Source organism: Dermacentor variabilis, chromosome 7 (genome assembly GCF_050947875.1).
Source record: "Dermacentor variabilis isolate Ectoservices chromosome 7, ASM5094787v1, whole genome shotgun sequence".
In the NCBI taxonomy this organism is placed as follows: Eukaryota; Metazoa; Arthropoda; class Arachnida; order Ixodida; family Ixodidae; genus Dermacentor; species Dermacentor variabilis.
In genome coordinates this window covers 56,220,258-56,281,205 of record NC_134574.1, presented here as the reverse complement: position 1 = coordinate 56,281,205, position 60,948 = coordinate 56,220,258, and the positions used below count along the sequence as shown (strand labels likewise).

The 60,948-nt window shown below is 46.1% G+C and overlaps 1 protein-coding gene across 2 annotated transcripts; it reads right to left on the bottom strand.

Annotated features, from left to right (window-relative positions):
* Positions 1 to 731: 731 nt before the first annotated feature.
* LOC142587458 (deoxyribonuclease-2-alpha-like) lies at positions 732 to 48,229 on the bottom strand. 2 transcript variants are annotated; one of them, XM_075698494.1, is made up of 7 exons: positions 47,940 to 48,227; positions 28,773 to 28,995; positions 24,936 to 25,017; positions 18,549 to 18,713; positions 6,089 to 6,286; positions 4,572 to 4,870; positions 732 to 919 (listed from the first exon to the last, which is right to left on the bottom strand). In XM_075698494.1, exons 1-7 carry the CDS (start codon positions 48,092 to 48,094, stop codon positions 800 to 802), a joined length of 1,242 nt encoding a protein of 413 aa, XP_075554609.1. In that variant the 5' UTR covers positions 48,095 to 48,227; the 3' UTR covers positions 732 to 799. The 2 variants fall into 2 exon arrangements, with proteins under 2 accessions (XP_075554609.1, XP_075554610.1); XM_075698495.1 differs by lacking the exon at positions 18,549 to 18,713 and having other exon boundaries at positions 47,940 to 48,229.
* Between the last annotated feature and the right edge of the window lie 12,719 nt (positions 48,230 to 60,948).

Sequence of the window (60,948 nt, the reverse complement as noted above, 5' to 3'; positions counted from 1 at the left end):
ACGGCACTGATGTTACGTAGCGGAAGTAGAGGCGGCATGGTCGCCAAGCCTATGGCGTCACGATAGATTGCGAGATTAGGAGGCGAGCGAACACTTCTCGAGGGCTATGGCTTCCAAGATTACGCGCGCACAGGTTTTGCTCCGACTGTCTGCGACCTCGTGCGAAATAAAAAGGAAAGAAAAGGCTCAGTGCCCTTTTGTGAAGAAGGATGACCAGTGAAGCTCTGTATGTGGGCCCCTTAATGGCGAACCGCACCTCCGCCGCGGGTCGGCGCAGTATTGCACTATTTTGGGAATCGGCCTACTTATCGGGAGTGCTTAACGCCTGCTTCACCTCTGCCGTGGGTCGGCTCGACATTGCACTACCTTCAGGATTTTTTTCTACACGCGGACACGGTAGTGGCGAAGGTAGCCCTTAACAGTTTCTCTCCAGGAACTCTCGTGGACTTACATTTAGGTACATGGTAAAAGAACCCCGGGTGGTCAAAATTATTCGGGAGCCCTTTGCTACGGCGTCTCGCTTGGCTACAGTGTTGTCTCGGGACGTTAAACTCTACGTATGAATCAGTCAAGACGTCCACGAGCCATACTGTAAACAATAAAATTCATTCCATAGCTTGGAGAACGAGCAATGAGTTAAACACGTCTGTGGGCAAATCGCATAGGTACACCAACTGACAATCCTCTACGGGGTACACTGTGGCGGGCGAACGCAAAATGAATGGCTGAGCCGAGTTTGTCATAAGCTTTATTCCTCTTTTCTTCAGCACGATGTCTCGTAAAGTTTGGTCACTGCGAATCAGGCTGCCGCGGTGTTCCGCGGACAAGTGTCGTGCGAGACGACGCTGTTGAGAAGCAAACCGTGGAGCAGAGCGTTGCGGAAGCACAGGGTTTCGCCGCCTCTTCGCAGTTGAGATTGCTGCGCAGAGAATGTGAAAACAACAACACTTCATTTCTAATGGGGTCAAACATTTCGGTGCGCAAAGCCAGAGAGGCGCGTGTAGGCGTGCCAGGTCAGACGATACAGACAACGGTATCGTACTGCGCGTTCATTATTCTGTTATTTTGCAGTATACCGATGCCTCCGATAGTTGTTTGTACATAGCGTTGATGGGAAAGTTAGTGATTCCCAATGGTCAGTGGTACCGCTCTATGAACGCAACGACATAGCTCATTCAGATATAGCATACGTATCATAGGGGCTCCGTATATTACACGTGTTTGTGCACACGATAAACGACCTATTAAATAGTGAATAGGCTCGCTAAATATGTTTTAAAATTTGCAGGCGTCAGGTGCGCTCAGTTAGCATAAGACAGGGTAACTGGAGATCCCTGGAACAGGCATTGTTCCAGCGATCCATAAATAGAATGTGGCCATAAATAGAATGACTACTATTTGGTGCATGTAGGCCACACCAAGACTAAAGCGGAGAAACTATCGCCCTCATTACGTGGGAATGCGAGCTGAGGCCACCCAAAATTAATACGCGCAAAAAAAAGTCAGAACGGCGCATTTTGAGACGCGTACCGCCAGCGAGGAAAAGGAGTGTCGAGTGGCGCTCTTCGACCAAGCACGGCCGGCTGCTGAGGCCAGTAGAGCCCAGGACTAGGGGCCCCACCCGCCTGCTTCCCCAATACAATACACGTTTTACAATAAACGTTATTCAATTCCGTTCACGTGTGCAGATAATTTCATTCCAGGGTGCACAGCATACAAAATTTATTATTGGCCTCTTCGTCGAACCGTGCCGCTGATGACCTCGCTGAAAGTTCGTGCCCCAACAAACAAATGGCCTATTTTTGTCCATATTCGCCTACGACGTTTACCAGTTCGCCCGGTTGTTCATTTCCAAATAAAGCCAGTATGAGGGGGAAGACGCTGAAATGTAACTGCGTGGCCGCCAGTTGCCACAACGCGTGTCAGCTCCGTATAAAATGCTGTCACGATCCCCTGACGTCACGGGAAGCCAGTGGGGCAACCTTAAAGGGGCGTCGCAACGCGTCTTCCGATTGTGCTTACTATCTGGCCTGTCATGCTTCCACTTAAAATAAGGATGAGATTTTTGGTTTTCTGTAGAAACATGGTTTACTGAACTTTGACCTAAATTGATTGGTTTACTCATTTATTTACGGAATAGGACAGGCCTTGCGGCCAGAGCAGAACGGGCAAGGTATAAAAATAAGAACACAACAGAAACGATTTGAACGCTGTTATAAAATTATTAGAGAAGGCAATAATTAGGAAATCTAAGAGCACAGAACAGCAACTTGACTAACTTGTCTTAGAAAATATCATCGCAAGCGTAAGTTTCAAGTGATTCAATGGAGTTGGTCAAAATGTGTGGTATTTCATTCATCGGTGGTTCTGTGAAGGAATGAAAACCTAAAATAGGTTAGTTCTGTAAATCAGGAGAATAGAGGAAAGGTAAGGAGGGTAAGTCCGGTTTGCTACCCTACGCAGGGGGATAAAAAACGAGGTGGAGAGACGCACTAGCAATGCGAAATCAAGGATAAGAGTGACGGTTTGTCAGGGTGCGGAAGGAGTGAAATTAATGGGCTCGGATCAAAAGGAAGTTTATGGTTCAATAACGGCAATAGAAATTTTATTCAGAGGCTATGCAGTCTGGTTTGCAGCGTGCAAAATCCGTCAGCGCCCATACATTTCAAGAAAACATGTTTAAAATTAGTGGCATGTTATAAGTAATATGTAGGCGATGTCCGAAGCGCGTGGAATAATTACGACCTTAACAGTAAATTACGTGTGCAAAGCATCCGGAGCCTCATTTGTGTGTCTTACTTAATCCCGCTGCCCTTGGAAAATTGTGAACGCGAGCGAGCTAAAATTTAGCGAAAGTTCGGGTCAACATTATGGAGAATATTCTGGTGAAGTAAAATATGCGAAGATGAATTCCTATCTTTCTAGAAAAATATTCACAAGTACGCGAAAGCATTATATAAGGACTAGTTTCAGACTGGCTAATCATATATGCGGGCAAAAGTTTAAAGTAGGTAATTGCCGGCTACTGATAATGTTATCACAACCGCTCGAAACAGACAGCTTCGCTGGAAATTAGGTTGCGATTCTGCAAAGTAACAAAAAGTTTATCTGCTTTTTTCAAGAAAATACTCGTGAAACGAATAGCTCTAAATTCTTTAGTAGTTCTCTTTATTGTTCTTTTGAGCGCTCTGCTCCACGGAATGTTAAGGAAACAACAAGTCAGCAGACTTGCGCTACTTTGCAGAATGACAACTCAATTTCAAGAGAAGCTGTTTCTTTCGAGTAGTTGCAATAGGAATTTCACTTGACGGTAATTAACCGCGTAATGTAAGTCGTTGCCCACATATGACAAGTTGAATGGGAAAGAATGGAAACTGTTTAAATAGGCATGAATGAATAGCCTGTTTGAAGCCTTGCACGAGTATAACGCTTTCGAGCGCTTAATTTGTTATAGAATTTCTTACAAAAGCAGGAATCCAGCCACACACATTCTATTTCTCGAGAACACAGGCCATAGCGTTCCCACCCCTCCTCAATTTTGTTTAAATTTGAACTCAGTCTTGCGTTTATGGTTTTCTTAAGGCAGCAGGCTTAATTCTGCATTGTTGGTAAAAGATATTTAACACTCCGGATTGCTTTCAGACGTATGTTGCGGCTATGACCTCAAGTACAGACATTTTGAACTTAGCCTACACATTACCCATAACGTGCCTCTAATTCTAAACAAACACGAACAACTGCCTTGTTTAGTTCGCCGAGGACAACGGGGAAGGCAACAACGAACCGCGCTAAACGCATGACAAAAAGACAAAAGAAGAACTAGGGTTCAGTAATTGTTTGCAACGTTTCAAACGTGGTTGTTTCGCCACACGTTACGCTGATCCTGTGCCCCAATTTTTACTGAACTTGAAATTAGCGTTGTGCATAGGATAACGATAGTATGATGCTCTAGAACGGTTGAATAATAATGTTTTTTACAAAGGCTGTGATTAACAAGCACAGAATAAACGTTGATTGTACGTCACTAGCAACATGCTTGCCACTTGAACAAAATAACCTGCCTTGAATAGTCCACCGAAGGTACCGGGAAATGGGAAGAAAATGAGTATTCAGGATTTATTTTGACAATGCATAACTACCTTTTACACACTTCCAACTTTCGGTACCTGTCGCCCTAAGCGGCCCCCATTTCCTCCAAACATAAAATGTTTAGAGAAAATGTTCGCTGAAACAAGTTCGCTGTAAAAGAACTGAGGCCGAATTTACAAAGGTATTTCATTGCTTCGCAAATGATTTTTACGATTGATCGGTTGCCTTCGCCTATATGTCTAGCAACAGATGGACTGAATTTTTTTCTGACAGACATTTCTAGCGCAAGACGTTTTTTTGTGAATACGGGCTTCTTTACAACAAAGAAGCGCGCGTATTCACAAATTGCGAGCTTTCGACGGTGAAGTTCGCCATTAAAATCGGAGCAAAAGCCTGGTGTCACTGCAGCCTCACACACCGGCGAAGCGGACCGCCACTCGCGAGGTCACCCGAGGTCGCGGCTTGAGCAGGCGCGCACGTACCATCCTGTTGAGCGAGCCCACGCACACGTAGCCGGCGTCGTCGCTCTCCGGCCTCTCCTTGTCGTGGGCCCGCTTCTTGGCCGGCAGGGAGACGGCCCACTTGCTGTGGTCCTCGGTGTTGTCAAAGGCCAGCGAGGCGTTGCTCGACGCCTGGTCGAAGCGCATCTGCAGCACGTCCAGCACCCGCGGGCCGCCGGCGCCGTTGCAGGCCGGCGGCAGCTTGCCGCCGCGACCGTTGCGCCACGTCGAGGCCAGCACGTCCGTCCGCAGGGCGACGCCCACGGCCGCCTCGTAGACGTCTGCGAGCGGCCCAGGTCGCTACTCGTAGTGGGGACACGTCGTCGAGCGGCTGTGGCACGCCGCTGTCTGAGTATCGCGGCGGTGGCTACGCGCACACATTGGCGGACTTGAGCGTCGTCTGCGTGTCTCGCATTCTCCCAAGGAATTTTATAACGGCGCGCCTTTTACGCTTTCTCCGAGTAAGCTTTCATTCAGGAGAATAAAATTTACTTGCACCTGTAATGTGCTTTGAAAGCAACCAGTAAATTATTGAGGAAATTTTTCATTATCTGAATTGATTGTGTCAGAAACAATGAGAAACCGCAATGCACGCTGTCAAAAGCCCCCAGACGACATGTTTCTTGCGAGGCTTTTTTTTTTATATATTACGCGCTTAACGCGTATTAATCGTTTGCATCCTCAGTCCAACGACAAGTGCCCGAAAGTGCATAAAGCGCGTTTTAAACGTTATTGCTTCAGTTGGTGCTTGTGATTCTGAGGTGGTATCTTGGAGAGTGCGACGATAGGCGCGGTGTCACAATTCATTATGACGCAGCACATTACTATGCTACTGCATATGATCACCAGGTTGCCCGCCGTGGTTGCTTAGTGGCCACGGTGTTGGGCTCCTAAGCACGAGGTCGCGGGATTGAATCCCAGTCACGGCGGCCGCATTTCGATGGGGCCGAAATGCGAAAACACCCGTGTACTTTGATTTACGTGCACGTTAAAGAAACCCAGGGTGTCAGGATTTCCGGAATCCCCACGCTACTGCGTGCCTCATAATCAGAAAGTGGTTTTGGCACGTAAAACCCCATAATGAAATTTTTTATGACCGCCAGGTTAGCCAAGGACAACCCTGTTAGGACACGCTTGTTGTCACCCTCGATCACCATGGTAAACACGCGTGCAGCTACAATACACCAGCGTCGTCGCCATGACGCGCTTTATCAACGACTCGACTCTTTCGAGAGGTGAACATGACGTCACGCACATCACGATGCGTGCATGCGACCTAAACTCTCCGCCCCCTATTGCAAGCCCCCAATTTGAATATCCATACTAGAGAGCAGCCCCAGAGTGCGTCGTGTCTAAGCCTGTTTACAACCAGGTTACATGCGTGTATCTTTCGCACTGTTTCCTACCTTCGATGGTGGTGTACATTGTCGCGCTTTCGTCGCTTTTTTGACCACACGCGGCCCTTCCGCCGTATCACGTCGTGCCGCGCCGCCACCCACCCTGTTCGTAGTGGGCGTGCTTGGCGAAGCTGACGAACGTGGCGTTCCCCTGTGTCGTCAGCTTGGAGGTGAGCAGCCACGGCTGCGTGCGGATGAAGCTCTTCTGCAGCAGCAGCGCCAGCGGAGGGTGCGCGGCGAGGAGGCTCTGCGGGGCGTAGCTGTCGTAGATGTCCGGGTGCTGGAGCCGGAGGTGCGTGGCTGCGAAGCGAAAAGAAAAAAAGGTGAACATGACGTTCTTAAAGGTCAGGAGAAGTATGAATACACTTATATATACAGGGCGACCTCTTTCTTTTTCGGTTATCAGGACTAAAAAAATATTGATCCGTAACGTCTACCACAATTCTACTTAATTGTACCTAATTGCTCTAAAAGGTGCAGGCAACTTGCAAGAGAAGTCAAAGTGCATAAGCGTCTAATTACGAAAACTTGCTAAGTGACTTTTACTAATTACCCTACGTCATATATTGCAGGAATCATGTAGCCGAATAATTCGAAATTCATATGTACATGGAATGATCTCTGAGGATGAGTCCAGTTTCGAGATAGGCGTTCCCAAAGTTAGTGACAAAATGCATTGGTGCTGACGCGCTTTTTGACCCTCAGTGACTAAAGAGGCTTTTCTTTTTACAAGTCTGCGGGGCAAGAGTGTAGTTCTACCGTGGGGTCCACGGCGCTTATCTCAAAACTGGTGATTGTTTCAAAATTCATTGGAAGCAGACATATCTTTAGAAATTGCAAACTTCAATTTGTAAATTGCTATATGTGCGCTAAAGCAATTAGCGACTTTTCGCCAAGCTTGCTTATTAGTTCTTGCACATGATAATTTTTGTGTGATTGTCCGCTTCTTCGAGTTATCCATATTCATTAGTGGAGTTATGCAAGATAGGCAGAATCAAATTCCTGGTATAAAAGTGGATGACTTTGGGGCCCTACAACCTAAAACTACCAGATTCTATTTTTATTCCAATATGTTGCCGTCAAATTTACATAACCGCCGATGCAGGCATCGGGCGGTCACACGCGGCGTTGTCTGAACATCCCAATCAACCGTTCTCCTCGTTGATAGGAGGTCAGCTTTGCTCGCTTTTAAGACGGATAACATTGCCTAGACTAAGCGGCTTCTCATATCTAATTAGCTGGCGAGAGGCGAGGAGCAAGCTCAAGTGGAGAGAGTTTCGAAGGGGCCGAGCCAGCGCAGTGAAACTAGATAACCGGACGAAGAGTGTGGTACCGGCGTCTGCGATTGGTCCTCTTCTCCTTACTTAGCTTGCGGTGACTGGTCGAAAATCGTGGCGGCGTGCAATGGAATGTTAGGAATGCTGCTAAAACGGATCCTCAGCAAGAAAGAGTTGGCAGAGCGATGCCGTATACGCGCCGAAAGGCCACGATAACGTTATACTGTACGCAACGAGATTTATTACACGCAAATAAATGCATGCTCACCGGCAGGTGCGAGTAGCGGGTGCCTGAACGATCAGCGGGCAGCCATCTTCTATACCTTTCGGAATGGGGCAGTCTCTAGCTATTCAGAAAGGAAATTCATTTTTGTTCGGCAGATTAATGCATTTTAAACGCATGCACCCGCTTTGACACGGTGAGCTCTGGCGGTTTTGTGACGTCGCGTAACATACAGTCGAAGTGGGCGCAGCCCGAAATCTTCTGACCAGTGATAGAGGGCTAATGGCGAAGAGGAGTCATATCAGGAATAATTATTTTTTGTTCGTTTTAATCATGTATAACCAGCGTGCATGTGCACATCATATCAACGGGGAGCTGTCGCTGTTTTCGTGACGTCGCCTGAGAGAAAGGCGCGACGCTTGGGCTGGCCGGAAAATTTTTTGACCTATCGGGGGAGGGCTGATTGAAGAACTGGAATAGTAAATTTTTGCATAGCTTTACGTCAGAGTGCTTTCTGTGTCGATCAAGAAAGGAATTTGGATACAGGATGCTAAACTCTATGAACCGTTTCCGGTTTTTAAGATTGCATCCCACCACGGTGTGTTTAAGAATATGTCTGGTACCTTGGTGCATCTGCCCATCCAAAAAGTGCTTCAATAGGCAATGTCGTTATTACGTAAGGAGACGTCGATAAAGAAGTCTGTGGAGAAGGGTTTGTATAAGGCGAGCGACGGTCATGAAAGGGCACGACGCTCCCCCACTCCGCAACGCACAATGGCGCTACGGCAGGGTACGCCGACTCGGCGCAGAGAGGTCTCCGAAGTCAGATCGCCAACAGACACGGGTTTTTTCACCCAAGATTCAGCACAGTGTGACAGCCACGGCGCTTAAGTGTAAGGGCTCACCGCAAGACCGATCAAGTATGCCCACCCGCTGCGCTAGGGCTAATCGGGTAGCGGTCCGCCAAGCGCGAGAAAGAGAAGTTGCGAGAGCAAAGGTCCCACATAACCAGCTCGTTGTGACATGGAGGAACGAAAAATATAGGAGGCAGCATTACGTCACGTAGCCAGCCCAGGCAAGCGAGCGCTCCATGAAGTCACAGAGGTGACCCAACACGTGACCTCTTGCGTCGAGATGATAGAGCAAGAATCGAGATTTGCTGAGACGTTTGGTTCCCAGTAGCTATGCAAGTAGTTTTTATTCGGTGCGCGCTTCAGCTGCCCTGCCGTGGCTCTGCCTTCAGACCAGGAGCACTAAAACTAACGACGCACTTCGACGTGTGATCACGTGTTGGGCCACCATGCTTGGCTTCAGTCGCGTTGCACCATGGCCCCTCCCATCTTAGCCCTTCCTCCATGCTTGCGGGCCTGTGAGCATCTGCTGCGGCCAGGGTTGCCAGGTCATCAGAAAATAAAGTAGCCCGAAGTTTCCGAAAAGTAGCCAGGAAAGGCAGCAACTGTGTTAAAATAAACGTTTTATTAGATAGCTGAAGAAGTAGCCATGGTGTGACAAATCAACAATTGTCAATTTTTAACGCGAAAATGAGGAAAAGGCGAGAAAGAACCGTACTTTCTGCTGCACTGATGGTAAACGAGAATAACAGAAGAAACGTTATCACGTATCATAATTTACCATAATGACTAGCTGACATTGTTTAGGAATTTCCGCTTCACACGAGCGTGCTTTCTCATTAGCCGAAGCGGAGTCGCCATTTCACTACAATAAACTCGCTGCATGCCGTCTTTGCCCCACTATGGCTTCTCTCTAAACGTTCCCGTGCGAACTCTATGATGTCACACATCTCCTTCTCTCTCTGTCCTGCAGTCGCAAGAACCTTTACCAAACTCACATAGACACTGGAACGTGTAATGTCATGGTTGTCATGACGCGCTTTCGGTTGTTACAGTTGCTTCTACCCGCCGTGGTTGCTCAGTGGCTATGGTGTTGGGCTGCTGAGCACGAGGTCGCGGGATCGAATCCCGGCCACAGCGGCCGCATTTCGATGGGGGCGAAATGCGAAAACACCCGTGTACTTAGATTTAGGTGCACGTTAAAGAACCCCAGGTGGTCGAAATTTCCGGAGTCCCCCACTACGGCGTGCCTCATAATCAGAAAGTGGTTTTGGAACGTAAAACCCCATAATTTAATTTAATTTTTACTGTTGCTTTTGGCGCCAAGAAGCCTGGCTTTTCGAGATTCGCTTGCGTGGTAACCGTTGCTTGAGTTGGGACTAGGACATCACCTATTGCATCCGTTCAACGCAGCATGCAAAAGCATATATATAACCTTTAATATAGTCAATTCCTTATACTCTGGATCAGCTGCTGTACGCCACCAATAGGCCTCTTCAGTTATCCGTCCCTGACAGTCCCGCACTGTCCGAAGCGCTGATTTCAGCCAATTAGCGTTGCGTATGAAAGGTCTCGGGCACTTGTGGACAGCGCAGGACGACAAGTCGAAGAGGCCAGCTGGTCATATGGTGGCTATGATATGTTTTCAGCTCCTGGATTTGCTTCGGCCCCTTGCAAAAAAAAAAAAAAGCGTGGCCTTCGAGATCTGATTTGTGGGGCTGTTGCTTCGAGGGAGCCGTTACAGGGAGCGCGATTTGGACACTACCTATACCAGTTACCGCCGCCAAAAGTAGCCACATGTAGCCAAGTCGGCAACCACAGTTTTAAGTCGCCAGGAGCGTCTAAATGTAGCCAATGTGGCGAGAAGTCGCCAAGCCTGGCAACACAGGGCACGGCGATGAAGCGCTCAGCGTAATGGAGCTCGGGTGGGCCGGGAGCCACCGCTCGAGCGGCCAGTCAGTGTGCGTCCTTGGCGGTGACTAGGGACTCGGGAGAGAGAAGCACGTTTTGCGCTGGAAATTTGGCGGCGGTTCCTCTAGCTAAGCACATCGCGCAAATCGGGGATGAGGCGTGGGAGGCACCTCGGTCCCTATAAGTCCGGAAGGATGAAGTGGCATGTGATTTACCAGCAGAAGGTAGGCTGGAGGGAAAAAGACGACGAGGGTGTAGTTCTTGGGTGGAATAATATGGCAGAAGAGTACCGTGTTCGTGAAATTGTGTCCGATCAGATTTAAAGGGAAGCTTTCTTTGCCTGCATTACCGTGTTTGGAGTGGCCGCCTGGCTGCTATTACGTCGATCGCAGTGTCGGCGAATATATTTGTTGATATATATATACAAAGGTCATATGTGCGTCGAATGAAAGTACCAGGGAACTGGCTCACATAACCCTTGTATGCTGACCAAGTGCGCGCACCTCTTTTATGCGTAGAAAAAAAAAAAAAACAACCTTCCCACAGAAAACCTGAACACATAATGCCGGCCTCTAAATAGCTCCCATCTGGTAATGGAATGCCGAATTATATTTCAGTGATTGTTAGATTTATTTAATTTTTTTTATTTAACCACTGAATATGTAACGCTGGGTGTGTTCCCATTCTTGGTTAATCCTCCAGCATGGATACGTCTACACTCTGATTCCCACACAGAACCTGAACACAATGTCGGCTCACGGATATCTCTAAAGCACACCGATCTCTGTGAGAATGGTAAAATATATTTCACGGATTCCTTGGTTTAGTTTACTTTCCTTGAGTTAGTCATTCGCTAGGTGCTACGGGCGGTGCTCGTTCTTGGCAAATCTTCCAGAATGGGTACCTCCCACTGCGACACAGGGGGTATACCCAATCCCTAAGTGTGGCTAGATACGTGTCGTACTTTTTTAGTGCTTACACCTGTCATCACCCTTCTTCTTTCAACAAGCATCGTACGTCGCCTTAGTCCTTAAGACATCGCTACGCATACGTCACACACTGTGCACCCGCCTAAATTGGAGTTCGTGTTCTGGTATAGCTTGGAAACGCTGCAGCTCACGAACATTAAAAAGCGCATAACAATAAAGCTGTGAGTTTTGTGGCGGATAAAACATACACATTCCACGAGATTACGCATTGCGTGGGATGAAAGGAAACAAAATTGCGCGTCGCCGTTAGTTGCAAATCATTTAAATAATTTTTGTAAAGCTTCGCTTCACTGCGCATTGCGCAACTAAGGATTATTTCCGGTTGGTTGTCCCAGGCTACTGGCATAATGGCAGGGGGGCTGCAAGAGTCGTGCAAAACAGCGTTCAAGCGGCATTATGAGAAGGAGGGCTACTTTCAATCGAGTTTTATTATCGCTACTGGAGACAACTTATTTCCGCCTTAAAAGTTCATTTCTGTCTTCACTGGAGCTTTGTGGCATTGCGCAAGCTCTTCGAAGTGGCCGGTTGAAGAGAGCTTGAATGAATGAATGAATTTATTTCCATAAATATGCAAGTTTATGGAGGATATAAGGAAAAAAGTTACAAAAGAGCAACTTGACTAGTCCTTAATCCTTCTCGTGACAGCAGCAGCAGTAAACAAACACATGGCAAAAAAAACAAACAGTAAACGTTCTCATACAAGTGTACATACAGCAGATAGCAATAGAAAAAATACATAACTCAATAAAAAGAAGCCTACTTATACAGACATTAAAGGCTAATAGGCACCAAAGTAATTTATTAATTTGTTTTTACTGCAAGAAAAGACATCAATACCATCGTTCATTAACTTATTTAATAAATGCGGTAAAGTATATGAGAGCTTTTGTTTCGCATAGTTGGTACGTGGGTATGGCACAAACCAATATTCCGGAAATCTTGTAGCATAATAGCTTCTATTTCGTGTCAAGTTGGCTATAGACCTGACGTGGTTAATGTTTTTCTGGCATTCCTTACCATATGTTAACGCTAAGCGAAAATTCAAGAGATCAGGAGCTTTAAGTATCTTTAAGTCTTTAAATAATGAATTAGTTGGAAAGTCAAATGGCACTTTGCACACAACACGAATGGCTCTTTTTTGTAGACGAAAGATACGATTAATGTTAGTGGCAGATGTTGTGCCCCAAACCAGGCAGCCGTAATTTAGGTGACAAACAAATAAAGAGTTATAGAGCAGAAGTTTTACCTTCTGTGGAATCTGTTTAATAGTAAAAAGAAGGCCTGAAACTTGAGAAAGCTTGTTTGTTAAAAAATTAGTATGACAGTTCCACGACATGTCATGATCAAAGAAAACACCTAAGGTTTTAATGGAATTCACGAGCATGATTTTTGAAGAGCCAAGTATAATGTCATCCTTCAGGAGACCATTCTTATTCTTGGCTTGAAATAAAATTGCTTTAGTTTTTTCTGTGTTGATTTTCAACCCATTTTCGAGAGACCAAGTATATAATTTCTTAAGCACACAATTCGCAACTGTAAGCAGTGTTATAGCATTATTTGAGGAAAACAACGCGGTTGCATCATCAGCATATAAAATAAACTTGGTGGCGAAATCTACATTAACAATATCATTAATAAAGATATTAAAAAGAAGAGGGCCTAAAATGCTACCCTGCGGAACGCCAATATAAACTGGTTTAACTTGGGATGAAATGTTATTAATTTGCACAAATTGGCATCTATGACGCAGATATGACCTAATCAGGTCTAAAGCGATGCCACGAATACCATAACGATTCATTTTATGTAACAGAAGGTCGTGGTTAATACAGTCAAAGGCCTTGCTAAAGTCTATAAAAATGCCTAGAGTAAGAAGGCCTTTATCAAAATTATCCAAAATGAATTCTTTTTGCTGAAGCAGGGCAAGTTGAGTAGACCTATTTTTACGAAAGGCAAACTGACAATCGGTTAAAAACTTTTTGCTTTCGAGGAAATCAGAAATGCGTTGAAAGATAATTTTTTCTAAACCTTTTGAAAATACGGGGAGAATACAAATCGGTCTATAATTTGTCAACAATTTCTTATCTCCTTTCTTGAACAAAGCCAAAACTTTTGCAGTTTGCATCTGGCGTGGAAATACACCGGAAGAAAGGCAGACATTGTAGACGTGCATTAATACAGGCGCAATCAAATCTAAAACGTATTTCACAGGCTTAATCTGAATATCATTGACATCACAAACGCTGCTGTTATTGAGTTCACAGAACTTGCATATTATTTCTGAAACGTTTGTTGGGTGCCAGAAAACTGAATCGGAGCAATCAACGGATAAGTAACGACTAGCATTCATGTTGATAGGTGTACTTGCAACGCTGGTAAAGTAATTGTTAAACGTGTCAGGCAAAAACACGTCTGGAACTACATTGCCATTTTCCAAAATACCTGTTGGAGGCTGATAATCAGGCACACGATTCAACAAAACGTTGGCCCGCTTCCACAATTTCCGGCTGTCATTCCAGCAGGATTGAAAGTATTCGAAATGATAGCGGTCTTTAGCGCGCCGCAGCTCGTTTGTTAATTGGTTCCGAAAAGATTTAAAAACCTGCAGGTCATGTGGATTCCGGGTTTTAATGAACTTATTATATAATTTTATTTTAACCTTAATTTTACGTAGCAATTCTGTCGTGATCCATGGTTTGCGGATTTTCGAAGAACGCGAAGGTTTGGTACGAAGTGGGAAATGTTTTTTGTAGCAAGTTTGAAAAGTCTGCAAGAATATTTCATAGACAGCATCTGGGTTATCTGCAGCAAAAACATCCCCCCAGTTAATCAGCCGTATTTCATTTCGGAACTGTGCAAGCTGGTGCATTGTAATTGGTTGATAAGTGAAGTTACATTTGTTTTCTCTTTTATTATTACGGATGATACTTAGGAAGATGGGCATGTGGTCGCTTAAACCATACGTGAAAACACCGGCTTTTATGTCAGCTTGGGGAAAGTTTGTCAGAAAAAGGTCAATACAGGTAGATGTGTTAGCTGTGACCCTAGTTGGAATTGAGATAGTATTATGACAGCCATATGCTTGCAACAAAAGCAAAAAGTCTCTACTCGCTGCGGTATCAGTCAACACGTCAATGTTGAAATCGCCACCGAAAACAACTGTACATTGTAGATCATGTGCATATGAAAATAATTTCTCCAGAAACGCCAAGAATCGCTCGACATTCCCATTGGGTGGACGGTAGAATACAGAAAAAATAGTTCGTGCATGCATCACAGATAAGACTTCACAGTCTTCCGTCAAGAGGCAAAATTCATCAATGCAATTTACTGAAAGATTATCTTGCACAAGCATGCTAACACCACCTCCCCGCGAAATGGTTCTGGACCTAGTAAAACATTGATAGCTCGGAAGGCACCATGGGGTAGAGTGTTGGTCATACCACGTCTCAGAGAGCATTATGAAATCAAACTGAAATTTGAGGCTTTCAAAGAAAAAATCAAGTTCATCTTTTTTATTTCTAGCAGACTGGCAGTTTAGGTGAAAACATGTAGTCGCCCGATTATGACAATTTCCAATATAATTAACAAAATCTGATGGAGGTAACAAGCCTGTGAAAGACATGGCAGTAGAAAGACAATTATCTATCAAACACGTTTTATGATTTCAGTTCATCAAGGTCGGCAGCACAGGTGATCGTGTGGGCATGACTGCCTTCTTTTTTCCTTATAAACACTTTTCCGCGACGGTGCCAAGCGAAACTGAAACCATTGGCACTTGCCCAGTCTTTAGCGGTCTTCAAAAGTGCCCTGTTATGGGCAGTAAGGTTCTCCAACATGAAAACACCTTTTTCTACTGTTGGCAGTACTTTACGTTTGTTCAGCCATTGATCCCTTACTGATTGTTGTGCAAAGCGTATGATAATACCGGGAATCTTATCAGGGTGAGAAGGAAGCCTGTGCACGGCAAGAGCAGATTGACTGGTCAGGGGATCGAGTTCTAACTTTGACGCAAGCACGTTTATTTTGTTGATTAGGGACTCATCTTCATGCATTTTGAGGCCATGAATTTCAATGTTCAGTTTCCTGCTTTGGTATTCCAGATCATTCAACGCAACAGACAACTTTCGCACCTCGTCGTTGGCACCGGAGTTTTCAAGGTTGGAAAGCCTGGAATTCATGCTCTTAATATCAGCATCATGCTTGGAGACTTGAGCAAGTATTTCGTCATATTTGTTCGACATTAACTGCAATGATGCCTGAATGCCGTCCACCGTTTTCTTTAGGGGTAATAATTCATCAAGCTTGCGGTTGATGTCAAGAAGCAGAGAAGCTACAGAGGGTTCCATATTACTATTCATGCAAGGCGCATTTGTTTTGCTCTTGCGGCAATGTTGACACCTCCAGGCTTTCTTATACTCTCCCCCCTTTGATTTGAAAGTCGTTTCGGCGATTCCCGAGCATTCACCAAGATGGTAAATATTACTGCAGACGCAACATGTCATGAAGTGAGCATCAGCTTCAATGTCAACATCACAGTTTGCGCAAGTTTCATCTTCTAAGGCACTCATAACTGAGACAGTTAACAGGCAGGCATGGTGACATGGACGAAAAGCAACGCAACCAAGATTTTCAATGTGGTGCAAAGAACTAGGCAGCAGCAGCAGCAGCAGCGAGAATACGAAAATATATCGGATAATACAGCTAGAAAAAGAAAAACTACACAAACCTGTAAAAAATTGCAGGACAGTTTAAGACAGCGTGTTGGCTGCGCTGCTGCTGCTGCCACAAGACGAGGCAGCGCTTGGCGACCACTTCTTATGTAGCGGATGGTGGCGCTTCAGCTGCTTGGGCCGTGACGCAGGACTTAGGGCCCAGCATTTGTATATCGCGCACTAAAGCTGCATGAAAAACCCGCCAATCGCTTGTGAAAGTCATGAATACTTCTACCGCGCTGTTTTTAAAACGTTTGTCCCTGTGCCAAGAAAAAGAATACGAACAAGCAGTAATATTCCTATTGTGCTCTCTATGCAGATGGGCAAAAATAATTTCTGTACGAAGCAGGCACATTTTGCAGAAGGAGGGGAACAGATTCAGTAAGCTTTCTGGCGGAGAGCAAGACATTCATAAAAAGACAGAAGATTCATAAGACCTTGCAGAACCACAGTTGAATTTCTAGCGAACCTAGGCCATAATATATACGCCAACGGCGGGGAATCAAGACGGCGACAGGAGCAACTGTTACTCCTGTCTTTATCTTGCGTCGTTGACTTATCTACTATACAGCAATGGACAAACTAGCGCAGTTTGAAGTTTCGATCGAGCATACCTGGGCCCGTAGTGAAAAAAAAATGCTTATGCGCTAGAACATTGCATAAGAGCCAGCCGGATGACATCCCATCGTTACGTTGGCCATACAATTAGGCCATACACGCAAAGTGCCGCGAGCGACCAGTCGCGCTGCAGTTGTGAGTGTATTCGCGGGCTTCTTTCACGGTCGAAAAACACTTTTACGTAGCGCGTATTGAGTAACAGAAACCTCTATCGGGAGTTTTTCATTTTGTTTTACAATTTTCTCAACGACGCGTTTCATGTAATTATAACATCAGGAGGGAATAATTAATTAAGACTTATTATGCAATTAGGCGGAATAAAAAATATTCTTAGTATCACCAAGCGACGGCAAACAGCATTACCTTGGATCTATCCAGCTGCGAGGCCTTTGCATATTTTTAAAGTTTGGCTAAAGTTATGTAGGAGACCTTGCTTGTAAATTAAGCTTCGGGATGCTTATATGAGTAGTTTTATACCAAAAGCTGTAATTAACATGCACCGCGTAGATCGTTATCGTACATCACCAATGACAGGTTTCTTACTTCAACGGAGTATAAACACTGTGATCCATTTCTTTCGCCGAAGTGATTAGGAAAATCCACTACACGGTCTTGCATACCGCTTGGAGTTGGGGACAAACGAGCATTTACCAATGATTTTCAAAGCACGCAAACAGCCTTCATACTATTAACTTTCTATTGACTTTTCTCATACCGTGAAACATGTATATGAGACATGTATATATGTGTAAATTTATTCCGTTTCGTAAAATTTAATTACCCTCGCTTTTGCTTCTCCGAAGTCAGAAGAGGACGTTTGCAACGGTTTCATATGCCACCTCTTAACAGGCAGTAAACGACGGCTTAAGAACTTTTTTTAGTCCCTCATTAAATCATACACTTCTACTTGGTGGACACTTTACCGCCGGACATGTCCCCCATTTCCACCGAATGTAAACACGGTGAATGATTAGTTCTCGGAGGACACCGTTAAAACACGCATATGAGATTTTGAGAGCTCCTATAGTCACAATCACAGCTTCAGTGTAAAATAGCGCGTCTTCATGCAGATATGGCACAGAGGTGTACAGGTGAACTCGTTGACATGAAAAAAAGAAAAAAAAAACATTGTCCGAGTGTTGGTTACGTGCAGCTTCTTCGCCTTGTAGTTTGTAGAGGAAACAGGCAAAGAAAGAAAGAAAAAGAAAATCTCATGTCCCGGCTGATGAATTCATGCGACAAGTTCACCGGTTTCGTTGTACCCTCCGGGGATGTGCGGTCCTGCTCGCTTGCGAACGCGATGTGTGTGCCACGATAAGTAAGCCTAAACTTCAACGCCAACTGTTTCTGTACATTTATGGCAAATAAGACTAGCCTGTTATTAGCAGAACGAATAAAATCCAAAGATTCCCATCTCAAATTTTACGCCATAACGACGGTATCCAAAATTGTGAGGCTGTTGTCGCAGATAACTGCTTATTCTTGCATAATAGGGTCACAAATATTTCCGTATTTGGGAAAAAAAATCAGTAAGTGGTTATGTTGAGTTTCCGCTTGCTTCCGAAAACATTTCGGTCATTGGTGTAGTGGTGATTGATGAAGTAACGCCAAATAGGCGCTGCTATAATTTACAACGTCACGGAAGACCGGTACGGGTACTCAAAAGTTGCGTCGCTATACCTGATTTTCTTGTGCTTGCGCCTTTTCTGGTTCTCCAAGCCACACTTTAGTAACAGTTCTGATTTTCCAGATCTGTTAACATCAGCATAGATAGATACGTGAACTGTACGGAAATTTTCAAAGCGTGCTAGAAAAAAATAAAGGCCGAGATATAAAAGAAAACGTGTTTTCCAGAGACGTTCAAAAAAGAACATCCTAAGCTATTTTGGCATGGAGGCGTAAAAATAGCGGCTGGCGAGATATGTGCCCTCCCGCGTGGCCATCTTGCGTGTCCTACGACCTCCGGAGGCACACGTACCTATTGTGTCCAGCTGACTGGTCGGGAACGTGACGCACAGCGCCGTCTGGCCGTACTCGCGTCCGGTATCGGGGAACACGTAGCGTCCGCTGTGCAAGGAGCCGGGAAACTCGGGCACGCTGTGGACCAGCCACGCGCCCTGCTGCTCGTTGAACAGGATCACGCCTGCGGAGGAGGAAGGGACGCGCAGGCTGGTCACGCGATCCCGGTCGCACTTCCCGGCAGTTTGATGACCGGTGAAAGCTATACAAGGCTTGCGCATCCCATCATCATCATCATCAGCCTAGTTACGCCCACTGCAGGGCAAAGGCCTCTCCCATATTTCTCCAACAACCCCGGTCATGTACTAATTGTGGCCATGCCGTCCCTGCAAACTTCTTAATCTCATCCGCCCACCTAACTTTCTGCCGCCCCCTGCTACGCTTCCATTCCCTTGGGATCCAGTCCGTAACCCTTAATGACCATCGGTTATCTTTCCTCCTCATTACATGTCCTGCCCATGCCCATTTCTTTTTCTTGATTTCAACTAAGATGTCATTAACTCGCGTTTGTTCCCTCACCCAATCTGCTCTTTTCTTATCCCTTAACGTTACACCTATCATTCTTCTTTCCATAGCTCGTTGTGTCGTCCTCAATTTGAGTAGAACCCTTTTCGTAAGCCTCCAGGTTTCTGCCCCGTAGGTGAGTACTGGTAAGACACAGCTGTTATATACTTTTCTCTTGAGGGATAATGGCAACCTGCTGTTCATGATTTGGGAATGCCTGCCAAACGCACCCCAGCCCATTCTTATTCTTCTGATTATTTCCGTCTCATGATCCGGATCCGCCGTCACTACCTGCCCTAAGTAGATGTATTCCCTTACGACTTCCAGTACCTCGCTGCCTATTGTAAATTGCTGTTCTCTCCCGAGACTGTTAAGCATTACTTTAGTTTTCTGCATATTAATTTTTAGACCCACTCTTCTGCTTTGCCTCTCCAGGTCAGTGAGCATGCATTGCAATTGATCCCCTGAGTTACTAAGCAAGGCAATATCATCAGCGAATCGCAAGTTACTAAGGTATTCTCCATTAACTTTTATCCCCAATTTTTCCCAATCTAGGTCTCTGAATACCTCCTGTAAACACGCTGTGAATAGCATTGGAGATATCGTATCTCCCTGCCTGACGCCTTTCTTTATTGGGATTTTGTTGCTTGCTTTATGGAGGACTACGGTGGCTGTCGAGCCGCTATAGATATCTTCCAGTATTTTCACATATGGCTCATCTACACCCTGATTCCGTAATGCCTCCATGACTGCTGAGGTTTCGACTGAATCAAACGCTTTCTCGTAATCAATGAAAGCTATATATAAGGGTTGGTTATATTCTGCACATTTCTCTATCACTTGATTGATAGTGTGAATATGGTCTATTGTTGAGTAGCCTTTACGGAATCCTGCCTGGTCCTTTGGTTGACAGAAGTCTAAGGTGTTCCTGATTCTATTTGCAATTACCTTAGTAAATACTTTGTAGGCAACGGACAGTAAGCTGATTGGTCTATAATTTTTCAAGTCTTTGGCGTCCCCTTTCTTATGGATTAGGATTATGTTAGCGTTCTTCCAAGATTCCGGTACGCTCGAGGTCATGAGGCATTGCGTATACAGGGTGGCCAGTTTCTCTAGCACAATCTGTCCACCATCCTTCAACAAATCTGCTGTTACCTGATCCTCCCCGGCTGCCTTCCCCCTTTGCATACCTCCTAAGGCTTTCTTTACTTCTTCCGGCGTTACCTTCGGGATTTCGAATTCCTCTAGACTATTTTCTCTTCCATTATCGTCGTGGGTGCCACTGGTATTGTATAAATCTCTATAGAACTCCTCAGCCACTTGAACTATCTCATCCATATTAGTAATGATATTGCCGGCTTTGTCTCTTAACGCATACATCTGATTCTTGCCAATACCTAGTTTCTTTTTCACTGTTTTTAGGCTTCCTCCGCTCCTGACAGCATGTTCAATTCTATCCATATTATACTTCCTTATGTCAGCTGTCTTACGCTTGTTGATTAACTTCGAAAGTTCAGCCAGTTCTATTCTAGCTGTAGGGTTAGATGCTTTCATACATTGGCGTTTCTTGATCAGATCTTTCGTCTCCTGCGATAGTTTGCTGGTATCCTGCCTAACGGAGTTACCACCGACTTCCATTGCACACTCCTTAATGATGCCCACAAGATTGTCGTTCATTGCTTCAACACTAAGGTCCTCTTCCTGAGTTAAAGCTGAATACCTGTTCTGTAGCTTGATCTGGAATTCCTCTATTTTCCCTCTTACCCCTAACTCATTGATCGGCTTCTTATGTACCAGTTTCTTCCGTTCCCTCCTCAGGTCTAGGCTAATTCGAGTTCTTACCATCCTGTGGTCACTGCAGCGCACTTTGCCGAGCACGTCCACATCTTGTATGATGCCAGGGTTAGCGCAGAGTATGAAGTCTATTTCATTTCTAGTCTCGCCGTTCGGGCTCCTCCATGTCCACTTTCGGCTATCCCGCTTGCAGAAGAAGGTATTCATTATCCTCATATTATTTTTTTCCGCAAACTCTACTAATAACTCTCCCCTGCTATTCCTAGTGCCTATGCCATATTCCCCCACTGCCTTGTCTCCAGCCTGCTTCTTGCCTACCTTGGCATTAAAGTCGCCCATTAGTATAGTGTATTTAGTTTTCACTCTCCCCACCGCCGATTCCACGTCTTCATAGAAGCTTTCGACTTCCTGGTCATCATGACTGGATGTAGGGGCGTAGACCTGTACAATCTTCATTTTGTACCTCTTATTAAGTGTCACAACAAGACCTGCCACCCTCTCGTTAATGCTATAGAATTCCTGTATGTTACCAGCTATATTCTTATTAATCAGGAATCCGACTCCTAGTTCTCTTCTATCCGCTAAGCCCCGGTAGCACAGGACGTGCCCGCTATTTAGCACTGTATATGCTTCTTTCGGCCTCCTAACTTCACTGAGCCCTATTATATCCCATTTACTTCCCTCTAATTCCTCCAATAGCACTGCTAGACTCGCCTCACTAGATAACGTTCTAGCGTTAAACGTTGCCAGGTTCATATTCCAATGGCGGCCTGTCCGGAGCCAGTGATTCTTAGCACCCTCTGCTGCGTCGCAGGTCTGACCGCCGCCGTGGTCAGTTGCTTCGCAGCTGCTGGGGACATCCCCAGCAGCTGCGCATCCCGTCAAGCGCTTATTCACGCGCTGCGCAAAATTTAGCCTGCCGCTCTAGCACAAGTACAAATGGCACCGAAGTGAAATTTCGCCGGCATGTGGGGAGAGCTAAGGCAAATATTTGCGCATAACTAAATGCGTGTATATCACATGCCGCTTTTGGAAATATTTGTTAATCAAGCGTTCGAAAGTGTCGGCCATTCTCAGCTATGCTTGCCAATGTGCCGAAATAACTCTACGTAACCCACCGTGTTTAGCCTGCCGTGGTTGCTCAGTGGCTATGGTGTTGGGCTGCTGAGCACGAGGCGCGGGATCGAATCCCGGCCATGGCGGCCGCATGCCGACGGGGGCGAAATGCAACAACACCCGTGTACTTAGATTTAGGTGCACGTTAAGGATCCTCAGGTGGTCGAAATTTCCGGAGTCCTCCACTACGGCGTGCCTCATAATCAGAAAGTGGTTTTGGCACGTAAAAACCCCATAATTTAATTTTTTTAACACCGTGTTTATAAGTCGTGTAAATTGGGATCGTGGTAAGTGTATCATGGGTCAAAACCTTTGCGCTCTTGGCTTAATTAACAGTGCTGTAAATAATTACTGAACTTTCGTTTCTTTCTTTCCCTATGCCTTAAACGAGGTTAGTTGTAGGTTTACCCGGTGTCTTCAGTGAACTAAATAACATACCTTGTTTCATCATCAGCCTGGTTACGCCCACTGCAGGGCAAAGGCCTCTCCCATACTTCTCCAACAACCCCGGTCATGTACTAATTGTGGCCATGCCATGCCTGCAAACTTCTTAATCTCATCCGCCCACCTAACTTTCTGCCGCCCCCTGCTACGCTTCCCTTCCCTTGGGATCCAGTCTGTAACCCTTAATGACCATCGGTTATCTTCCCTCCTCATTACATGTCCCGCCCATGCCCATTTCTTTTTCTTGATTTCAACTAAGATGTCATTAACTCGCGTTTGTTCCTTCGCCCAATCTGCTCTTTTCTTATCCCTTAACGTTACACCTATCATTCTTCTTTCCATAGCTCGTTGCGTCGTCCTCAATTTGAGTAGAACCCTTTTCGTAAGCCTCCAGGTTTCTGCCCCGTAGGTGAGTACTGGTAAGACACAGCTGTTATACACTTTTCTCTTGATGGATAATGGCAACCTGCTGTTCATGATCTGAGAATGCCTGCCAAACGCACTCCAGCCCATTCTTATTCTTCTGATTATTTCCGTCTCATGATCCGGATCCGCCGTCACTACCTGCCCTAAGTAGATGTATTAGGGGCACGTTATTGGTGACGAGTAGTCGAAGTTCGAAGTGGTTGGAAAAGTTACGGCCTTTGCGGTAGATCACGTATGCAAGCCATCGGAAGCGGTATAAGCGTGTTTCACGAACAACGCAGAACATATTCCGCCGCCCTGCATGCGAGAACTTGGAATGTAACCGAGACCAAATTTAGTGAAAAGGAGGTAGGGGGCGGGGGACCTTTGGCCAGTGTTTAGGCGAAGTAAAATGTGTGTGGATGAACTAGTGCCTTTGTGATCGAAAGCGTTATATGCGGCCAGTGTTTCAAACATACCAGTCACGTACGGGCAACCTCTTAAAGTATGTGATATGATTATAGGCAACGGATATTCTTATTGCAGTTACTCAAAAAGAACAAACAGCTTAGCAAAAAAATTTGGTTGTGATTCCGCAAGATCGCAGAAGTGGTTGCGTTTTTTACGCGTACTTTTTATTATATTTCATTCAGTGTTAATCTAAGTGTACACATTATTTCGCCTTTGTAGGCATATGAAAAGTAATTAGGAGACCGTAAGAATTTGAGAAAACACGACAGTTTAGCTATCGCGAGCTTGCAAATGAGAGCAGGTTCCTATAACGTCATTTAAAGAAAGAAGTTGAACTAAATGACCGATGATTATAATTTTTAACCTGCCGCTCTCTGTAATACTAAATATACTAGAGGACATTTTGGAATGTTTTTTCCTTTCAGCGCAAGTAGCCCGCCAGAGCCTGAAACAGTACCAAGCTTCCTCGATAGCGCTACTACGTGTCACAATTATTTAGCTTCAGTTTATTCAAAAGCATTGCATGATGTCAGGAGCACGGACAAAGAAAAACCCATTTTGATGAATGGCTTGGAGAAGTGTGTGCCCTCGGTGGCATAAACCATGGTGCAACGTTTACGTGCATGCAAATTTACAACCTATGCAAACCGCTTATGTAAGCACAAGGCGGGCACAGTGTAACCGTTGCTATGAAGGTGCGCGTAGGAAAGAAAAAGAGATATATACAAGCTCTAATAGCAGGAATCGTACAATATAACACATTTATGCAATATTGCATCCTTTAGTGCCCCCTTTAAATTGATTTTTTCGGTGCACCAACTGGCGGTGGCGTAACCTCTTTGCGACTGCTTCGGTTGCTCTCTATATCAATTTCGCGCATGCAATAACTCTCGAACAGCGAGTCTTTCTGCTACACGCTGTTGCATCTAGAGTTCAATACGCTGAGCCTATACTTTATCACACCTAATCTTGCGCAATCGGAAATAGCTACTGCGCTTTTCTTCGATGCATCCGAGTTGCAGCACCAAGCGCCACTAGTGTGAGAGCGCGTTGTGCTGCATATTTAAGAGCCGTGTCTCTAAAAATACGCCCTCGTCCTCTCAACAGTAACATTGCTACATTAGGGTCAGATATGTTTCGACCGGCCATTGCGAATAACGTTTCTATCTGTTTCCTTGTCATTTCGTCGCCAATAAGAGCGAGGATAGCTTTATTCGTCGTTCTCGTTATTATTGAATAACATGGCGAAAGGACAATAGTTTTAATTCTGCGGTCCCGGACGTTATTTAGATCTCGGCGGATGTGAAGAAGCCTTGCTTCAGCTAAGTGCTGCGAAGCAAGACGCCTTGCAGGCAGAGACGAAATTATTTCGCGGAGCGACTGCCCATGCACTGGCCTTAGCAACAGGTTCCCTCCATTGGCGCAGACCAAGGTTGGGCATTGAGCTAGCTGGCGCTGCATAATCGATATTTTTTCTCAGTACATTAGACACGGACAAAAGAATGGACACACACGGCGATGCGTGTGTCCATTCTGTTGTTCTTTGTCTAATGCACTGAGAAAAAAAGAACATTGGTTATCGCACAGACGAGTTGCGGTGACGTGGCTTCACCTTTCGTGTGGCCATGGCTGTCGACCCTGGCGCCGTCAGTGCTAGTCGGAGGCTGGTCGTTGTACGTCGCGTAGGCCAGATTCTGCAGAAATGGGTAGCAGCGAGGGAATGGTTGCACATAAAGAACAACGCGATTATTGTTGCTATGTCTGCAGGCATTTTTTCTACACAGAGGGTGCTTCGGCGAATACTTTAAGTAGGCGTTAAAAGCAACACAGTAGAGATGTTTTTTTTTTTCTGCGGCACATTATATGCGCTAGTAGAATGGATTCAATGGGGAAATGTAATACAGAAATGAACTTTTACAGCCAAGCCGTCAGTACGACTGGAAGTCCCCGAAAACACTATGGGCCAGTTTCGACTGTCCCGAAAGAACTAAATTGTTTACCAAGTTTATTGTTCAAGTAAATAGGGGGCAAACGAAGCGTTATATACAGATAACTTTGGAAGAGGATGAGTAGTTCGGAGTTAAAATTTGTTAAGAGCAGTTTCTTCCTGTTTGGAAGCGTTATATCAAACGCTTAAAAAGTTTTCCCACTTTCCTGAGAGAACTAAAACCACTAGTAATTTTATAGTTGTATAGAATGTAGGCGCTGTCGCGCGTCGAAACTGGGAACTGCATAACTTAGCTGCACCTTTTTTTAGAAAGTTACTATACCAGCGTTTCAAAACTTTATAAGCGTATGGTACCAAGGGCGCAGGAAGTTTGCCCAGTGTGCTAAAAGAATTCAATCGGCCACAAAGTTCGCATTTTCAGGGAGCGTGGGACATCTTGTGCATGATGCTTGTTCAAAGTACCAAGGGTGTCAGTTAAACACTGCTTTTGCGAAACATTTGTTAAGCAAGCATTTGAAAGTGCCATACGGCTGCTATCATCTGTGTTTTCCAATTTCCCGAGAGAACGCTACTTCACACCAATTTTACAGTTTATGAACATAGGGCGCATGATAAGTGTAACGGGTAGAACAACTTTAACGTTTTTGGCTTCATTAGAAGCACTGCCATTACTGAACCCTCGTTTCCCCCCCTAATTCCACGTGTTATACAAGTTTGTATAGTTGACTTCTTTGCTGTTCTCAGTGTACTGACGAGACACTATGTTTATATATAGTGAAGAAAATGGTGCTCATAATGAGTGATGAGTGCGAAAAGTTCAAAGTGTTCAGGTTAATTGCAGCATTTGCAATAAATTACGCATTCAAACACTCCGGAACATTATGAGGGCGTTTTACGAGCGGCAGAAAATTGAACTCGTTGCCTTGTAATAACTACAAATGCAACCAAGATCGAACTTAGAAGAAGAGAGAGAGAGAGGAGGGGTGCGCGGTCATGTGGCTAATCAGTATGGGAAGTTAAATACGTGTTGAATAAATACAGCCTGAGTAAACAACTCCTTCGACAAGTGTTGGAGAGCGTTATACGACCATGTTATGATAGATGTTTCCAGTGTCCCGTAAGAGCCCTATGTTGCATCAAGCTTATATTTATTAGAAATGGTGGGAACCTTAATTATGTGTAATGTGTGACGAAACTTTAACCTTTCTGGTTTAATTAGAATAGCTGTAAACCATTACTGAACACTCGTGTTTTCCTTAGTTTCATGCGTTATACGAGGGTCGTATTACGTTTCTCTGTTAGCTTCAGTGAACTAAAATAGGCGTCTTAGTTATACAGCGTGTCCTTTTGTTTCCTCGAACGCTTAAACGAATAAACTAAATTCAACATCACAACGGATAAATTATCTACCCAGGCGGACATCATTTGCAAGAAAAAAAAAAACAAAGAAACCCGTTTGCTAAGTAAATCTACCACATCAAATAACTTCCTAGCTACCCACTTTACGGAACATGTTCATATTGAAAGTTCAAGAAAATTGTCATGAAAGTATAGTTCTGTATTTCTGAATTGGCATGTAAACCGAAATAACTTGCGTAAAATTATTCGTTGAATTTACGTCTTTACGTAGGGGGCACGGCGAAGGGTAGCGTAAAATGAGGCTGTCGTGCTTCTCTCTTCACACGTGCTGATCTTGAATGACGCATTACGCAGCTCCCGTATGAGTCGCTTGAGCGACAGGAGCGGGACGGACTGCCGTATCGCTGGATAAGGCGGAGCTTCATTTTACGCCGCCCAGTGCTACGTCACAGCGGGGCTGGATAGAGAGCCCAGCTTCGTGGTAGTGTACGCGTAGTGAGGGATACTAAAAAAAATTTAGGCCAGTTATTTCGGTTTACACGGTCATTTCGAAATGTAGAAGCATCGAATGGGACTCTTATGGGCCTTCCATTTTCCAGTATAAGGAAGTGCCATGAAGTTTCTAGCTAAGAAGTAAATAAAGTAATTATTTTAATGAATGAATGCATTTCTTTGGTTTTTCTTGCAAATGATGCACTAATAATTCGTCTGTAATGGCGTAATTCGAGAAAATATTGTTGGCTTTAAAAATAAGTATTCGAAGTAAAAAAGAACACACTGTATTTCATTAAATTTATGGCCAGTGCGTGGACGGAGTTCGCAATGTTTGGATTGATTACAGTCTTAGCAATAAACTATGCATGCAAGCAATCCGGAGCGATGTAAGTGTCTTTTACGAACGGCTCAGAATTTAACCTGCTGCCTTAGAAAAACTACAAGAGCCACCGCGATCAAAGATAGGGAAAGTGAGCGGGAACACTTCGGCAGATCTATGCGCGAGGTCGAATGCGTGTTGATGGAATACAGCCTAAATTGTTCAAATGCGTTATATACAGACAACATGGGTGAGTCATATGCGAGCAGTGTTTTAAAGTACGCAGTTTAATTTCAAGCAACTGAAATTTTGAATGCAACTGCTTGACAAAAAAAAAAGAAAGAACATCTTTCCTGGAGATTGGGCTGCAATACCGCAAGGTCGCATAAGTCTGCTATCGTTTTTCCATTGAATACTCTGTGTAACACGTTGGCATTTGCGGAGATGAGGCCAGTCGGTGCTGAGAGAATGTCCATTTGGTAGGCTTCTCTAGTCTGGATTAATTGATTGATTTTTTATACCTATGGAATTATGGAAACAGGTACATTATGCCGCTGGCGTCTCCCCAACGTTAAATTCTTAAATGATAAAGTATGAAGATATGGCAATGGGAAATATTGGATTGAGTTAAATATTTAGCATTTCGGCAAGCAAACGCGGAGCAGTCCCTCACAAAAATATGAAAAAAGAACTACAAGAGATATATTAAGTATCACATTCTTCATTGTTTGGCGTGTATATCGAAGAAGAAAGCACTTTTGTAAAGACTTTAGAACAACAACGAATCACCATAGTACATTTCATGCGTGTTTACGATTCTTTTTAGATAAGTTATTTTTTGTATTTGGTATCCTAAATTTGCTCAAAGGTGCAGTGAAACATGATTTTGTGGACGCACGCGGCTACACTCGTCCTGGTATAAAATTCTTTTGCTGAAAGGAAGCGCAGCGCGTGTTTGTTTTTTGTGTGTTCATGTCCTCGTCTTTCACGATCATCCACCCCAATTCAATCATCTGACCACTCTGACCAGCAAGCCCACATCGTCGTCATCGCCGACTATAGAAAATAATGTTAGGTGGATTTGGGGAGACGACCGATTGAGGCTGTTACGAGTTATTAGGTGATTAGGAGCGATTAAGACCCACTAAGAGAAGACTGCCTGTATGATACTGTAACCAGAAATTTGCCCCCGTCCTTGTTAGCAGCGGAAATTGAATGCGATTCAGTTGTGCTCGGACAAGGCTCTCCGAGGGGTTTGCTGGCCATGGACGCGGCGAAAGGGACTCGGTAGCTGGAACGTTTGATTCGATTTCGTCAACTCTGCTCACCAGCGCGGACTTGTTGGTCGCGTAGAGCGGCGCCAGGGTGTTGGCCAGCGCTCCGTCAGCCTCGGCCACCGAGTGGTCGGAGTGCGGCCACCGAGACGTGGACGCCGGCGTGCGCGCGTCCACGTAGAAGTACTCCTCGCCACCTCGCGCTGAGGTGGACGCCTTGTTGAAGGCCACCGCGGCGGCCCGGGACGCCTCTTTGGGCATTTTGTACATGAAGAACCTGTAGCCCAGCGGTGGAAGAGAGAGAGAGAGAAAAAACGAAGTACGGGCACAATTTAGGCACAGTTAATTGTCAAAGTACGCCATAGTACGCCTATAAGGTCGATAAGTGCATGTTCTTAATGTAGGTATAGGATCTCAGCGGAGAAAAGTATTAGCACACGTAACTGGCAGCCACAATTTAGGCACACTTAATTGTCAAAGTACGCCATAGTAGGCTTATAAGGTCGATAAGTGCATATTCTTAATGTAGGTGTGGGATCTCAGCGGAGAAAAGTATTAGCACAAGTGACTGGCAACCAGAGCGGCAAAATCTTTTTGGACGGCCAGCCCTGCTTTGGAAAATGGAATGTGAGTGGAATGTAGATGAGAGCTTGATAAATGCCGGCAAATGATCACCTCCATATGAAGTATCGAGGACTTGCCACTTAAAATTGCTAAAGACAGACGGTGAGCAGAAGGCCAAATCTAGACGGCTAAATTTGCTTGAGCTTGGTGAAAAGTGTGTTGGCGAACCCGGGTTTAAAAGACATATGCTGTTAGACAAAACAATATCTTCGATTACTTGCCCTCTTTGGTCTGCTCTATCGCTGCCCCAGAGGCTACAATGAACATTCAAATCTCCTACTAAAATAAAAGGCTACGGCAACTGGTGTATTAGTTGTTCCAGTTGTCTAGTAGTAAAATGAGTATGGGGTGGGATGTAAAGTGAACAGATGGTGATGGTTTTATGCGATAGAACGGTGACGGCGACAGCCTCGAAAGAAGTATTCACCTGAACATTTCGTGTAGGGGTGCCGCCCTGAACGACTATGGCGAGTCCTCCTGACAAACGGCTAGAGTGTTCGCGGTCCCTTCGCACAACGGTGAAACCTTTGAGAATGTTACTATTTTTGGGGCCAAGATTCGTTTCTTGAAGACACACTGCAACTGGCGAAAAAGTGTTCATAATTTCTTTGATGTCACCTATATTGTGTATAAGACCTCTGCGATTCCAGTGTACAATGAAAGCCATGTTTGTAAAATGAAAAATGTACTGGTGTTTGCGAACTTAAAAAACTGAAGGTGACATGCGATATGGGACAGTACACGTTTAATGGGCGGTAACCATTCAGGTTGCCTGTTCCTTTTTCTCTAGAGTTATAACGATCTTGTCCTACTTAGGGCGCTGAGAAGAGCGCTGTTCTTTTGGCGTCAATGACGCCGGGGTTTTGGTGTCGACCTCCATCGCCTTCTCTGAGGCGCTGGATGATCGAGAGCCAGGCGCCGAGACACGCGCCTCGGGCCTTGGCATTCTGTTTAGTCCTGGGACCTGCGGAACTTCTGTCTGCAGGGCCGTCTGGGATGATGGTGGAGCAGCACTAGCTGCTGCCACCGAGGGGGCGGATGGAGTTGCTACAGGACCACTGACTGTGACCCCTGTAGACTCCTGAGACCAATGTGAGTGCTGCCCCCTGCCGCGCCACATTGGCATAGCTTATTTGAGGTAAGAGTGAAAGCCTCTTCCTTGCTTCGAAAAATTAAGTCTTCTCTTTTTCTGTGAGAGCAACCACTTTCTCCTTCTTCCAACAGGGACATGATCGTGAATACGCTGGATGATGCTCTTTGCAGTTTACACAGCGTGGGGAAGCGTTACAGTTTTCAGATGGGTGATCGTTGGCATTGCATTTCGCGCATGCTTCTTTGCCTCTACATGACTGTGATGCATGGCCGAACCTCTGGCACTTTAAACACCGCCTTGGGTTCGGTATGTATGGCCTAACATTTATCTTTAGGTATCCTGCGTCGAAAGAGGTTGGGAGAATACTAGTACCAAATGTGAGGATCACATGTTTGGTGGGGAGTTGTTCATTGTTTCTTCGGATTGTAATTCTTTGCACTTTGATCACATTTTGTTCTTGGAACCCCTCGAGGAGTTCCTCGTCACTCAATTGAGATCATCTTCCTTAGAGGTAACGCCCCTGCAAGTGTTTAATGAGCGATGGCGAGACATTGTCACTTTGATTTCACCAATACTGGCGAGTTCGGACAGCTTTTGCACTTGTTTTCTTCTTCAATTCAATTAACAGGTCTCCGCTGCTCATTTTCGAGGCTTTGTAGTCTTTACAATTTTTTCTATGAGGCATTTCGACACCAATAAAAGGGACAGCTTACGCATACTTATTGTTCTATCACTATGCAAGACGTGGTAACGTGGAAAGTTGCCTATGTCGGTTCGGAGGGCAAATTGAAAAGGTGCATCGGTGCGGCCTCTTCTCAGAGGCCGATCTGGAAGTCGCGGAAAAGCTTCTGCCATAAGATGGTTTCAAAATTCGGCGGCGGTGGTAGCCACCCACCACCGAGTCCAAAAAGGGGACGCTACAGGTTCTGAGCAACCTGCACACGCCAGTTATGCACCGTCACTATAACCTAATGTATATGACCAAGACTGGATATACTACACACGGTCAACCCTGGCCGCCAGGAAATTCGGAAGTAAGAAGAAGTGAAAAGAATACAGGAAAGATGAAAAGGCTAAAGAGAAAGATGAAGATTGAAGAGGAGGATAGGAAAAGGCGACTGCCGATTCCCTCCAGGTGCGTCATTCTGGAGGGGCCGTCTATGTGAAGCAGAGGCCGAAGAGGTGTGTTGCCTCCGCCGGGAGGCCATGAAGGTCCAAACACCCAGCATTGGCTCGAACTCCAGGATCTCCCTTTCCCCGGACACGGCTAAGCCGCGCACGGCTACACGCGGGAGGGTCCAACCCTCGTGTGCTCGGGTACGTGGTATCACAAAACACCAAACGCCTGCTGACGCAGACGCCCCTGCGGGGCCCAGCCTCTACAGTCAACGAAAAGTTAATTAATAAATTGCTGTTAATTGTGCGGCTAACAGCGATAATTATCATCTCAATTTGTGTCCCCTGGCCACATAACTTATTTGCGGAGGTGGTGTTCGCGTGCCCCTTAGTGCCTAAATTTAAGAAAACCATAAAGCTTAATTTTGAACACCCGGTAGAATTCTTCAGCTGCTTTTACTACATTATCGAAATTGCTGAGGACATTGGCCTGCTTTCAGTGCATACATCTTGTCTTGTCCTATGCCAAGTCTGATTTGATTAGTGTAAGCTGATAATTGTGTGTTATTGGTTTTTCATCGGTGACATGGCTAATGACTACATGTTTGTAGTCTTCATCTTTAGTTTTGCGGAGGTCCGTGTGCCCAGGAGATAAATATCTGGCATAACGTAAATATTCAAATCTCTAAATAGCCATGATTACATAAGCGAGGCACGTCATTTGGGAAATGAGCCACTTTCATACGCATCAGAAACAGAGTGCGACATAATATAAAGCCTGCTCTGAGCCTTGACGTTTAATGTCCGTAATGTGAAGTGGTGGAGTATAGGAATTATCGCGAATTATAAGCCATAGTTGGAAGGGCGTTGCTAGCATCACGTTGCTTATTGGAAATGCTTGGCATATTTCCTCTCTCTTCTATTTGAATATATTGAATGCGGGGAAACCGCTTTATATTTCCCCTCTCATAATTACATCGCCATGCCTGTCACGTTTGGAGTGGTTTATGCAAAATGCCGTGGCAAAATGATCTGCTTTTACTTCGCGCAGCTTGCTCGTCGCACACGCACGGGCAAAAAAAAAAGAAAGAAAGTCCATTTTCCCCGATGGCGAAGCGTTGAAAGCGAGAGGAAAGTTTAATGGTTTCACTGAAAGCGTCTCAGAACGCTGGCGTGACGAGGAGGGTGTCAGCGGCATTGCGGGCGTCGCATCTCAGTGGTGCACGCGATGAAATCGAAGAAGGGCTGTCGGCTTTCGCCAGCGCTCAAAGAAAGGATTACACAAGTTTGAGCTCACCGCAGTGCGCACGGATACTCGGCAGCAATGCTGATTTGTAAGCGCGCAACGCTCATGCCGGAGCCATTGCAGTCAGAACGCTGCCCTGGCTCCGGCCTAGCCGATTGAGCGCAGCCTGATGGTGCGCCCGCGTGACTTCATCGCTTTTGATGCGTTGCCATTAGGACTGCCAAAGTGGAAGAGAGGGAATGAATGTGTGGGAAATTCGGAGATGACGTGGCATATATATATATATATATATATATATATATATATATATATATATATATATATATATATATATATATATATATATATATATATATATATATATATATATATATATATATGGAGCTGGGCAGGTCATGTAATGCGCCGGTTAGATAGCCGTTGGACGGCAGAAGACAAGGTGGAGCGATAAAATTAGGAAATTCGCGGGCTCGAGTTGGAATCGGTTGGCGCAGGACAGAGTTAATTGTAGATCGCAGGGAGAGGCCTTCGTCCTGCAGTGGACACAAAATAGGCTGATGATGAGTGATATATATATATATATATATATATATATATATATATATATATATATATATATATATATATATATCGACATTTCTCTCGCATTTACCGCTAAATTACCACTGAAATTATTTAGGCAAAAGTACTTCGCGTCTCTGCTGGCCTTCCAGTCCTTTACGCGTGGGCCATGAATGCGTCGTCGACAGGACAGCACGAAAACGCCGACGCCAACGGCGATATTGCAGATTTGCCTCGAATATCCCCATAATAACTGCCGTAATAAACGCGCACGAGCCCTTGCATGTCTACAAAAAGATGGACCCGGCAGATTCCGTTAATATTCACGCAATATGTGTGATTTCGTTTGTGGTAAAAAAAAAAAAAAACGCGTTGAGAGCATGGACGTGTCCCCCCAGGTGTCTTTCACGTCAGTGTCAGTCTTTCGGTCTTTTTCTGAGGGTAGGCAAGTAATTATTAGAGCTTTGCCACTGTGATTGCGCATCAATAACGGTTTATTAAAGAAGAAAATTAACGAAGAACAGACGGATTGTAGCGTACGGTATGAGACGCAGAACTCATTTTGCCGTGGTTTGCCCTGGTTTTCCCTGGCATGCCGTTAGCAACAACACTACGTGTTTGAATGTGGCACTTCAGAGCGTTCAACCCTCTCTTCTCTCTTGCTGATTTTTACTGTGCGCATCAGTTTCGTGGTTTTCTAGGACACGGTCAAAGTTAACACTGAAGATGTCTCTGCTTTCGCCAGCAGATTTCCAGTACGCGCCTGGCGTTCAGCCAAGGCAGCGAGGAAGCTTACTATAGGCATATACTTCCTTGATTCAAAGTAACAACATAGTACAGACCAGCGGGTATGTTTTCACTTAATTATCTATGCCATAACGAGGTCGATAATGAGCAGATTAAGACGGAACGCTTTTGTCGCATGGCTTAATTCTGCTTAGTGATCTTGACTACTTGTACCTGGAAATGGACCGTCAGGTTTTCAGAGGACGAGGGCCGCTTGTTTACTGCAAGTTGAGCATAGACGCGAATTCCACTGCTCTTTATTGTTCAGCTGTTCGCGGTGTTCGACTTTAAAGCCAAGCTGTCTTTGCCTACTCCTGCGGGGTTTTATGTCAGTACGTACGTGAGTAATGTTTTTCGCCGAACTTGGAGCCACGGCGTATGTACCACTGTATATGGGACCATGCGTGGCAGGTCCCTAAGAATGGACATGTGCCATTGTGACGCAAGGGGAGTGAAAGGATTAAACGTTATTCAGATATGTATCGTAGTGCTCTGTGCCCCGTACACCCCTTATGAACGTTTTTTCACCCGACAGGCGTCTTACATCGCCTTCGTTCTCGTAACGCAGGCTGCTAACAGCCACAGGCAACGAGGCCACGCGCGTGTCATCCGCTACTGCTGCTGCCTCGCCAACACAAGCAAGCGTCGCCTCATACACATTCCATGATTGCGTTGGATATGCGTGGTCTTAGTACTGGTTGTGAAATTTCATCTCCAAAGGTCACCTGTCGCTGAAAAATATCGCCGAACTCGCGGGACACATTCCTCAAGCCTGACGGGTGATTGCACCCTTTGGGAAATAATTAGGAGAGCAAACTTTGCGAGTAAATTTCTTTTTTCGAACGATGTGTGGTTCTCGTGCTAATTCCCGCTCTTAAATTTTCTTTTACTCCTCGGTCAGCATAAGATTATGCTCAACACGACAAACGGGCGCTTTCCTAAAGCAAAAGTGACATTTGAGTCAAGTTGGTTCGCTTCAACTTTGGTAAACAGCGCCACACAGACAGTGACAAGAGCTAAAGGAGTGACGGGGCCGACGCTTGGATTGGGGTGCGTGTAGCTGCCGACCCCCGTTTTGAGTAGGCTGTCGTCATTCACCGGCGCAGTAATCGAACTGTGAAGGAAATAGTCGAAGCTCACTATATATGGAAAGAAAAATAAATCTGCAAAAGGCTATCCTTCGGTGTCATTATCATGCAATGAAATAAATTTTCTAGACCACGCTTTGAAGGGTCCGGCCTGATTTTTGCGCGTGCTATCTTGGCGTAAAGGTTGTACGAGCAAGCGGCCGAAAATGTTTTCACGTTTGTGTCGCGTCCACAAAGTTTGTATGACTTGCCTGTGCTTAAATGTTTGTTGTCATTTCAATGAAGTTCTGAGTTGCGAGTTCAGCTCCTGTACCGTCACTGCCTTTTCTCTTGTTCATGTCTGTATTGGGCTGTTTACCCAATATGTAGATAAAGTCTTGTTTGTACTCATTCACTTGCGGCACGCGGTTCTGCATTCCGTGCGTCGGTTGCCAAAATAAGACGGGATAGCTTCCAAAATGTGGCATTATTACATTGTAGCCATCCCTAGAAGTATCTACATATAGTGCGCTCTGTTCGTCGTATTTTCCTGTGAATTGTTGCTTCACAATTCGCACTTCTAGCACAAATAACCAGACACCCGTTCAGACGGAGCACGTTCGTCAAAGACACCGACAACCTTGCAACTGTATTGACATAGTTCCTAGCTTGTATCAGATGTTGAGAATGACCTTGCTACTAATTCCTGCACGGATGGAGAGCTCTTTAACAAGATAGGAGTGCGGCTTGCTTTGTATGGAATTTCTGCGTATTTCTTTATCTATGTTCCTAAAGCGTACCTAATGTTCAATAATTTTGAGGTTAATCGTGTTGGTGTTTTGATGTTTTCATGTTATCGTCTACATAGATTATGTATTTTCACGTAGTTCTTTATTGAAATATATTCCTGAGGTAGCACACTGCATTGAAATGCTTTCTATAGTTGTCTTGTTGCAGGGAAGTAGGACTCAGGTGACGGCGGTGGTGTTGCACCAGGCGGGGTTAGCCTGGCATACATAGCCGGCAATTGTTCCACCTGAGCCTACCACGAGTTGAGATCAGGGATGTGTCACAAGGTGTCGATGAGACCCGTGTCTCGCAGGAAAGCAATCGCCAATCGTTGCACTCTCTTCCCGATTGCCGCGGGCTCTCCGTGGAAGACGACGTCTTCAAAGGTGCTGTGCGTAAGACCACTCTTTCGCAGGCTGTCGGCCATCGGTTTCATTTCTGTGTCGGACTGCGAGCATAATCAAATGAAATGTTCGATGTCGCCGGTATCGCCACAGAAAGTACAGAGTGGGGAAGCGCAACGTGCAGCCCCAAATAACCAAGCCGGGGTGGGGTGTACGCGGAGTCACTCCAGATGCGGTACGACAGTGTCGTTTCCTCGCGAGTAAGTCCATCGATCACACAGGCTTAGTGAAGAGTATCGTGGATCGCCCTAAAGTGATTGCGGATTGCATCCCTAGAGTTCTGAAAAAATGTTTGGCACCCTCACTTTTGGGATGCATGTGAGCGCTAGGTGTCCATGAGCGTCAGATTTCTTTTTGTTCCTTTCGTAGTGCAACTAGTGTTTAGTTTTTTGGGCGTCGCCATCGACAGCATGCTACTGTGGCGATGCGCGGTTGATAGTGTTGTAGTTGTATCAGTGCAAAGAGTCAACGCACTTCATCGCATGGCGTGGCCGCTGTAGTTACCAACAGAACACAAATCGCTGCGGACGGAGCTGGGGATCACGCGGACGCCGACTGCGATGTCAAGGACTTCCCGGCAACCTACAGAGAGGTGCTTGGCCATTATAGGAAAGAACGAAGAAAATATCCACAAACCCACGGGCGCCTAGACAGGTCCCAGGCGGTCGACCTGAGACTGTTGCAGACAGGCACTTTCACCAACCCCTACCACCTGCACCGCATGTGGCCCGCACCTGTCGCCTGTCGCACCTGTCGCCCGGCTGCCCGTTGTGCGAGCACGAACGGGCCGATATGGCCCATGTGCTTTGGGAATGGCAACGCCATGAGGAAGAAGGACAAGGAGGAAGGAAGGAAGAAGACATCACGACCCTCTGAAGCGAGGCGCCTCAGTGAGAGATGGCAAGCCGCCCTTCTGAGCGAGGCACCCGAAGACCAGGAGTGGGCCGTCCAGCGGGCCAGGGCCGTCGCCGAGGATCTCGAAAGATTTTCCTCGGGCGATGGACCCCTGGCAGCCTAGCCCCGGGCACCAACATCAATAACCGTTGGACAAATAAAGTTTATTCCTATTCTATCCTCATCGCATGGCAGGTGCTGTAAGCAGGGCTTAGTCAGGTGTCCATATACGCTGTTTGCCTGACCTATTTTGTTTGAGATGTACCGTGAATTAGAATTCAAAAATTCAAGGGGTACTAGCTATCCCTTCGTGGATGAATGCGAAAGGATTGCGACCACCGCGTGATGCCTACGCTTTTTCAGTCGTCTTAATTTAACTTCGCCTTAGTTAACACCAGAGGTCGTGGGTTCGACTCCCACCAAAGGTCGAGGATTTGAGTTGAACCAAAGTCGTGGATTCAAGTGTCTTAACGCTCTTAATTAACTGTTCCTTAGTTAACTTCACATTAATTAACAATGCCATTTTTTGTTCGACTTTTACCAGTGGTCGTGGATTAGAGTGCCCGTAATGAACTATATCTTAATTAAACCTGCCTTAATTCGCCTTAATTGATGCCATCAACTGCCTCGATTGGCTCACTTGACTTTTTGGACCATCGTGGCGAGGCCATCGCCGACAACGCCAGCTTTCCCGCCTCATGAGTCATATAATTATTTCGCATTAATAAGTAAACAACAAACAAACGACCCGAACCATTTTTCTCCCGACCGCGTGAGTACAGTACTTACGCTGAAATTAAACTTCTTTGGCCGATTGGGGCACGGACCTGTCCCACTTCATGTAAACTTAACACCATGAAATGTAAATCGTAATATGTACAAGCTCTTTACTCAAATTCTTAACAACGGTATGATCAAAACATCACTTAAGAAAAAGAAAGGTGTTCATGTGCTGCTGAAAATTGCAAACGTTCAACTCACTGTTAGTGCTTTATTTTAGGCACAGTCGTGTCGTTTATTCGCCTCTTCCTTTTCTTCATGCCGCAAGGACTACGTTCTCTTTGTGCCAAACTCCTGTCGACTGTCGCGGAAGCAGAAAGAAAAAAACCCACAGACAATGCTTCTGAAGTATACGTTCACTGAAAAGAATGCAGGGCGTGCGTCTATACAGACCTACGTTCTTGTTCCGGCGATAGATTTCACCCGTTATTCTGTCTACGCCTGCAGGTAATAGATTATTCAATCTTATCTCAACATCCTTATCGCTCAACATAGGGTGGAATATGAAGTCGGACAGCCGTGAGGCGTTGCCTTAGGAACAGCTGCGTGCGGTAATGTTTTTGTAGCACCATTCCGCTCCGACAGACGATGCCAGCACCAAAAATGCCAAAGGAAAAATAAAATGAAAGAACACTGAACGTGCTGTTGCGTTTCGCCTGCGACACGTGGTTTTGCCGGCGCGACTGCGGCGGGGCGGCAGACATTTTGGCCCGATCGTCGTCGCCGCAACACTCATCGGCAGGTGTTTCCAGGCGCGACTGCGGCGATGCGACCGCAAAGGATCACCCTCTCATTCCAGTCATTGTGCCCGAAACAGGCGATGCCAAAGCAGGGATCATCCTCTCATTCCAGTCATTGTGCCCGAAACAGGCGATGCCAAAGCAGGGATCATCCTCTCATTCCAGTCATTGTGCCCGAAACAGGCGATGCCAAAGCAGGGATCATCCTCTCATTCCAGTCATTGTGCCCGAAACAGGCGATGCCAAAGCAGGGATCATCCTCTCATTACAGTCATTGTGCCCGACCGGCAGCGCTACAACAGGGTGCTACGAGATCGTGCTCGACATGGTGCTACGGCAGCGCTACAACAGGGTGCTACGAGATCGTGCTCGACAGGGTGCTACGAGATCGTGCTCGACATGGTGCTACGGCATCGCTACGACAGTGTGCGTCACCATTAGCCCATTGTACATTCACGTGCTCGTCTTTTGAGGGGTTCCTTCTTGCCCTCAACTGCGAGAGTATAAAAACAGCTGCCCCCGGACGCCAAAAGGAGGGCTCCGATTTCTTCTGTTGAGTGAAGTGCTCTCCCGTCTCTCTACTTCGGTCAACCTGACCGCCAACTCTTTGCGATGTTAAAATAAACAAGTTGTTTCGTTGTTACCAGTCGACTCATGCTTTGCCGGGACCTTCGGATGCTTCCAGTTGTACCCCAGGCCGCCAGGCCAACGCTACCCTTGGGGCTTGCGACCCAGGTACAACCACGGGCGTCAGCGCCGAGTTCCCAACAGATCGTACCAGCGGTGCGATCCAAACATCTGGTTGGCAGCGGTGAGATTGCCTCCGACTTCAAACAACTGTCTGCCAGCGGTGAGATCGCGACAACGGAGGCCAGCAGCGAAGAGATGCAGTTGACTGTATGCTGAGCAGCTCATCGACGATCCGGGAGCAGTGCAACGAGCCCTGTGTGATGACTGGTTGCCTGCAGCGGAACGACTGCGCTGGACTCTTGGCTGCGAGGTTTGGTGAGTGCGGGACTTTCTTCTTCTGAGCTTTGCCAGGCTTTTTGTTAGTGTCAGAAACAGAGCTGGTAATTGTGGTTGTCGTTGCTGCCGGGTTAGTTTGCGGCAAGACAATAGTAAGCAGTAGAGAAAGCAGCATTCAGAGCAGCCATGGATTTGAAGTCGTTGCGCAAACCGAAATTGTTGGAGCTTGCAAGAGAGTTGGGTCTGGATGTCTCAGACAAACTCAGAAAACCTGAACTGCTAAGGACTATTCTTGAGTTAGAGGCTGAGGATGACGAGCTGTCGGAATGCCTTGAGACTATTGAGGAGAGGTCAAAAAGACAGGAGCGCGAACTTAAAGAGCAAAAAGAGAAACAGGAGCGCGAACTTAAAGAGCAAAAAGAGAAACAGGAGCGCGAACTTAAAGAGCAAAAAGAGAAACAGGAGCGCGAACTTAAAGAACAGAAAGAGCGAGAGCAACAAGAGCGTGACCGTCAACACGCTTTGGAAATGAAGCGTCTTGAGGTAGAGATGGAACGCGCTCGTAATGGAAGTCAGGCACACGGTGCAGGAGAACGCGTATTGTTCAAAATGACTGACCTGATGCGGCCGTTTAAGCTTGGAGAGGACATTGGTTTGTTCCTGGTTAACTTTGAGCGAACGTGCGAGAAGCAGGGGTTCTCTCGGGAAACGTGGCCACAGCGCTTGCTCACTTTGTTACCCGGCGAGGCGGCCGACGTAGTCGCTCGCTTGGATAGAGAGGAGGCAGAGGATTTCGACACAGTGAAATCGAGTCTTCTAAAAAAGTACCGGCTGTCTGCGGAGGCGTTCCGTCGGAAGTTTCGGGAAAATGAGAAAGGCAGAAGTGAGTCATATACAGAGTTTGCGTATAGGCTTATGTCGAACATGCAGGAGTGGCTCAAAGAAGAGAAAGCGTTTGGTGACCACGATAAAGTTCTGCAGTGTTTCGGGCTAGAACAGTTTTATAGTCGGTTACCGGAGAACGTGCGGTACTGGGTCTTGGATAGGCCAGACGTTTGTACGGTGGCTAGAGCCGCTGAGCTAGCCGAGGAGTTTGTGACGCGTCGAGCTCGCGGAGCTAAGGACGGTCAAAAGGGTGAATTTGGCTCGAAGTTTGAGAGGCCGAAGTTCACACCCATGAGAGCAAAGGGGAACACGCGTTCTGAGTGATGCTAGACTACTGTAAGGAACTAGGCAGTGGTATAAAAAGGGGAAAGAGCCTGGCAGGGCTTAGTGAGGGTTGTGCCGTGCTTGCTGACTGAGCGGTTGAGTTTCAGCGTAGTTCTAACGCTTGCCGGGAACGAGAACAAAAATGTGAACTCTCCCGAAGTCACTTTGCAGTGTCCCGTGCGAACCTGAACAAGAGAACGAGGCCTTCTCTGTGCGCTGCGCTCAAGAAACGTCGAGGGACGCCCGACTTCGGTTATGAGCATCATCGAGCGACATCCCTCCGGACAGCGGATGCAGTCCCCTGTCCATCGGGATCTCCTTCCCCCGGCGGGGCGGTCTGTTGCGTTTCGCCTGCGACACGTGGTTTTGCCGGCGCGACTGCGGCGGGGCGGCAGACATTTTGGCCCGATCGTCGTCGCCGCAACACTCATCGGCAGGTGTTTCCAGGCGCGACTGCGGCGATGCGACCGCAAAGGATCACCCTCTCATTCCAGTCATTGTGCCCGAAACAGGCGATGCCAAAGCAGGGATCATCCTCTCATTCCAGTCATTGTGCCCGAAACAGGCGATGCCAAAGCAGGGATCATCCTCTCATTCCAGTCATTGTGCCCGAAACAGGCGATGCCAAAGCAGGGATCATCCTCTCATTCCAGTCATTGTGCCCGAAACAGGCGATGCCAAAGCAGGGATCATCCTCTCATTACAGTCATTGTGCCCGACCGGCAGCGCTACAACAGGGTGCTACGAGATCGTGCTCGACATGGTGCTACGGCAGCGCTACAACAGGGTGCTACGAGATCGTGCTCGACAGGGTGCTACGAGATCGTGCTCGACATGGTGCTACGGCATCGCTACGACAGTGTGCGCCACCATTAGCCCATTGTACATTCACGTGCTCGTCTTTTGAGGGGTTCCTTCTTGCCCTCAACTGCGAGAGTATAAAAACAGCTGCCCCCGGACGCCAAAAGGAGGGCTCCGATTTCTTCTGTTGAGTGAAGTGCTCTCCCGTCTCTCTACTTCGGTCAACCTGACCGCCAACTCTTTGCGATGTTAAAATAAACAAGTTGTTTCGTTGTTACCAGTCGACTCATGCTTTGCCGGGACCTTCGGATGCTTCCAGTTGTACCCCAGGCCGCCAGGCCAACGCTACCCTTGGGGCTTGCGACCCAGGTACAACCACGGGCGTCAGCGCCGAGTTCCCAACAGATCGTACCAGCGGTGCGATCCAAACAGTGCACATGCGCCTTGTATTGTGTACAAATATGTGCGCGGCAATGGTAGATAATGTTTGACGCGCTAATGACGACGGGAAGGGGGGATTATCTGCTCTGTTGGAAGCCAGAGCTCGAACAGAGCAGTTGATCGCCCCCTCCCGTCGCCTAGGCCCCATCCACGAAAAAAAAGGAGCTTGCAAGGACACGCCAATCGGCTGACAGACAGCGCTACCTAAAAAAAAAAAAGAACGCCGACTAAGCCCACTTCTCGAAACGCTGGCGCCCACTTTTACCTTGTTCTCGTTTTGCTCATAGTCTTGAATTTCCATCTTCCGCCTTCTTGTTTTCCCCGGATTCGTGTTTTCGGTCACATTATTTGAAAATGCCAGTGCGTCTGTAGCCTAACGCAATACAACAGCCAGGCCAGTTCACAGTGATGAATTCGAGAGAGAGAGAGAGAGAAAGCTTTTATTGTAAAGTTTGAGTGGAGTTTTTTTCCCAGCGGTGTGAGCTAGCGCGGCGTCTGCTTCGCCGCGACGCTATCAGCACATTCCGCCAACCGTATCTGGTCTTGCGGGTTGGAAGCTTTCGTCTTGACCTCCCACTCTTCGTGTGAAGGAGCTCGCCTAAAGAGTTCTCTCGGGAGAGGGTTCTTTTGGCATCCCCACAAGATGTGGTCTTGGTCCGCCAGGGGGCAGCTACAATGTTTGCAGTCTGGTGGATATTCACCACCGGTCATTGCAGCTAGCCTTTTTGGACTAAGTACAGATCTAGTCTGTACTCTCCTGAGGTTAGCGGCCTGTATTCTTGTCAGTGTCTCGTGCGGGGATGGATATATTCGCCTGGATTCGCGGTAATGAACGGTCATTTCGTTAAAGGTGTGGATACCTTCATGTCGGTCAATCCCGTCGGGCAAGCCCACCTCCCGGTTACTAGCTACTCGGGCGGCTATGTGGGCAGCCTCATTGCCAGGGTTGCCCACATGAGCGGGTACCCACACCAACTTCAATTGATTAATGTTTTTGTTGATGATTCTGAATGCTCGAGGGGAAATGAAACCTGAGGTGTAGTCACGAATCGCTGTTTTCGAGTGGGATATAATAATCTTGGTTCCCGGAATGAAGGTGCCCATGGCGATGGCGGCCACTTCGGCCTCCAGAATGGAAGATGTGTTTCCCGTCGCATGGTGTGTCCGTTGCCAGTAATGACGGCTATGGTGTGTCGACCATCACTGGTGCGAGTAGCATCCACGTATATGGCGGGTTCGTTTTTGTAGCATAGCCAGAGTGCCGCCGCCCTAGCTTTGTGTCTACCGCTGTGTTCAGTGTTCATGTTTTTCGGAAGCGGGGGCATAATAATCTTGGTACGGATAGTGTTAGGTATCCGCTGTCGTTGCGGGATGTCTAAGGCTGGGCGATACCCTTAGGTGTCGAGGATCCGCTGTCCCGCGTGTGCGCCGGATAATCTAACTGTTTGAGCCCGTTTGTGGGCCTCTATGATTTCCTCAACGTTATTATGCACCCCCTAGACTCAAGAGTGCCTCCGTATTAGTCCATTTTGGAATTCGAGATTTCTTTGTCTCCTCAATTGGGCCACGCGGAGATGAGCGGTGTATTGAGCCACAGATATGGTAATCGAATAGCCACTTCAGGATTGCGTTCTGCGTGGAATAAAAACAAAATAGAAGACAACTATACAAAACGACACGTTATTTGTTCGACTCCTAGCACCCAAGGCAAAATCATCAGGCTACGCTGAGGTTAACTAAGGTACACCTACTGCGTAATGACTTGTGAGGCTGTAGAAACACTACGAAGAATATACAGCTGCTGTTACCGGCGGATTGCTGTGTATAGTTGTCGGGGCAAACCGTTTTCATTCACTGCACACGCATCGCTTGTGTACGTTTACCTCACGTTGAGTATGTTTTTCATGATTTCCTGTTGTCTACGTTTCTATACTCGTCTCCGAGTGCTCCGGGAGAGCCGTTAGCTATCAGGAAGTTTGTTCGGCACAGATAACGCCGTTGGCACTACTGCAAGCGTCACGAGATAGAACAGTCGATAAGAAGGCGTCACGCGGGTCAAAGGGAGGAAGCTGAACCGCCACCCATAGTCACTTGGCGTATATATATATATATATATATATATATATATATATATATATATATATATATATATATATATATATATATATATATATATATATATAATAGGTGCGCAAGGCAGCGAGGTTGACCGGATGACGGATCTATGGCACTACGGCACTCGGGTCGAATTACGATAATTGTATGCGAAAAGGTATGTAGGAATTCCACTGGACTTGTCTAAGTATGCGTAAGCATACTCCCAAATTTCAGTTTCACCACACCCAAATTTCAGTGGGCCCACTCCCAAATTTAACTTGACCCACCCCCAGATTTCATGTTACCGCACCTCCAAATTTAAGTTAACCCACGTCCAAATTTCAAGTTGACCCACTCCGATATTTAAGTTCGCCCACCAGCAATGTTCGAGTTAGCCCACCCCAAGTTTTCATTTGCCCACCCCACATTTAAAGTAGGCCCACCCCTAAACTTAATTAGTAATTAATTCAGGGGTATTACGTGCCAAAACCATGATTTAATTATGAGGCGCGCCACTGTGGGGGACTCCGCATTAATTTTGATCACCAAGGGATCTTTAACATGCTCCCAATGCATCGGGTACGGGCGCTTTTACATTTCGCCCATATCGAAATGCGGCCGTCGCTGCCGGGATTCGATCGCCCGATCTCGTGGTTAGCGTCGCAACACCATAACTACCCAAATTTAAGTTGCCCGACTTCGAAATTACAAGTAGGCCCAGCCCCAAATTTCAGCTAGCCCGCCTCCAAATTCCAAGTTGCCCGAACAAATAATGTCAAGTTGACCGACCCCAAATTTCAAGTTGGCCCAGGCCCAAATTTATATTGGCCCACTTCCTAATTTAATTTCGCCCACCCCCAAATTTTAATTGGCCCGCCCCACATTTAAAATTGGCGCACCCCAAAATTTCAGCTGGCTCATCTTCAAATTTCAAGCTTACCCAGCCCAGAATTTCAAGTTGACCCACCCCCGAGTTTCAATTGGCCCAAGTCAGCGCAGTGTAGGCCGTCTCTCGCACTCCTTGTCCTTCGCGCTGTACGTCATTTTTTATTCTACTATAAGCTTTTCCATGCATATTCTAAGGAGCCCTGTGCATCTCTATGGATATTGTTCTTTATCGCTTATAATGCTATCAGTCATATACATTTACACCATTATAACTATTAAATGTTTTAACTTTGCAAATTACCTATGTTTGTGCACATACCAGGCATTACAATTTCCGCGGGACGGAGCTGGGGTACTCGCCAATGAATGCTCACGCATTAACGCAATGCTTTAATGCATTACGTTAATTTCAAGGGATACACTCTACAATGCTTCACGTGAAGAAATAAGCCTTGTCTGTCTGTTGCTTTGGGATGTTACATCAATTCATCGAAGGGTTTCCAGTAGCTCGATTTTTAAGTACATATTTGTTCCTTTTCTTCTTTTTTTCCGGTTGTGATTGTGTGTGAGTGTTTTCAGGTGCACCTTTCTTTATTTGCGCAATTGCTGCGCCTAAAAGTATGAAAACGGGAGATTGTCCAGGAGGCCTGCTTCTTCGGACTTCTCCATGTGATCCCCAGTTGCTTTACCGTGCCGTGGTGTGCGAGTGGGGATGGATAATTTTTAACGGATGGGATGCGTGTTTAATGACCGATGCAAGGTATCCCGAATGTTGACAATGTACAGCTCTGGTGTTAAATCAGGCGATTGTGTAACCTAGCTTCTGCTGCAAACACGATATACTGTGACCTCGATGCTCGTGCCAACTATGCTGCATGTCATAAGAGTCCTGGCAAGAAAAAAATTCGTATGACCATTTTATCGACTTCAGAAACAAAGCTTGACCAGATGTCTTAATTACAGCAAGCACATAATTATTGCCGGGGAGTGAGTGTATGCGAGCATGAACTATGAACGAGTCCGGTAACATCCTTTTCCGTTTTCTTTTCTTTCTTTTTCTGTATCTGTTTAATTTTCTTGTATTAGTTGCATCAGGTGAATGCACATTGAATTGCACTTTTGGACCTGACTGGCCAGCCTATCACCACAACTGACAGAGCTCCGAGGTTGGAGTATACCCCAGCGTGGAACGTAGATGGAAGAAAACACAAGGGATTTCTGAGGAGCCTGTTCCACCTCTTCGATTTGTCGATCAATTCACCTTCACTTTGCCATGCACTAGCCTCCTGGGTAGTTCAGCATATGTAGAGCTATCATTTCAGAAATGTAGTGGCTCCAGGTTTTACCTCCGAATGAGGAGAAATTTTCCATCAACTGCGAAGCACTCTGTTGCTGAATCCAGATGGGTTTAAGTACATGCTGCGCTAAGATACTTATAGTAGTGAGGTGTGAAGTAGCTGGTACATTGTTAAAATACTTATAATGGCACCTGTGTTGTACCTTCATGTCCTTGTTATTTTCGCGCCATTGCCTTTATTACACTATGTGATGTATGTCATTCCTTCCGAGCACATTTATGTTTGTTTATTTGAAGTCGTAGAAAGAAAGAACGTCAGCGCGGCCGCAGACGTCTACTGAACATGTGGACTCCACGTAGCAATCCAGAAATTTTGTTGACAAGCGGTTGGCGAACAAGAAAAACGTCGAAGGGGAGCCAAGAGAAATTTGACAGGACTTGCCTTCATTGAGGCAAATCGGCCTGTCCCAATGTTAGCTGCGAGCTTATGCTTCTATTATTCGGCCAGTGCGGATAAAGTCAGCATCGTCCTGCAACCATTTTGTGTTCCTTAGATTAACACGAGCTCAACTGTTGTAGAGGTAGTCCTCCCCATGACTTTAAAGGAAAATCATGCTGATTACACAATCAGCTCACCGTTTGTAACGGTAAACACTCATCCTTTGGTGGGTTACCTGGGTACACATCGTGCGACTCGATGGCATTTTTTTTTCTTGTAGCGACTTCTCTTGGTTGTGTTTACTTTTGTCCATCTTCAGTCGCCTAACCGCACTATGCGCTGCTGCGGGCTTTCTTTATGTGGATAAGTACATTTTTTAGATGTGTACATCGGATATAAAGACACGTTTTATGGGACTGCAGTTGATAGTCGTCAGACAGACGATGTCTAGTGGCTTCGTTGGAGCTGTATGTACCGTCACTCTAGCTTGAAACTGCGCGACATTTTTGGCCCGAGCAATACCGCTAATTGCGCGTTGCATGCCAACGAAAGCGATTCTAAATTTCTTTTAGAACTACGGATCTTCATGAGACTTTCTGAGTAGAATGAGTGCGTGTGGATGTACGTGCAGTTTGTGTGCTTGTATTTAAATTTGCGTACCATAACTTTCCCTAAACAGCTGGAGTACCACGCCGAGCCGTTAGCTAGGCGAATATCTCCAGCACTGAATCAAGATGGCATCTCTGGGTGTCGCAAGTGAGCTGGATATGCAATATTCAAAGGAAAGACGCAACTGGTATTCAAAATGGGGCAACAAGTCAAGACGCAGCTTAGAAACGCTGACACAAAGCCGCCTGTAGCGCAGTGGGGTGCTGCGCTGCTAATATAACATTTGGGGGCAATTTAAAGTCGCACAGCAAGCTTGCTCTCCCGTATACGCGCGAACAATGAAAGACGCTGCTCGGAGAGGGTAATGCGCTCACCAATCAACGTCCTCGTTTCGCTCATCCTTGCAGGACGCGGCGTCCACGGCGGTTTTCGAGAGGAACACCAGCAGCAGGGCGGCGAGCAGCGGCACCGAATTCCGCGCGCCAACCACGAAGGAGGCAGTGCCTCTGGGCCGGCCCGTGGCGTTCATCGCGGAGCTGCCCGCACAGGGATGGGTGCGCGCGAATGCGTTCGCCTCGCCTTCGCAAAGGAGCCCGTTTATCGTGCGGCGACTTCGTGCGGTCGACTCGCGATAGAAAATCGAGTGCCCCCGCGCCGAAACCGTGCCCGACACCCAGCGTCAGATAACGGTGAGATAAGCGCTCTACGAGGAAAGGGGGTTTCCCTAGTTACCATCCGAAGGGTCCACGGTACGCGGAGACGTTGGAGATGACGTGTCGTCACCGAATGTTTACGGGAATGGCCCTTCCGGTGAAGTAAGCGTCTCTATTGCTAGCCCTTAAGATACGCGCACCCAAGTGCGGTCAAAGACCCACGGAAGCGTGACGCGTTCACCCTTCTCGCTGACATCCTAGATTAAGGAAATACGATGCACGAACCGTTACACGCCTCGCACAAATCGCGGAGGCCAAGGTCTCGGGAGCGTCTCGAGCGAAACAAATTCCGGGCCTACACTCACGAGGCCGTCCGCTCTTAAGTACTAGAATACGGTAATCGTGACAGACAAAGGAAAGGCCTCGAAGGCGGCGAGCAGTAGCAAGAAGTCCTTGCAAAGAATTTCTTTTGACAACAAGCTTTTCGCTCGGAGTCTAAGCTGGGACACTCAAGTTGGGCGAAAATTACGCTCAAAACTGGCCGGTTAAAAACTTCTGCGGTTTCCTCGCGGGTGGAAAGTAAAGGGCAACACGTCGTGGTAGCTCAGTGGCTAAGCGTTCTGAATTTCAGCACGAGATCACTGGCCGACCGCGGGGCCACATTCAGATGCGCAAGAAATACATTTACGCGCGTGTACTGAGCATTTGCCACACGTTAGAAAGCTTCAGGTTGTCAAAATTATTATGTAGGCCACTACTACGCATGTCGCTCCTAGTTACCGTTTTGCTTTGAGGTGATAACGCCCGCAAATAATCTTAGGATAAAGTAAAGGGTAGAATACTATGACTCTATTTCGGTGTTTTCTGCGTTTCCTTGCGTTGCTTGACAGCCTTCTCCAAACTTAAGTCGCCCATTATTTATTGTAAGTGAGGGATCTCTTTTCGCACATAATTGGCGCTGATCATAGGTCGGCGAAATAGGTGGATGCTCACTCCACCCCAGTATTTTCTCACGCTCTGTACTCAGTTACATTGACGTGTGCTCATACCCGCCGGTATTCTCTCACGTTTCTGCTAGCGCCCACTTGCGCTCACCAATACTCACTCGTGCTCATAATCTCTTCCATTACCGCTTACCTGCCGCACACCCTCTCTCTCATAGTACAGTCCCCTTCCACTCACCCGCACTCACTCACATACATGCCCATGTGCGCTCACACTCGCCTGCACTAACCCACGTCGTCTACCTGCATCGACTTCAAATCACCGTCAGTGACTTGCTTTCGCATTCACGGTAACCGACGCTCACTCCTTCTCGCACACACTCCCTTTCATACACCCGTCTACTCACGCCTTTCTTCACTCACTGATGCTGTAGCCAAAGCCCTGTGAAATGAGTGGGGAGAGCGCGTGAGTCAAGGGAGTGCCCGTGAGCGAGTATGGCGACGTAAGTACGTGCGCACACCACAAACAGGAAAGAAAATACATCCACACGGGCAGATGCTTACTTTACAAGGCATGTTGGTGTACGCCCCCTCGTAGCAAAGCTATAAATCGCTTGAGCAGTCACTAAGTATCCCAGTGTAGGATACTTAGTGAGAGTAGAAATGCTAGGGCTGCTGCAGTTGTCATCCGCCGCGGCGACTTAGTTGCTATGCCGTTGTACTGCTGAGCTGAAGGCCGCGTGTTCGATGTCCGACCGCGGTGACGACATTTGAATATGGGACAGAAACACAACTACGAGCGTTAACGTTAAGGAGCCCCAAGTGATCAAAGTTAGTTTCGGAGTTGCTCACTACGGCTTCCCTCGTGTCCCTCTGTGCAGTTCACCGAAGCGTGGCCCCACGATTCACTTTAATTTCAAGTGTTGCTGTTCTGTTTCTCGGTAACTACGAAGATTCGAGCACTAGGTTTTTTTTTTACCTGCATTTCAGTATAACCTTGTGCGGAGCTAACAAAGTTGCGTCAGAGTGAGAAACACATAAGCGCATAGTTCTTTTCTCCTTTATTCAGTGAACGGCGTTAGCCATGTCTTTTTCGCAAAAATTACGAGAGTCCGGTTCTAATGTCTACGAGGACTGCAAATATACATATGGGGGTTTATCCGACGTGAGAACGGCGGGCAGTACGTGGATTTGCCTAAACGTCGTCCTTATGAGATTTCACGAGTTTGTGACTTTGAAAATTGATCACTTTAAGCGAACTATTCTGCTTTAAGTGCAGCACTTTGTAATAAATCTGTCCGTGCGCAGTGATCACCTTCATGCGATGGAAATTTGAAAGCTGAAGCTTGTTAGACAACGGAGTTCGAATCCAGAAGTACGAAGAATAAACAAATTCATGTTCTGAAACATCACTAACATGACAGGTGAACAACAGCGGCGCTATATTTCCCTGTTGTGATGTTAGCAATAAACTCTGTGGTTTTGGTAAATCATGGAACGATGAGTGCATTTCTGTCAACCTTTACATAGTCGCCTATGCCCTTTCTGAACGAGTGTTGCATAGCTGACGTAGCAGAAGAAGTGTTTTTTTTCTGAGTTTTGATTTTGAGTAGGGAACTTACGGCTAAATCACTTCGGAGGGGCAACACTCAATTACAGGTAGCAACCGCCCTTTGTTGGATTAAATCAGTAAGAGCGGACGAGGAAGAAGTTTGGTACGTCACTGACTTTCTGATGAAAACACGGTCAGAGGAGAAATACCGTTATAAGGTTCCCGGCTTTACTCTTGTATCGCAGAGTTGATGTATAGGTTAATGCACTGTACACGTCTGTTTCACGTCCGACGAGAATTGTTTGTACCGCACGACATTCTTAAAACGAGTGGGACAAGTTAACGCGTGACATCATAGAGACATTCCTTTATTGAAAACGAGGGAGCTAAATGTGCTAACACTCCATCGATTCATTTGTCGCACAGCAAACTTGACTTCCTAAATGGGTATATTTTTTACCAAAAACGAAGATATTGCCACAAGCTATGCGTAGCAAGCCACGTGCTAATGGTTATCGGCAACGGTAATTTTCACGTTATTGGGTGGATTTCGAACATATGTGTGGGCCACTTCCCATGTGAACTTAGTTGGAAGTTGGTGTTTGGGGTGTGCCTTTCATATGTCTTCGCGTCCTCATCCTTCTCGCGCCATAACATTTAAGTGCGCTACGTTCCTACTAGCCCAAGCATCAGTACTACTTGGAAAGATTCTTTTTTTTTTCATTTAATCGTTTTTTTCTGAGCGTAATTTGGACATGTGGATGAAAAATAAACATTTCCTTCGGGCATTTTGATTTATGGTGCTTAAAGAGTTTAAAGCGCTGAGACTTGCACGGAAGATCAATAGACAGGGCTTGTTGGAAATTTTCTTGAAACTGAGAAGCAGCGTTCCATGCCGCAGATTGATAGTACTTTATTTCACACATTAACGTCGATACTATGAAGTTTGTCACCAGTTTATGTGCGTGCCTTCAGCACGGCTGCTGGGCCACCATAGGTAGCAGTGGGAAACACATTGATGTGCCTGAACTTTGTCTTTGTGGATTCCAATTCCTTTCTGGTGGTGTGTAGCTTATTGCTGATCGCAATAGCTGTTTCGAACAGATCGAGACTAAGAGCAGCATCAATTAAACTGAGCGACGCACAAAGTCAGAACAGCCATGGTATTCTCTTCCGCTGGTAATTGCGTAATGGAATGAATTTCATCACCAATGACTTACTCTGCTCAAAGTAAACATTCCGAGTTTATTGAGCAGCACAGTTGCACCCCCCTCCCCGCCCCTTAAGAAAAAAATCAGAAAATTGATTTGTGGAGGGTTGTACTGCCGATAATTTCCAGATGATTTTCGCATGAATGCTGAAGCAACAACTTTGCCGCTAGTAATGTCAGCATGAAACGCTCTACGTAAGCGCTTTCTAGATCGCGCTATTGCCTTTCAAAGCAGTGAAGTGACATATCGTAGTTTTGGGGCGTCAAGGTATCGTGCTGCACTAACGACGTTAATATGGACCGTCTTCGTAAGTTTATCCCAGTAATGATAATCTTCATGTGGTTATCACGCGGGTTGTTTAATTATAAATTGAGTTTTAAGAAAAGGATGGTGCGTAAAGTGGTTCCGAACCTGGTATTCTCACTTCAGAAAATAACATTTTTTAGCGAAGCGTGCCACCGTATTATATTGTTTTACTTGCTTTAGTATGATAGCGGAAGTAAATAACTAGGAGTGCGCATGGCTCAGCGCGATTGAAGCCATATGAGGCGGTCCAACACGTGATTTGACAACCTGCTCGGTTGTCAAAGCTACAATTGGCAGACGAGCCAAACAATTGAGTGCAATTATTAAAAGCTTCTAGAAACGAAACATTTTCAGCGAATTCGCTGAGTCTCGGAGGTCTCGTGTTGGGCTGACTTTTCGAGGGAGGAATTGATGGAAATGACGCTTGGCTTGCCAAGGCTGGCTGCGTAATGTGATGCTCCTTCCTAAATCATTTTCTACCTCCATAGTCAGCACCTATAGATAAGAATACCAACAAGGATATATCTAAGCTGTGACCTTTGAATGCACCATGCAACACTTTTGGAACAAGGTAAATAAATCATACTAGATGCGAGACACTGCTGCCGGGAGCAGCTTCGCCAAATATTACTATCTTGCACTCAGCAGAGAACGTACCATGCCTCTGTAAAAACTGCAGACGGTGTACTACAGTTTGTTCTAACCTCCGCCATCCGAATTGAATCCTACACCTTCTGTATCGATATTAACACAGTTAGCGCACAAACGGTTTCACTGATACTCTGGTTAAAAACCGGCTATAGGCAGCGGATCCGCACCCTATGTCTCTGACAGAGCGAGGACCTCCCTTAATTATTTTTTACATCACGTGATCTGCTTTGTTGTCATGAGCGTAAATGTGATGTAAATGTGATATATACCATGCATAGGTATATTTTAGAATACCTTATTACTGCATATTGCTACTGATATTTATGTTTATCATTATAAATAATTGGTAATATTGTGTATAAATTGAGGATAAGAGTTAATGGAGAATACCTTAGTAACTTGCGTTTCGGTGATGATATTGCCTTGCTTAGTAACTCAGGGGACCAATTGCAATACATGCTCACTGGCTTGGACAGGCAAAGCAGAAGGGTGGGTCTAAAAATTAATCTGCAGAAATCTAATGTTTAACAGTCTCGGAAGAGACCAGCAGTTTACGATAGGTAGCGATGCACTGGATGTGGTAAGGCAATACATCTACTTAGGGCAGGCAGTGACCGCGGGTCCGGATCATGAGACTGAAATAGTCAGAAGAATAAGAATGGGGCTAGGGTGCGTTTGGCAGGCCTTCTCGGATCATGAATAGCAGGTTGCCATTATCCCTCAAGAGAAAAGTGTATAACAGCTGTGTCTTACCAGTACTCACCTACGGGGCAGAAACCTGGAGGCTTACGAAAAGGGTTCTACTTAAATTGAGGACGACGCAACGATGATGGGTGTAACGTTAAGGGATAAGAAAAGAGCATATTGGGTGAGGGAACAAACGCGAGTTAATGACATCTTAATTGAAATCAAGAAAAAGAAATGGGCATGGGCAGGACATGTGATGAGGAGGGAGGATAACTGATGGTCATTAAGGGTTACGGGCTGGATTCCAAGAGAAGGGAAGCGTAGCAGGGGGCGGCAGAAAGTTAGGCGAGCGGAGGAGATTAAGAAGTTTGCAGGGACAACATGGCCACAATTAGCACATGACCGGGGTAGTTGGAGAAGTACTGGAGGGAGAGATTTTGCACTGAAGTGGGCGCAGCCAGCCAGGCTGATGATGATGGTATATAATTGGTACTGAAGTGGTGTAAGAGTAAATAAGGTTAAAAAAGTCTAATGCGATTAATTGCGATGAAATTACATCTTGTTAATCATGAATACGAATAATTGAAGCTAATTAAGAATAATGATGCTCATTAAACCTAATTTATGCTAAGTTATATCACTAATCAGATTAAGGTTAAATCAATGAAGCCTAACAAGAATAAGGGCACTTGATTTTAGTTCGATCTAATTAAGCTAGAGTTCGACGTAATAGTTGTGCGGAAACCCGCAAGGTGGAGAAAAGTAAATAATAAAGGGAAAACGAGACATCCATTCAATCATGGCAATTCCTATAAGCTCGATTTCGCCCTCTCATCTGCTAGCCACCTGGTTAGCTCAGATGGTAAGATGACTGCCCCGTAAAGGCGGTCGTCCCTAGTTTGAGTCCCAGACCAGGGGTACTATGCAGGATGCGCCGAGTTTCTCGTTCAACCGAGCTTTGCCCGAGTTTGCTCGACGGCAGTCAGTGAACGGAGATAGCGCGGAACGCGCAATAGCTACAGGCAAGAAAATGTGTTGACAAAAAGCCGCGTATGACAACATGAGCGCACCCTGCGCGGCACGCTGCTTCCACGTTTCAAGTGCAAGACGGCTACACAACGAAACGCGCCAGCGCCGCGTATTGTTATCAACGGATTATCGCAACTTAGCAATACCGTGACTGTCCCGCTGTCTGTCTGCACACTTGCCGTGAGCCGCTTGCCACGCCTTTCCCGGGCGCGTCAAGGGCGTGCCTCCTCTTTCGGGCACTATCTTTCTATCCTCCATCGAATGCGAACGGGGTACATGCGGCCCATTCTTGCACCTACGCTTTCGCTCAAACGAATACGTTAAAATACAACAAATAACATAACGAACATTTTTATTTCTTTAAGTGTCTGTTTTTCGTTTTGAATGCTAGAAATTTCTGATGACAAACGGAGATTGAGCAAATTATTAAATTTTGCACTTCTTGCCGCGAGTGGCGACAGTGAGGCGAAAGCTTAGAAGCGGATACATTGAAGCGGGTCGCACGCCCGAGGCCATAGGCAGTTCATACGGTGAGAAGTGGCCTAGGGGCGCTACAGTGCTATTCTCAATAATGTCAGTGATCACCACTCTTTCTCTGTACCAGTTTATCTTTGTGCGCGAAGCCTCGGCGATGCATTGCGAAGAAGTGCGTGCTTCCCAGCGACACAATTCATCTCTTGTCATCGCTTGCCCAGTGAAAGTGCCTCTGAGCGCATGTACGCAGTATTTGATTGTTTTGTGCGCACCAAGGTGCTTGGGGATTACTTATGTTGGAGCCAGCAGCGATCGCAGAAGGATATCGTAACGACACCGCAGCAATCGCATTTTGGCAGGTGAGGGCTCCTGTGTGCGGTTATGAAATGAGACTTCGAACTGAGGAAGGTGTTGGAACTGTTGAGTGCGCAGTGCTTGTGATGAAGAAATGCCATTGCACTGGGTCTAGAAGAGCGAGCGATTCTCGGACGCTGAACGTGTTTACGACGCTGTGGCTCCGTTTCATCACCGATGACAGAGCACCCATCTCAAACAACTGCTGCGATACGCACTCCTCAGCATCGTCGTCCCCCTCGGCGCATCGACGCCTTGCAAGCAGCTACAGTGACGTGCCGATAATTGGTTACTGTGCGCTACGTCGCCACAATGCCGGCAATGAAACCGTGCTGTGGGGCCATCTCAGCCCGAGAAGATATATGCATAAGCCAGCGACAGTCGGCGCTTTGTTTTTGATAGTAGTGCGCAGTACATCACCGATAACAGTGCATTGTGCGAGTTTTATGTCGGCGGTGAATATTGTTGATGCCTCTCAGCTCGGCACTGTTGTGTGTTTCGGCGTCGCTGTTGCCGAAAGATAAGTTGGGCGTGGCCCAACCGTGGTGGGTGCGCGCACAAGAGTTACATGCCTCGCGCGGGGCGTGACCTCTGGCTTTGATTGACAGGCAAGCACTTGCTAAACTCGTACATCGCGAAACCGCCTCCGAATTCAACTCGGGAACATGGCGGCGGCAGCAGCAGCCTGTGTTATTGCCTCCAGCGGCAGCAAGCGTCAGTATGACCGTCTGGACCCGTTCACGTACATGACCGCCGTAGAGTTTAAGCTTCATTTTCGCCTGTTGAAGACATCAGTGCGCTGGCTGTGTGACGAGCTAGGCGAAGACTCTCGTCTGTGGAGACAGCGTGGCGGGCTTCATTCGCTCACCGTCGAAGAGCAAGTCCTCTGCGCCCTGCGTTTCTACGGGACTGGGAGTTTTCATGGAAGCGTCGGCGCCGAGCGTTACATTGGACGTCATCAAACTACTGTGAGTCTCTGTGTCAGAGATGTGTCTGACGCGCTTATCGATGCGGCAGTGCGGAAGCGGTGGCGGGCTTTCCCGAAGACTGCGGCTGAGCGGGCATTTATAAAAGAACGCTTCTTACTTCGCGGAAACATTACGAACGTAGTCGGGTGTGTCGACGGAACGTACGTAGGAATTAAGGCGCCTTCAATGTCAGCGTTATTGTGATTAGCATTGAAGCAATGTCTAGACGCACCATATTGCCAAATTTGTCACTTCTGTGTAGCCGACTTAAATTTTGTGTTACCGACATCACACATGCGGCAGTCTATGATACTGACTTTTTCGCTGGTTGCTGACTTCGTACCGATTGTTCTACTTGTCTATCAGGGTGCCGTCCAAATGGCTCACTTTTTGCGGAAAGAGGTTGATGAAGTATAAATAGATAAATGGATATCACAAATTGTGTGAAGTACCCTGTGAATGCTAATCTCATAAAGAACTTGGTTTTTTTATGAGATTACTTAGTACTTAGTACAAGTTACTTAGTATGCATAATGCTGAATTTTGGTCATGCGTCATCTATCGGCCGCACTATGAAACAGCAAGGCATTGCACAATTTGTTGCAGTGTGAGATGCGGATGTCGCGCCAAGCCGGTTGTGCCTATGCATTTATGGCGAAATGAAAATGCATTGAGAATCTTAGTGTGCTGGCTTGCATGAAGAAAATACTTCAGAGTGTTTGCTGTGCTGTTGGTGCATGTGCCAGTGGTACAGTGTATTTTCTTTTATTTTGGGGGGGGGGTTCTTCTGTATGGACAAATCGTATATTTTCGTCTCATACTGGGGCTCTAATTCTTCAGCAGTGGAACAATGCAGATCCAATGCTCTGCAGAACTCGGGTGTGCGTGAAGATGTCGTGAACCACCAAGGCAAAATTACATATCGGGAGAAATGTGGTGCAGATGCCAATGAAAAGTGGGTCTTTAACCCGCCATGATAAAAATAAAGATTGCAGAGCGAATAGACCTTTTGTACAGCTTTCGAGAAATGATTACAAAAACTGTGACATGCTCAAACGTGTAAAAGCTTGCCGCAATGCCAAAGTAGGATGAGCGATATGCAGCGTATTTTGGCATTGAACATGTCTTGTAACTGCTATTTTTATTTTAAGCCTCGCTGTCCCGCTTTTCCCTCCGGCACTCCCTTTACTGAAACGCAGCACTGTATTTCTATTGGTGCCATGGTGATGATGGCAACGGCAGCAGTAAGGCTGGTTAATGCTTGCCCCTTTGATTTCTGCGAGTTTAGTGGTACAGAATATGACACGTGAGTACACCTGGTGCAGCAAAATTTTACGCTTATGGTGATTTGTTGGAGAGCTAATTCGTGTTGGGACATTTCAAAGATGTGCGCCATTGTGGCTTAATAACTAGAGCATTGGTGAGGTTGAAGACTGGTTGTATTGGTATAGAAGCTTGAAGTTGAATTGCACAACAATTCGACGGGACAGGAAGAAGAGAAATACACACAGCAGAACGCTCTGCTGTGTGTTACTCTTCTTTGTGTGCCGTCAAATTGTTCCGCGATCCAACTTCATATAGAGCATTGGGCTTCTTTGGTGCAGGACCGAGGAAGTGTGAGCTATTCGACACCATGCCAGTGCCTTGCCACACAATTATGGAAGTCTGAAGGTTTGCCAACAAAGCTTTGGTTTCAAATCCACCTGCTCATGTAATACAAGCACTGATTGAAAGAACCTTCATACAAAAATAATGGTGAAATGAATGGCCTTTGAAAATTTGTATGTTGACACTAATGATATAATATGTGCCATACCGAACTCGACAATTGTACTGGACAGAGCAGTTTGTTTCCTATGTGAAGCACAAGCTTCCATTACATGCTGTGCAGATAACCAAGCTCAGTTTGTTTTAACGTGGTACACAGCATTCACTGAAATCTGTTTTTGATTCTAAAGAAGTGCCAAACACGACCTCTTTTTCAAGGATGTCATGGGAATATTTGGCGAGACCTTTTTACAGCCCCTCATAATGGAAGTGTGGCCAGCCAGCTTTGCTTGGGTGCCTTTATAGATTTCTGTTCCTGATCATTGTGTGCTATGAAGTTGCGAAAGCCTATGCAACGAGTGCAAGGCATTACGTGATTCTATAGTCGGATACAACTTTTGGAGGCCACAGAATCTGCACTTCAATGGCAGGTGAACACAAGCCTGCACCAATGAGCACACACTCTGCACTGACGTCGTACTGCTGGACACACTAATACCCGCTCATTGGAGAGGGACTATTTCTTTAGACGTGGAGGCAATGGGCTGCTGCGCTTTGGTCATCTGGGAGGGGCCTCTCCTGTCTTGTGAAGTTGTATCCGACTAGAGGGTGCCGCTTTTCATACAGCACAAAAGGATAAACTGTACAATTATTTGGCCTATGAAATGGATACATCACAAGTGAGCTATGCATGGGCTTAAGCTGTGTGAAAATTAGTACATGCAAATATATGACATTGGTAAAGAATATGTGGTATCGAACATGCATGTAATGGGCATGTTTAAATCGGGGAGTGTTGCATTCATATGCACAGTCTATAGGTGATAGCATTATTAAGCTCATGTCGTTTCCTGTATTTTCATTGCGAAATACACACACCATTCATATTGTGGCTAATCAACACCCACTGTATTCTTGCACATAGAAAGAACAGCATAATGACGTATATGCTGCATTAGTGTCTTTTTCATTTACGCGGTCCAAGAGTGGCACAGATTGTCTTACGTTTTTGCCCATTTTGAAGAGACATCAAGTGCATGTTACAAGTGTCCCAATATGCACAGCAAAATGTTTACTGGAATAATTTTATTCATGCTCTTGAATAATAAACAAAATAATAAACTGAAAGCTCCTTTATAAGGTGTGTTCTGGGGGCTCGACTGGAAAGCAGTGAGTGCACTGATCCTACTGTTGCAGAGCAGCCCTCTGGACAGCAGAGCATGTGCCTGGCGCTCGCCTACTGCCACCAGGCGGTTGAGTGCCTCCAGCAGCAGAATGTTTTGCTGCAAAAAAGTGGATTGTTGGAATAAATAAACCGCATATAAACCATTATTTACAAATAAAAATGCTCATTGCACTATTGGTACTAACTGCCCTTAACTGTGGAAGCCTTTAGTGTATGCATAATAAAACAATTTGTCGGGACAACATTGCTTTATTTTTCATAACAGGTTTTTTTTTCAAAGCCAATTGTAATGTTTATTAGTGTGCTAACAGCTGAGGTGTCCTCGCACATTCACGAGTCTCTACTGTCAGCACCACAAACCTATTTCTGTTCACTCCAAAATCAATGGCGCCCACTACAATCCCGTCTTATGCGAGCTGATTGCATCCTATGCCTACAAAAATCATATTTTTGTCCCATTACGCAATTTTCTACCATCCTCGGCTGCAGTTCTCTCTCCTTGACATCCATTCTGTCACGCTTATGTAATCACCTGTTATAAATGGGCAACAAGTGATTCAAGACTTGCATGGCCTGCCCGCCGATTCCATTTTTCTTTTCTTAATCTCAACTAGCATATCAGTTGCTACGGTTTACTACGCCACTGTCTTCCTGCCTTAATGCTATCTCCAACAATTTTGTTACTTCGCTTTCTGCACAGTCCTTGACTTCTCAATTTTCTTTGTTAACCTCCAGGTTTATGTCCCATGTTGCATAACCGGTAGAATGCAATGATTCTAAACATTTTTCAAGGATATCGGTAACGTGGCGATCACGATTTGGGAATGCCTCCCATGTGCTGTTCAACCCATGCAATTTTTGTAAAAGTTTCCTGCTTGATATCAGTACCTGCTATTGATATTTCACTTGGATAAAGGTGCTCTTCCATACATTCTGCGGGCTGTATGTCACTGATGAATTTCTGTTATCTCACCAAGTTAGTGAAAGTTACCTTTATCTTTTCCATATTTTCCCGGGCCCACGTACATGTGAAAGCACGAACACTCATTGGTTCTCAATGACTTTTTTAAACAGCTAGCGATTCAGTTCGCTACTACGAAAGTGACTTAATCCGTGCACTATTACTATGCTAAATATGAAACAGTAGAAATATACTTATCTGCAGTTTGTCGATGTCTCCTTCACTGTGTTGGTTGCGAGATCCATCGTCGGCACCACCTCCTTGTCGCATCGTAGCTATTTCGGCTGTCTTCCTTTTGCACACACTATGCAATACTCGAGATGCTCGCAGTCACGCAGAGTGGAGGGACTCAGCGCACGCACAGAAGCAGCACCGGACAAGTTGTTTATTCAGCATTAGGCCGTGAACAATAGGTGCACGTTGCAATGTGTGAAATCGCCGAAGCTATTGGCAGTATTACGGGGTGCAGGGAAAGATTGCTCCCGGAGGAACAGAACTATGCAATAAATAGTGGTCATCGTCGAGCCTGATCACTACGTCGCGCACTGGAAGCTCGTTGTACGAGTTTGTTCACATTGGGCCTCTTCGATGTTTAGCCGCCATGCTCGCCAGGTGAATGGATGTGACACGGAGGAAGGAA

Bases quoted from the DNA above. Each gene is read 5' to 3' on its own strand.
- LOC142587458 (XM_075698494.1), bottom strand. From the start codon at position 48,094: ATGAACGCCACGGGCCGGCCCAGAGGCACTGCCTCCTTCGTGGTTGGC. The intron at 28,996-47,939 runs GTGAGCGCATTA...GCTGGGCTACAG, and splicing joins CGAAACGAGGACGTTGATTG to GTTCTTCATGTACAAAATGC. The intron at 920-4,571 runs GTACGTGCGCGC...TTCTCTGCGCAG, and splicing joins TGGGCTCGCTCAACAGGATG to CAATCTCAACTGCGAAGAGG.